Source organism: Nylanderia fulva, unplaced genomic scaffold, assembly GCF_048542155.1.
Source record: "Nylanderia fulva isolate GAGA-0341 unplaced genomic scaffold, ASM4854215v1 Scaffold211, whole genome shotgun sequence".
NCBI classification, from domain to species: Eukaryota; Metazoa; Arthropoda; class Insecta; order Hymenoptera; family Formicidae; genus Nylanderia; species Nylanderia fulva.
Window position 1 is genome coordinate 36,468 of NW_028190277.1, and position 72,089 is coordinate 108,556.

Sequence of the window (72,089 nt, forward strand, 5' to 3'; positions counted from 1 at the left end):
GACGTTTTCCGAGATCGGAGCTTCTTTGCATTACGAATGCACTATTTGTTATAGCGTTTTCGATTGGGAAAAAGTTAGTGCGCACCAGTGCGCACTCAGTTCACACGAACACTGGACAAGTTCCATGGGTTGCACTGAATAGTGCAGATGAAAAAGAACCCGCCGAAATTTTCAGTGCCACTTGAGTTGATTAGATTCCGGGAAGAACGAAAAAGTAACCTCGACATCTTGTCATTCAGTTAAGTAATGATTTTTATTATATGTAATTAAATATAGAAGATGATCAAGAATATCACGTATTTATCAATAATTGTATGCATTTCATTTTTTGGAAAGAAATCTGATTGCTGAAAACCATCTATTAATTGCTCACATGTTTCTGGACACATTTTGAAGTGCCTACAAAACTATGACAAATATAAAAATTATTATTATTCAGTATAAAAATGCTATTACATTAAGTACATTAATTATATTTTAAAAAAGGGTATAGGTTCGATGTTTATTTAAAAAGATATAACACTTACGGTGTCATTATCCATTTTTTTCACACATTCTACATAATTTACAGTTTTTGGAATTATTCTTCTAGTTCGAAGAGTTGTAATTATTTCTTCTTGCTCGCTTGAACTAGAAGAAGATTCCAAAAATGTCTCCAAAATATTAAAGAGAGCCAAATTCGAATTGCTCATTATGTCGAATTTTCGTTCAAAAGAATGCCCTACTGCTTGCATGCATCCAGTGCACTGAATTGGCACCGTCAAAATATCTCGTGCCACTTAGTGCGCACTATGCGAGTGTTGTGCGTTCAAACGAACACGCAACACTAGCCAAGTGCGTATTGGCACTACCAATCGAACACGCGCCTGACATTCAGTGCAGCCAGTGCACCCCAATCGAAAACGCTATTATATTTCATTAGGTTTGTTCGCGTCACATGCTCCAATGTACACCAGAGAGCACTTGGATCACAGATAAGATGGCGGTTGGATCAGATGGGTTTATTTGCACCAACGCTCAGTGACACGAACGGATTTGAGCACTCCCTTCCCTTCCAATCGCACATCGTACATCATTGACCGATTAGGTTAGGTTTTGACAGCATGGATCGCCTAGGTTTTTTTGACGGTTTTCGCATTATAATAATAAATAATATTAATGATGACGTTTTTGCAGAAAATCCTGTACCTTTGGCAGGAATTGGTGAATTGTTAGAAGACAATGGGAACGACGATGAAATAGAAAGTGAGTATTAATGATAAAGATGCGACGTTTCTAATTTTGGTGTAATCTCTAAAAATCTTGTAATTTTAAATTCATCTTTCCTTAAGTAGTTTGTGCATTTTTATTGAATTTTATATAATTTGTATTTGCAGATATTGCCATTAACGCAATCGTTGAAATTGCAGAAGGTTTCGTTCAAAGAATACATAGGACATGCATAACCAATTACATTGAAAATACAGTGCCTATGTATACAGATAAAGAATTTGTTATGCATTTTCGTTTGAAAAGAACGCTTTTTATGAGTATAGTAGAGAAATTTAATCATTGGCCATATTTTAGAAATTTAGGAGGTAAGTATTGATTTTTTAAAATTAGATATGTATACTAAAAATTTTGGACTTTATTTTGAATAAAGTTTGATTAATATTTATATAGGAAATGGAGGATTCAAGCAGTGGATACTGTTTACAGTACACGCTTCACACGCATGCGCGATAAAATAGCCCCAAATGCACCACCTTCGAAGGTGAGGCAAATGGAGCGTGCTCCTAATTGCTCCTTAGAGTATGCTCTAACGTGACGCGAACATCTAGTCGCCATCTTGTTTCCGGTGACACGAACGTATTGGAGCGCATTGGAGTGAGAAGGAGCATGTTAGGGCATGCGACGCGAACAAACCTATTAGTTTCGTGTATTGGGTCTTCATATTAAAGTTCATTTCCCTATTACGCGAGAGTCTTTATTTCGCGCGCGAGTGAGAGTGACTGTGTGTGAGTGACTGAGCGAGAGGCGTCCCGAGAACGCAACAATATATAATTGCATATGATAAAATATCGATATGCTCTTTACAAGGAAAAGTAAAGATGTAACTAGAAAGAACTTCATCCAGCGTACACTGAGGGTGCCGTCACATGCGGCGTAAAATATGTACGCCAGCGTACGCGTAACTTACGCCAAACTCGATCAACCAATCACCTCGTTTTAGTTATCATACGCAAATTCATCTAGTGATTTAACGTAATACCGATACACTGAATTCAATTTTTTGCGTAAACTGCCGAAAAGTCGCATAGTTACAACAATTTGCGTATAATTTCATAATTTTGCGATGTGTGCTGAAAAAATGAATAACCAAATTCGGGTAAGAACAAATTTTAAAAATAAAAAGTTAGAAGAGCAGTCACCCGGCAAGCGAAAGGTCTCGGATTCGATTCCCGATTCAGCGACTTTCGGATCTATATTTTTCTCTCGCATTTATTTCCTTAGGGAGAAACAGGGGATGTATGGAATTAAATCTCTTGTAGAGATTATTTCAATTTTAAATCTTGGCCGTGATCAAGTAAAATTTGGTGCCTTGAGCACAGGTATTTAATTCTAACAAAAAAATTTAGTTTCGTTGGGATAACGCACTGTCATCCGCGATTTGGACCTTATTGCCTGTCTTACACTTTAAATTTATATTTAAAAATTATCCATTCAATTTAGATATAATTCATCGTTGGCACAATATAACGAAATAATTTTGAGATTATCTCTGGTAAAAATTATTTTCAGAATGTCTCATAACAATTTTTTAAATTTCTTTTTTTGAACGATGTGTTAATTTATATAGAAAATCTTCAAAATTTTCTGAGAAAATTTTAAAAACTTTATGAATTGATGCATCTTTCAAAAATGTTCAAAAAAAGGATGCTAAAAATTGTTCTAAAAATTTCTGAAAATTAATAGTATTAACTAATTCATTATATATTAGTACTTTTGAGTATTTGATTGCTGAACTATATGAATGAAACCTGTTAAAATAATACTTTTATTTCTTTATTTACATATTTTCTTATTTATTTTTTATTATTTATTATTTACATACTTTTTATTTATACACGCTGCACTTTATCCATTTACTTCAACATTACATACTTAACCTGAAGCTATGATTACGCATATTTTACGATAAATACCAGGTACCTAATTCACATGGCGCATATTTAGCAATACGCCTAAATAATAATAACCAATAGAAAATCGATTTTAGTATTTCTGCTGTGTTCTACAACAGAAATTCTAATCTTTATTCGTTAGATTTATTACGCTTTACGCGAAATTTAACGAAATATGCTCCATGTGAAAGGGTATTTTTTAAATGGCGTAAGTTCTGGCATATTACTAGAATACGCAAAGTACGCAGCAGTACGCGCGGACGCTTCTTACGCCGCATGTGACGGCACCTCAAAAACCTCTTTTCGCGAGGCATATTTAGTAAAACACATTTCTATGTAACGAATTAGATGAAAAAATTTTAAATTAGCATGGATTAATCCTCCACTCGATTTCATTTCCACCAATTCCGACACTGAAGACGTAGTAGCAGAGTCTGATTTCACAGCTTCTTTGCATACAACACACAGTTTCTAAATTTTTAACACCTGCTTGCACAAATAACCTATATAAAAAGATGCAAATATCATAAAGTCATGTTACTTGCACTAACATGTTACAATAATTAAATGTAGAATTATAATGAATATTATACCTAATTACATGTAATAATATTAGCATTATTTTAAAATCAAAATAATGCTAATATTTTTTTGCAAGCTTTCCTTTCTGAGAAATTAACGCATGCAAAAAAAATATATACAGTGTGTCTGATAATAATCGCCCCAACGATTATGAATGGATTTTTTAGTCAATTTGGAGACGACTTTTTCTCAGTGAAAATATCGAAGGTTATCATTTTTGTAAGCTTTCAATTTTTGTTATTACGTATATCTTTGTAACTAATAAGCTTCAAATTAAAATTTTATTAAACAAAACTCCACCTAAAATTAACTGAAGAAGTAATTATATTAGTTTTTAACTCTACAAATAAGTTTAGTTTGTGAAAAATGCGTTTTTTTTTCAATTGTTTATAACTTAAAAATTATTAACTTATCAACATTTTCGCTAAAGAAAAATTGTTTTTAAATTGGTCAGAGAATCCATTTAACCATTGGAGCAATTATTATCAGCCATCTTACTTAGTATATGACTATAGCTATATAATAGTTATATATTTATATATATATATATATATATATATATATATATATATATACGAGGTGTGTTCAAAAAGTATCGCAAATTTTGTGTTTTTTCAAAACTGTAAGCAAAACCTTCACATTTGACCGAACTTGGCGCGCTTTTTTCGGTCTTGGCTCGTGCGGCAGCTTCCATTGGGATGATTGAGCTTTGGTTTCCACGTCATAACCATAAACCCATGATTCGTCACCAGTTATGACCCTCTGGAGCAAATTTGGGTAGTCGCGGACAGAGTCCAACATCTCCTGAGCAATGTTAATGCGATGCTGTTTTTGGTCGAAATTGAGCAATTTTGGTACGAATTTCGCGGCGACCCGTGTCATGCCCAAATCATTGGTAAAAATCGAATGGCACGAGCCAATCGATATGTTTAGGTCCTCAGCAACTTCTCTAACGGTGATTCGACGATTGACCAATACTATTTTCTTCACTTCATCAATGTTTTCGTCTGTTGTTGACGTGCTCGGGCGTCCGGCACGCTCTTCGTCGTTCACATCTTCTCGGCCCTCGAAAAACATTTTGTACCACCGATAAACGTTGCTTCGGTCCAAGGTAGCTTCACCATATGCCACAGTCAACATTCGGAATGCGTCCGCGCACTTAATTTTGTTTTTCACACAAAATTTGATACAGATTCTTTGATCCATTTTTTGGAATAGGCAAAAATCGAAGACGAGCCAAAACACGTGCAAGCAAAGCAGCTGTCAAAAATTAACTGAACATTCAAAATGGCCGTACTTGTCGGCATAAATGAGAAACATGAGTACCAACATAACGCCACAAAAAAATCGAAAATCGAATATACGTAACCCGCGGAAATTCAAAATTCGCGATACTTTTTGAACACACCTCGTATATGGTATATATAACAACTATTATATAGCTATAGTCATATACTAAGTAAGATGGCTGATAATAATTGCCCCAATGGTTAAATGGATTCTCTGACCAATTTAAAAACAATTTTTCTTTAGCGAAAATGTTGATAAGTTAATAATTTTTGAGTTATAAACAATTAAAAAAAAAACGCATTTATATATATATATATATATATATATATAACAACTATTATATAGCTATAGTCATATACTAAGTAAGATAACTATATATATACATATATATCGTAAGATATATATATATATATATCGTAAGATATATATATATATATATATATATATATATCGTGTCGTTGCTCTATACATATACGAGTATACCCAGATAGAAATGCCTGATGATTAGATTTCATCATGTCATGATCTTCTGATATGATTGAAATGTATTGTATGTCTTGTAATCATATATTATGATGATAGCAGGGTTGGGAAGTAACGAGTTACTTGTAACGAAGTTACAGTTACAGTTACTTTTTTTCGGTAACTGTAACTTAACTTCGTTACTTTTCTTCATCTGTAACTGTAACTTTAACTTAGTTACATTTTTTTAGTAACTAGTAACTATTTTAACAGTTACTTTCTTAGTTACTTTTTTTGGAAACATCTGCTAAAAGTATTGTTTAAGTATGGTAGCCGTTATATTGTTAAATTAAATTTTGATAACAGTAGCATATGGATCTTCATATGATTGAATCTTTTACCTAAAATTTTAATTTTGTGTACATAAAATAACACAATTAAGATCGACCAATTACAGTCAAGTATTTAAAAAAAATTCTTAAATGTAATAATTGATCGATTTGCTTGCGACTTTGCGATTACCATTTAGTAAGTTACTATAACTATTTTTACTGTTGTATCTAAAGGTCATTCATACATTGATGGTAATCGCAAAGTCGCAAGCAAATCGATCAATATTACATTCAAGAATTTTTTTAAATACTTGACTGTGGTTGTGCATAAAATGTAAGCTCCTTATATTTAAAATAATGTATAATTATTTTTAAAAAGTAACTGAAAAATAATAACTCGTTACTTTTTGAGTAACTGTAACTGTAACGAGTTATTTTTTAAAATCGGTAACTTGTAACTGTAACTATTTACTTTTTCAATAAAATAACTGTAACTGTAACTAGTTATTTTTACAAAGTAACTTTCCCAACCCTGCATCGTATTATGAGCGCAAGTTACATACATATGATATACATTTTTCAATGTATTAATTTGAGCATATTCATGTATACTCATAATGACATTTTTTGCAAACATTTTTAAGATATCATAATATGTCCGTGTTTTGAGTAGCATACGTATGAGCATCTGTGTCTATTTTTGTCATCATGTTTTGAGAAATATAAGTACAATATGAGTACAGAATGCATATATTTTGCTATCTGGGTATATATATATATATATATATATATATACAGTGTGCCCGGTAACTAACGGACCAATGATTAAGGGCGGATTCTCTGGCCAATTTGGAGACGATTTTTCCTTAGCAAAAATGTTGAGAAGTCAATAATTTTCGAGTTATAAACGATTGAAAAAAATAGGTTTTTTGAAAACTAAACGTTTTGGAGTTAAAAATCTAACATAATTACATTCTTCAGTTAATTTCAGGTAGAGTTTACTATAATAAAATTTTAATTTAAGGCTTAGTTATAAAGATACATAATGACAAATATTGGAAAGTTGTAAAAAATGATGACTTTTTTCGACATTTTCGCTGAGGAAAAATCGTTCCCAAATTGACCAAAGAATCCATTTGTAATTGTTGGTCCGTTAGTTACCGGACACACTGTATATATATATATATATATATATATATATATATATATATATATATATATATATATATAGAGAGAGAGAGAGAGAGAGAGAGAGAGAGAGAGAGAGAGAGAGAGGGAAAGATAGAGAGAGGGAGAGATAGAGACAGGGAGGGAGGGAGGAGAGAGAGAGAGAGAGAGAGAGAGAGAGAGAGAGAGAGAGAGGGGGGGGCGTTATTTATTATACGCTCTGGGATAAATCCCCTCAAGCGTTAGATATATTATAGATATAGATATAGCATTAGATAGAATTACACCATGTCGCTGCATAGGTGTATTAGCGTCAAAATGTTTTTGGAGTAATTTTAGAAATTCTTCGTCGAAGCCACATTTCATGTTGACGAGTGATAAGTAACGACGGATTGTTCTCTTACAAGGCAGTGGCAAAATGTTGTTTGTACAAAAAAATTCTTAATATCCTGGTGATCTTATATTCATCAGTAGACACAGCATAATCCATTCTTCACTGTACCGCCAATTTTTAGAATTTTTCTTACTCGCAGCCAGAATAATTTCTTTAAGTACACTTTTCTTGTGCAGCAGGGATATTAAATTGCGAGCTTCGTGCTTCCAATGTTTCGGCACTGATCGAATAATGTTCACTTTTTTTGTCTTTTAAAGATTGCTGTAATAATTAGACACGTCTCTGTGCTCTCATCTTTTGACGCCGTTCAGGAAGATTGTTCTTCCTAAGCGCGATTATCTTTTTTTGATCTGGGATTGATGGGATTTGAAGCTGCATGTATATATTTGGTAGTTCTTTTTGATCTCATTTCTTTTTCCCATGTCAACTGCCTTATCTGTAAGCAACGATTACATTTTTTCTTCTTTGAGATCTATGTGCGCTCTTGTGAACGCCATTCGCCAATATAATTTTTAAATACATTATGTGTTGATAAGTGGTTAACGTTCATAGTGTCGAGACCATTGCAGATACTCATATTTTTAAATATATTCAAAAATTGCGGCAACTGCTTTAAATAGTCCAGAATCTGTGCGAGATTACATTTCTGTGCATCAACAACACGCCCGTACACAAAATAACAAATGTTCTTATCGGCACTAATCGTTACGGTTTTTTGTGTTACCGGTATTTTTATATTATTTTCTATCTTCTTCACAGATATTGAGAATACAATAGTTTCAATTTTATCTGTGAATTTAGAAACACTCCATGGCTTTGGCATTGCAATAATATTATTGTCGTTCACACTATTTGTCACAACATGATTAGTATCTATATGAAAATATGAAAAGTATTATAAAAAACGCAGCATTAATTCAATTGGCAGTTAAGTCTTTTTAATTTTTACATATTAAGTTGCTTACGATCACTAATATAGTGACTTTTGAAATAATGTCAAAACTAAGATTTTGCACTTTCAATGTAGGATGTATTATTGAATGATCCTTAATTTCTTTATTCTGTGTCGATTCAATATTATCTATTTCCATTGGAGAAGGTACCTCGTGTTGAAGCTTTAAATGCGTATTCTCTAAGTTATTTATATCTATTACTCCATCTGTTATTACGTCTGTAACAATAAATGTTTGTATCATACATATCTTTATATACTATTACTTTTTCTTATATATATACATATGTAATTAATTTAATCTTTTTCCTAATTTACATACATTTTAGATTTTCTTGTTTGTTATTGTCAGAACAACCGTTATCTGTTTTCAAGATTTCTGCAGCAAAATCGCTTATTGGCTTGTTAACAAATTCTGGAGATAATTTCTCTGAAGAACAATAACTGTGCTCAGTAATAACAGTTTTGCTAATTGAGTTTGAAGTGAGATCGGAAAGTGTAGTATTTTGATTATTGTATTGTGCCTCCTTATCGCTATCAAATATTGTTGGAACAGCTGATGAGTCAAGTCGAGGATGTTTGTATGGGACCTAAAATAAAAATGTAATTACTTATTGTTACACTGAAAAAAATTTTGTAAATCTAAAAGATAATATATAAATATTTAGTTCAATATTCACTTAAATCAATAAAACTAAATTTTAATAAATAAAATTTCACTGATTTAAATATATTTTTGCTTAACCATTAATCCATTGTTTTAAAAAAATATTAATAAACTCTCGAGGTTAGGTTAGGTTAGAAATTTATCAAAAAAAAAGTTTGTGTCAAAAGGAAGTTATAACTAAAAGAACAATTTAAAAAGTTCAGTGCAAAATGCTGGCGAATTTAAATCTAAAATATCCATTTTCGATCATTCAAATAATTATAATTTTTTAAAGCCGTGGACATATAGTATTTTTTTTCGTTTGAACTTTGAGCTAAAAATTCCTGGACGACTTTTTGTTCAAAATTATTTTATCAAATTTTTATTAATTTAAAAAGAATTTATAAAACATTTGTTTCCAAATCTTGATCTATAAATAATAAATAACAAAAATATAATATTTAAAAATATTTTTTTTTAACTCTACTACATAAACTTTTAGATTAAACTTAAAAGAAAATGTGTAAATTTTTATAGAATTTTTTAAGTAATTTTAGAGTACAAAAATAAAATCGGACTCCAGTTACTCACGCGTTCAGGATTACAGTGCCAAAAAAAACATGTTCAGTTTGAGGGTTAATTTAAATAAATACCTGCTTCTGAGTATTGAACTAAATATTTATTATTTTTTAAATTTAGTAAATGTTTTTTTTAGTATAGTTATAACTTTATTATATCGGTATCATTTGACAAATAGAAAATAGCAAATCATACTTACTTACTTTATTTCTAATCAGAAACTGTCTCACTAACTGAAATATTCTTATGATGGTTTTTTAAATCGGTTAACAGAGCCAAAGCACGAAAAATTAATTATTCGGAACTGTATCTCTTGGTTTGAGATCACTAAGTTCCATACATAAATTAATCTCAAAACTTACATATGGAGAAATAGGCGCAAAAAATGTAGGTCCGAAAAGTCGCTGAAGCGGAAATCGAACCCGCGTCTTTCATTTTCCGGGCGACTGCTCTTACCAACTAAGCTATTCAGACTGTTTCGATCCTATATTTTTCATTTGCCTTTTAGTAGATGTTAGTAAATAACGCCGTGATTAGGCCAAGGCGTGAATAAAATCAGAAAGAAATATTTTTATCGGCTCTCAATATTAAGAATATAAATATGATATTTTTTTAAATCGGCCAACAGAGCCAAAGCACGAAAAATTAATTATTTGGAACTGTATCTCTTGGTTTGAAATCACTAAGTTTCATATATAAATTAATCTCGAAACTTACATATGGAGAAATAGGCACGAAAAATATAGGTCCGAAAAGTCGCTGAAGCGGGAATCGAACCCGCGTCTTTCACTTTCCGGGCGACATCTACTAAAAGGCAAATGAAAAATATAGGATCGAAAGGGTCTGAATAGCTTAGTTGGTAAGAGCAGTCGTAAAAAACAAAAAAAAAAAAAATAAAAAGATTTATTAGTTAATTAAAAAATTATGTATGACAAATTAGATAACATTTGTGTTCTGAGGGGATTTACCGAATACTTGATCACCTGAAAAATTCTAATTATGGATTTTGCACAATACTGTGGAATAACAATACAAAAAAACAACTATTTGAATTTAATCTCATATAATTTATTACAACATCAAAGTTTATTAGAAGGTTTATTTGATTATAATTGAAACAAAATTTGAAAATTATACTTAAAATTAAAAGATTCAAAACAACTTTTAATTCCTTTTCATGAACGGTAAAATAACATTATTAATTTCAATAGAGATGATTAACAGAATCGATCTTCGTGAATTGTCATTAACTTAAAAACAAATTCGTATTTATTACTTTTATGTAAAGAATATTAACAATAATTTCTTGTTAAGGTAAAAGCTGTAAAACAACATTTATTGAACCAAATGCAATGCTCATAATTAGCTCATAAACATTAAAAAAAAAAAAATAATCAGTTTAACACGTATGTAAATAAATATAGTAAAGTATATATGTTATATATAAACTGGAAAAGAAACCATGTTCGATCGACGATTTTTTATGTTATTATTGAAGTTGATTTCTCGAAGAGAGTTTCGACTTGCTCGAAGCAGCAAAGGAATTCAATTTCCTCGCCTTACCTTTAATCAAGAGGGGGGAGAGGAGATCTGGTTCAGATTCGATCTTATTTTGAAGAGGTCTAGAAGCTGTCCTTAACCTTTTGGTAAACTGCCCTTTAAGGTTTTGGCACACAAAATAGAAAGCTGCCCTTAGCGTTCGGCACAAGAAGCTGCCTTTAGTATTTGGCACAAAGAAGCTACTCTTAGTATTTGGCACAAAGAAGCTGCCCTTAGTATTTGGCACAAAAAAGCTGCTCTTAGTGTTCGGCACAAGAAGAAAATCTGATGATAGCACTTGAATTCGTCTTTAACAGGGCACTTCCACAATGGTCAGCGGTTCGTGGTTCCGAAGCTTCCTCCATTGGAATTTGGGTAACAGTTTCGGAAATTCGGATGGCGGGATTACATTAATGGCAAGAAGGTCTCAAAAAATAAAAGGTCTTGTTAGTGTTCCTTTTTAATATTCTCAAGGAAATACTACGTCCTTTTGTGACGATTTCTCGGAAGAATCAGAGAAAGAAGCATTATTAACAAACTGCATTGCTAAGCAACCGCCGAGTAGCTGCTAGCTTTTCCGATTCATTGGCGTCGAACGTTTGCATTTCCGAAACAATTTGCAATTTACAAAATATGCACTTGCATATTTTCTTAATGTTTAAAAGTATAAAAAACTTACGAAAAAATATGAGAAAATAGAATGCAAGTCGTCTGCGTATATAATCGAAAATACAGCATTGAGCGCTCATGGCCAATTAATATGTTAGGCGAGTCTGGCAAGGCTCTGGTAATTCTGAATAGCAGCCAGACTGTTTTCTTTCATTTAGTTATAGTATAGACTATCATCTAATAAATTTTCAGCATTGCGAAAATAAAACTGCTGCTCCTGAACGAGTGCGAACAAAAAACATTCCGATTGCTTATTAATTTGCATAGGTTTTACGTCTTTCGATCAGTCTGGCGAGGCTTTGGTGGTCCCGTATTATAGCCAGACTGTTTTCTTTACTATTTTTATAATGCAAATTATCATGAAACAAATTTTCAGCACAGCAAAAATAAGTACAATGATTTTCTATTTTTCCAAATTTTGAAGTGCCAACAGATTTACTTGCCAACGCCGCAAATCAGCCAGACTGATTTTTAATTATATTTTATGACAATATTAGTTAGTACAATAAGTTTTGTTAATGTGAAAATAAGTGCAACGTATTTCGGAAATCGATCTGATTTTTCGATCAACGGATTTATCGAAAAGTCATAGCCAGACTGATTTTCTATACCTTGAGATCGGTTAGACTGCTTTTGTAGTAAATATGATCATAATGTTAAGTAGTACAAGAAGTTTCAGGACTGCAAAAATAAGTGCAACTCATTTGTATTTTCCATCCATTGAATCCAGTGGAAAATTGTTGCCAGATTGCCGATTTGTTAATTAGCATCATTAATGGAACAATCCTATCAATATTTATTGACTGCGAAAGTAAGTGCACAAAATATTCACTGCCTCCTGTACTATTTATTTATTGTCATAGCGAAAGCTATTTTAACCGGGAATTATCTTCTTTTAAATACAAATGGATAAATTTAAAGTGTAAGACAGGCAATAAGAGCCAATCACGGAAGACAGTGCGTTATCCTAACGAAACTAAATTTTTTCGTTAGAATTAAATATCTGTGCACAAGTCACCAAATTTTACTTGGTCGCGTCCAAGATTTTAAAATATGAAATAATCTCATTTTTGAGATTTAATTTCAATAATCCTTTAACCCCCCTACGGAAATAAATAAATAAATGCAAGAGAAAAATATAGATCCGAAAGTCGCTGAATCAGGAATCGAACCCGAGACCTTTCGCTTGCCGGGCGACTGCTCTTCCAACTGAGCTATTCAGATCCTTTTAAAAGGATCATAAATTAACAGTTATTTCTTTTAAATCCTTTTAAAAGGAATATGATCCTTTTAAAAGGATCTGAATAGCTCAGTTGGAAGAGCAGTCGCCCGGCAAGCGAAAGGTTTCGGGTTCGATTCCCGATTCAGCGACTTTTGGATCTATATTTTTCTCTTGCTGTTTGGGAAAAAATTAAATTTCTGTGATCCCCGCGCGCCTTCGATATACGCTACTGAGAGCTCTCTGCAATTGTGTGCATCGACAGTTTGTTATTGCGTCCACAAGGGCGAAGCGCCGAATTCGGAGAGAGTTTCCGCGTTTTTAAAAAGGAGCGATGCGGCACGGAGAGCGAGTCTGGTACGACGAGCCGTCCGGTAAACACGAGAAGAACATTGTGATCCGAAGAATAAAAATTACGTATTCTTACTTAGAATAAAGAGACTAGTTCCTGCTATCTATCCTTGCCTATCGACGCAGTCCACAAGAGAGAACTAGGCGATAGCTCCGATAAAAACCAAAGGAGAAAATATACAAAACATGGTCCTTCGAGCCGGATCTGTGTCGAGAAATTAACGGATGGATTCAAATAAGATACACGTGCAATCAGTGCAACTACTTCAAGTGAGCCATTCAACAATTGCGCTACATTCCGAGTAAAAATTTCCGTACGACAAGGAAGTATTTCGACTCACGTACATACATTCTCCATTTCAACACCGTGTTTACCTTACAAGGTCGAGCTCTGCAAGACAATAGATCGAAATGGACAAGGCAATATTTGCGTTCGATACGAATTTACGTTATTTAACGAACTCAATAACGAATTTCCAAAAGCTTGGAGTTGATAATCAAACTCATGCCATCACTAAAGGACGATTTCAACTCTTGCAAAATTACTGGAATAAATGCCAGGAGAATGCCGCTATCATTGAGGCAGTAGCAACCGACGCAGACGCGGCACAGCTTCCCTTCTTCAAGAACAAGCTGCTAGACAAGGCAGAGGTCTCGTACATGCAAGCCTACGACTTCTTTCAAGAAAAACTCGAGGCATTCAACGTCGCTTCAATTTCCATTCCTGTACCAACGGCGGCCACAATGACGTCCATCAACGAGATCCGATTGCCGAAGATCAACTTGCCTTCTTTCTCCGGTAATGTAACCGAGTGGCTAACTTTTCGCGATTTGTTTCTTGCGCTCGTTAAAAATCGCCGTTCCATATCGCAAGTCGAGAAATTGCAATATTTATTATCCGCGGTTACTGGCGACGCTGCTAAGTTGAATTCCCATCTTTCTCTAACCGATAGTAATTTCGATGTTGCATGGAAGGAGCACGAATCGTTACGAAAATCAACGCGTTATTATTGACGCATATTTCAAACGTTTATTTACCATTCCTACTGTTTCGTTTAACGATCTGTTCGGGTTAAAACAATTACGCTTCAATTCATCGGAATTGATAAATGCTCTGCGTGCCTTGAAATGTTCTGTAGATGAATGGGATATGATTTTAGTCTACATTCTTGTATAAAAACTAGACAAATTGACGAGAAAAGATTGGGAAGTCAGCTTAGGTTCGGAGAGGAGATATCCTACGATGGAAAAACTATACGCGTTTCTAGATACACAAATTCGTCCGCTTGAGGCTGTATCCAAGGACGGAGATAACTCGAAGTCCGCAAACGGAAACTCATCCGAAAAGAGTTCCGGTGCTCGCTCGATTCCAAATGCGGCACGAAAAAATAATATAGTGCGTTCTCACCATACAAACACTGCGAGTACGTGCGCTCTTTGTTCCGAAACACATCGTTTAATGCATTGCGAGAAATTTCAAGCGTTAAGCATTTCGCATCGACTAGAGTTTGTTCAAAAAAATAATATATGCAAAAATTGTTTGACCAAAGGTCATTACGTTTCGAATTGTCGTAGTTCCTTTACTTGCTTGAAATGTAAAAGACAACATCATACTTTGTTACACGAGAATTCAAGGTCAAGTTTAACGACAACAACAGACTCTGGACAATGCGATAACGCGTCCAACGTACATTCACACGTGAACGAGGGAGTTAAACCCGTGCTCCTGGCTACCGCACGTGTTTGTATAGGATCAGAAAACGGTCGATATGTTTACACGCGAGCACTGATCGATCAAGGTTCCGATGCCACATTCGTTTCGTCACGAGTCGCTCAAATGTTGAGAGCTCGCTTAATTTCAACACGCGTAAAGGTATCTGGCATCGGTGACACTACGTCTAATTGCGTTCAACATGCCGTCTCTATTTCTATCAGCGCGACTAATGAAAATGATACGATTCTTCATACCAAAGCATTGGTCGTTCCAAAAATTACAGTGTACATTCCACCTCATTTCCAATTACAAGAGATTCCGTTTCTTTCCAAATTGAATCTAGCCGATCCAAATCCAAGCTCAAATGATGCAATCGAAGTACTTCTCGGGGCCGAATTATACGGTTCAATTATGATAGGTGGCTTAATGAAAGCTTCTAACGATGCTACACTTGCGCAAGAAACGATATTCGGGTGGATCATTTCGGGTCCTATTTCAAACCAAAAGGATAGCCAAAGAATTCACGTTCACCAAGCAACTTCTGGCAATCTCGATTTCGAACTCCGACGTTTTTGGGAGCTGGAAGAAATTCCAACGACACACGCTCTCTCAAAGGAAAATCTTCGTTGCAACTTACATTTTCAAGAGATACATATGCGCGATTCTTCAGGGCGCTATGTTGTCCGCTTACCCTTCAAGTCTGGCCCTCCGATAAAGATCGGCGAGTCAAGGTCAGTAGCTACGCGTTCCCTCGCGCAACTAGAGCGACGTTTAGCCAATTCTCGGGAAATTTCAGGGCAATACGTCGACTTTCTTAACGAGTACGAAGAGCTCGGGCATATGCAAAAAATCGAAAACGTGCAACGCTTCTTTTAACCGACGTTTCTACCTCATCATCCAGTTATTCGCGAGGACAATACTACAACCAAACTTCGTGTAGTGTTTAATGCCTCGGCAAATACCTTGAATAACACTTCTTTGAATGACCATCTTATGATTGGTCCAAAGTTACAAGCCGATCTTCCAGCGATTATTCTTCAATGGCGTTTGTACAAATACGTTTTTTCCGCTGATATTCAGCAAATGTTTCGACAAATACAGATTCATTCAGACAATCGCCAATATCAATTAATATTGTGGCGTACGATTCCGAACGAGCCAGTCCATACTTATTCATTAAATACCGTTACTTATGGTACTGCCTGCGCGCCTTATCTCGCCCAACGCGTGCTCAAACAACTTTCAATCGACGAGAGTTCGCGTTTTCCACTAGCTCAAACAATTTTGCAAAATGAAATATACGTTGACGATGTCCTATCCGGAGGCGATGATAAACCGTCCACGATTAAAAAACGCGACCAATTAATCGGCTGTTTACTAAGCGCAGGCATTCATCTCAGAAAATGGGCCAGCAACGATTTTGAAATTCTACAAGATATAAATCCTGCGAATCACGGTCTAGCAAGTTCCAAGCCTTTCCAAGAAGGTGAACAATTAAAAATACTCGGTATTCATTGGACACCTTGCGATGATAATTTCTCCTTTGAAATAAAATTCCGTCTACCATCTACCGACATTTCGAAACGACAAATCCTTTCGACGATAGCGAAAATATTCGATCCCCTCGGATGGGTGTCTCCGATCACGATATCTCTCAAAATTCTACTGCAAAAACTGTGGAAATTTTCCTACGGATGGGATGATATTCTTCCTGCGGAAATAACAACCGAATGGAATGCTTTTTGCGAAAAGATGTTACACTTGACGACTCTGCTGAGTTCCTCGTTGGTTAGGCTTCGAGCGTAATATTCAGTGCTTGCATTTACACGGCTTTTGCGACGCTTCATCTAAAGCCTATGCAGCGGTAGTCTATTCAAAAATTGTCACGAATTCTGGCGATAGTCATGTTCGACTTCTCCTATCAAAAACCAAGGTCGCTCCGATTAAAACGATTTCGATTCCACGACTCGAGCTCTGTGCGGCTCAGCTGCTAGCTCGCTGTATTTCGTTTACTATTGACGCGATGAAATTGCAAAACATTCCTGTGTTTTGCTGGAGTGACTCGACGATTGTATTAGCATGGTTGCAAAAGGCTCCATCAGATTTAAAAGTATTTGTAGCTAACAGAGTGTCTTCTATTCAAACGAAGCTTCCTACGGCGACATGGCTGCATGTGCCAACAGAAGATAATCCCGCGGATTGCGCATCGCGCGGCATAAATCCAGCTCAGCTAACGCCTTCAAGTTCCTGGTGGAACGGCCCGGCATGGCTGAAATTTAACGAGGATAGTTGGCCAGTTCAATCTACGATAAGTTGCACCGAAGATGATTCCGAATTGAAAGCGTCAAATGCAGTCCACTCGCATCATTCAAATCGAGCGGAACTTTTTGAATCCTTCAATCATATCTCCACGTGGCCACGCTTACTACGGGTCACCGCATACGTCCTTCGGTTCAAGTTTCGAACGAGAGTCCCAAATGTTGCTCAAATTCTCTCTATTTTGCAAGTCGATGAAATAAAAATCGCGCACAGATTCTGGATTAAACAGATGCAAACGGAATACTTTTCAAAAGAAATCGTCGCTTTCAAAGCCAAGTCGAGGTTACCAGTTCGATGCTCCATCCATTCTCTCGATCCGTTCCTGGATCCCTCCGGTATCCTACGCGTGGGTGGTCGACTTCAAATGTCTGACCTTTCATATGATCGTAAATTTCCGATTCTACTTTTAAAACATTACCTTTCTAAGCTCATTATCGATTAAATTCATAAGGATACACTTCACGGCGGTGTACAATTAATGCTTCGCACGTTGCGAGAACAATATTGGATTCTGGGGGCGCGAAGCATGGTAAAAGGTTGTATCCGCAATTGCGTGACATGTACTCGGCATCGCGCCATAACCGGCGTACAATTTATGGCCGACCTTCCTACATTTAGAGTAACTCCGTCCCGTCCATTTTGCCATACGGGACTTGATTACGTCGGCCCCTTCGCAATTCGAGACGCTTCCGGCCGCGGACGTAAGTCGCACAAAACATACATCTCGCTATTTGTTTGTCTCGCTACACGAGCTATACACTTAGAGCTCGTTCATGATTATTCCACGGCTGCGTTTCTCGCATTTGAACGGTTCGTAGCGCGTCGTGGCATTCCATCCGATCTTTATTCCGACAACGCGACTACCTATCAAGGCGCGGATCGCGAACTTGTTACAGCGATCCGACAGACTCAAGCCGACGTAGATCTGCAGGCAAAGTTCGCGTCAAAGCCAGTTCAATGGCATTTCATTCCGCCTTCTGCCCCTCATTTTGGGGGCATGTGGGAGGCAGGTGTTAAGAGTGTTAAGCACCACTTGCGACGTATACTTGGTTCCTGCACACCTACGGTCGAAGAGTTCACCACTCTTTTATGTAACATCGAAGCATGTTTGAATTCGCGCCCGATCGCCGCACTTCATGACGATGTAAATTCTTACAATGCGCTCACACCAGGGCATTTTTTAATTGGTAGTGCCATTAAATTGATTCCGAGTCCGAGCGTCTTACATATCTCCGAGTCACGACTCGATCGATGGCAATTAATGCGTGCGAAATACGAGCAATTTTGGAAATTGTGGAGTCTTGACTACTTGAACACCTTGCAGCAGCGTTTCAAATGGCAGAATCGATCTGATGAATTTTGCATAAAGGATATTGTTCTAATAAAAAATCCTAATTTACCTCCCTGCAGATGGGAGCTTGCGAGAATCATCGAATGTAAGCCTGACAAGGATGGCCTGGTGCGAGTTGCTCAGGTCAAGACCGCGTCTTCTACTTTTGTAAGACCTATTGTTAAACTCTGTAAATTGCCGGTAAGTCCGGACGGTTCAGCGTAATCTAAATTCTGCAGGTTGTCTCCAATGATTGCAGTTCAATGTGTAAAGATTTACCCCTGACTGTCATTTGAATCCCTTGGCGATTCAACCCGAGGGGTATGTTTGGGAAAAAATTAAATTTCCGTGATCCCCGCGCGCCTTCGATATACGCTACTGAGAGCTCTCTGTAATTGTGTACATCGACAGATTGTTATTGCGTCCACAAGGGCGAAGCGCCGAATTCGGAGAGAGTTTCCGCGTTTTTCAAAAAGAGCGATGTGGCACGGAGAGCCAGTCTGGTACGACGAGCCGTCCGGTAAACACGAGAAGAACATTTGTGATCCGAAGAATAAAAATTACGTATAGTTTTTCCATTAATTCTTACTTAGAATAAAGAGACTAGTTCCTGCTATCTATCCTTGCCTATCGACGCAGTCCACAAGAGAACTAGGCGATAGCTCCGATAAAAACCAAAGGAGAGAATATACAAAACACTTGCATTTATTTATTTATTTCCGTAGAGGGGTTAAAGGATTATTGAAACAGAGAGAAAGATGAGAGCGGCCAGGCCGGCGTTTTGGCTGTTACCGTTTTTACGGGACTGCTTGAAGCGCCCCTCGCACCCGTTTTCAATATCGGAACTAACTGCACACCCATTTTCTGGCAGGGTCGATAAAATTTGTATTTGGTGCGAGTCCGTGCTACGCCCATAATTTTCGTGTTAACACAGTATCACGTATTCATTCTGTATATGTGCGATCTGTTCTCTTTATATATATATATATATATATATATATATATATGTATTTATATAATTTGTATAAAAACTAAAATATAATTATTAAAATATATATATATATATGTGTAATGAAATATATAAATCTTGTTTTAATTAAAATAAAAAGAACGATTAATTGTTCGACCACTTGGATTTTGGAATGTAATTTTTAATATATATTATATTATATTTAATATTTATCGCCGCTTCTATTAATATGAAGTGCAATGTCAACGTGCAATAATGTACAATTATTTAAAGTTTCCATGCCTAATGTATCATGCCGGTATAAAAGAACGTCAAGTAGCATGCGTAGCCGAGCGACTAAGATGACGAGCTGAAATCGTGGACATTTCAAGTTCAAACCCCTGCCTTTTTCAGATTTTTTTTTCCCTTTTTTCAACTAAGTTATTATGTGTAAGAATAATCAATATATCATTATTTGATAATTTTTTTTGTAATGGAACAAAATAAATTATTTTTTAATTCTGCAAGGAATTTAATTATTAATGCAAACGCCCACACACATAATTTAGATATTCAATTTTTTTTAGTTCAAATGTTTCTTGCAATCTGTATACGACAATCAGTCCACTCGCTATGCCACAGATTCCATCGCATAATACGCTCAGAGTTATAATACGATAGAGATCGCTTTTTTTCGCTGTTTTTCCTTGAAATAAATAAATTTTACGTGTTGTGTACGCGTGTTTAGTATAATCTCTAAAAACTCACCTTTAAAAAAAGGTAAAAAAAGGCGACCAGTTCAGGACACGCCATTAACAAAAATTATTTATTGCAAACCCATGTAGAATCCTATCCTATTGCAAACTCATGTAGAATCCTATGAAAACTTAATCATTGCAAACCCATGTAGAATCCTAGGCAAAATTAACCATTGCAAACCCATGTAGAATCGTACCCATTGCAAACCTATGTGGAATCCTATGAAAAATTAACCATTGCAAACCCATGTAGAATCCTATGAAAAATTAACCATTGCAAACCCATGTAGAATTGTATTAAAAATTATCCATTGCAAACTTATGTAGAATCCTACATTGCAAACCCATGTACAATAGAATTGTATGAAAAATTATCGATTATAAACCCATGTACAATCGTAACAAAAGTAATGAAATAAAAAAAAAATTGCGACAAGTGAAAGTAGAAACTTGTACCAGTGGAAAATTAAAGTTGCAGACATATATATAGTCGTATAATGAATCAGTAAAAATTTAAATTTGCAAATGTAGAATCGTACTATAAAAAAACTTATCTTTTAAAAAAAAAAGATAAACAAGATGCCAAGTCCATTAATATAAAATAAAAAGAAATAAAAAAATTGTAGTTAAAAAAACTGGGCGCGCTGCTAAGTTTCAAAATTACAATGCACCTTAAAGTAACATTAATTAATTTAAACACAAAACATATTTTAACTGCAATGAGTTTAAAAATAACAATTTAATTTTAATATCATTAGAATATTATTTAGCACCTTAAAGTAACATTAATTAATTTAAACACAAAACATATTTTAACTGCAATGAGTTTAAAAATAACAATTTATATCATTAGAATATTATTTAGCAGTGCGCCCAGTTTTTTTAACTACAATTTTTTTATTTCTTTTTATTTTATATTAATGGACTTGGCATCTTGTTTATCTTTTTTTTTTTTAAAGATAAGTTTTTTTATAGTACGATTCTACATTTGCAAATTTAAATTTTTACTGATTCATTATACGACTATATATATGTCTGCAACTTTAATTTTCCACTGGTACAAGTTTCTACTTTCACTTGTCGCAATTTTTTTTTTATTTCATTACTTTTGTTACGATTGTACATGGGTTTATAATCGATAATTTTTCATACAATTCTATTGTACATGGGTTTGCAATGTAGGATTCTACATAAGTTTGCAATGGATAATTTTTAATACAATTCTACATGGGTTTGCAATGGTTAATTTTTCATAGGATTCTACATGGGTTTGCAATGGTTAATTTTTCATAGGATTCCACATAGGTTTGCAATGGGTACGATTCTACATGGGTTTGCAATGGTTAATTTTGCCTAGGATTCTACATGGGTTTGCAATGATTAAGTTTTCATAGGATTCTACATGAGTTTGCAATAGGATAGGATTCTACATGGGTTTGCAATAAATAATTTTTGTTAATGGCGTGTCCTTAACTGGTCGCCTTTATTTACCTTTTTTTAAAGGTGAGTTTTTAGAGATTATACTAAACACGCGTACACAACACGTAAAATTTATTTATTTCAAGGAAAAACAGCGAAAAAAAGCGATCTCTATCGTATTATAACTCTGAGCGTATTATGCGATGCAATCTGTGGCACAGCGAGTGGACTGATTGTCGTATACAGATTGCAAGAAACATTTGAACTAAAAAAAATTGAATATCTAAATTATGTGTGTGGGCGTTTGCATTAATAATTAAATTCCTTGCAGAATTAAAAAATAATTTATTTTGTTCCATTACAAAAAAAATTATCAAATAATGATATATTGATTATTCTTACACATAATAACTTATTTGAAAAAAGTGAAAAAAAAATCTGAAAAAGGCAGGGATTTGAACTTGAAATGTCCACGATTTCAGCTCGTCATCTTAGTCGCTCGGCTACGCATGCTACTTGACGTTCTTTTATACCGGCATGATACATTAGGCATGGAAACTTTAAATAATTGTACATTATTGCACGTTGACATTGCACTTCATATTAATAGAAGCGGCGATAAATATTAAATATAATATAATATATATTAAAAATTACATTCCAAAATCCAAGTGGTCGAACAATTAATCGTTCTTTTTATTTTAATTAAAATAAGATTTATATATTTCATTACACATATATATATATATATATATTTTAATAATTATATTTTAGTTTTTATACAAATTATATAAATACATATATATATATATATATATATATATATATATATATATAAAGAGAAAAGATCGCACATATACAGAATGAATACGTGATACTGTGTTAACACGAAAATTATGGGCGTAGCACGGACTCGCACCAAATACAAACTTTATCGACCCTGCGATATTGAAAACGGGTGCGAGGGGCGCTTCAAGCAGTCCCGTAAAAACGGTAACAGCCAAAACGCCGGCCTGGCCGCTCTCATCTTTCTCTCTGGTCCGAGTTAGTACAGACACACACTAAAAATGACGTTTTACCTCGCTGAATGTGGATGTGGCCACGTAGTTTCAAGCGGCTGTCAAATGGACGTAGAGGCGCTGCTGTACAGAAGCGAAAAGCAATCCTAAGAAAATCACCGGAGTGGCCTCTCTCAGGTTTTTCTCTGGCTGAATCTGTATAGTTGTGTTGTTGTGTTTTCGTATCAAGTTGAAATAAAGTGATTTATATTGAATTGTTTAAACGTCAAAATGCCGTGCGAAATGATAACTTTACAGCTTGGCCAATGCGGCAATCAAAGTATTATATGTTATTTTGCTCCATAATTTTACGTTTTATAATTTTCTAATACAAAAACATACTATTTGGGTATTTCCAAATATGAAAATAATATAAATATTTCTATTTCCTTTTACATTATGTTTCAATTTTATAATTTTAATATATTTATCTTTTATTATAATTTAGAATATTACAATAATATAATAATATAACAAAAATTTATAATATTATAACATGTTTTTTCCTTACAATGAAAAGAACAGAATAAATATTTCATATATTATATTTTTTCTTAATAGTTGGATTTGAGTTTTGGAAGAGATTATGTGCAGAACATGGAATTAGCCCAGAAGGAATCTTGGAGGATTATGCAATAGATGGAACGGACAGAAAAGATGTCTTTTTTTATCAATCAGATGATGAACATTATATACCACGAGCTGTACTATTAGATTTGGAACCCAGAGTAATTCATACTATTATGAATTCTCCATATTCGAAGGTAATCATTTTTATTCATTCTTGTTTTTTTATTATTTTGTAATTCATATACATTTTTTAAATTGTTATAGCTGTACAATCCTGAAAATATCTATTTATCAAAACATGGCGGTGGTGCTGGAAATAACTGGGCATCAGGGTATCATCAGGGTGAAAAGTTACAGGAAGAAATCTTTGATATATTGGATAGAGAAGCTGATGGCAGTGATAGTTTGGAAGTAATTATTTTTATTTTTTTATATTTTATCATTAATATATGATTTTAATCTGATATTTATAATAAGCATATTAAGGCTTATACAAATTCTGCTAGAAAATGGGCTAGAAAAGAACCAGGTGCAGAGATTGGACAAATTGTGAATTCTTTATTTAATTTGAACATCTTGGTCTTCCTTTTAGATCATCTACAGCAAATTGATTAGCAAAAAAAAAAAAAATCACGTATCTTGGTTACATTTCCGCTTTATATCTTTGATAAATCTTCAAACTGAGATGCAGAACAAGGAATGAACATTCTGATCTTAGTGATGTATGTAAACTACTGATGCTTAAAATATAAATTTTCTACTGAAGATGATCTAAAAGAAAAGGAATTGACTAAAATGCTCAAAACAAAGAAATATTTGAAAACAAGTTTGTTGGCTCTTATTCATTTAGTTCTTATCTGAATTTCTATGAAAAAAAATTAGTGTTACTTTCTTGTCATATAGTTATAGTGTTACAATTTTTAAAATACTATTGAAGGATTTTGTCTTGTATAGGGTTTTGTTTTGTGCCATTCAATAGCAGGAGGTACAGGTTCTGGCATGGGATCTTTCATGTTAGAATCTCTTGCTGATAGATTTCCTAAGAAATTAATCGAGACATATAGCGTCTTTCCAAATCAAGATGAGATAAGGTAACTATCTACTAAAAAAAAACATTTGTGTTTAATATTTACATGTATCAAATTTTTGTTATAGCGATGTTGTAGTACAGCCATATAATTCATTGTTAACATTAAAAAGGTTGACTCAATGTGCAGATTGTGTGGTGGTTTTAGATAATACTGCTTTGAATAGAATTGCCACAGATAGATTACATATTCAGAATCCCAGTTTCACGCAAATTAATAAATTCGTTTCGACAATAATGTCCGACAGTACAACCACTTTGAGATATCCTTCGTACATGAATAATGATTTAGTTGGTTTGATTGCACCGCTCATACCAACTCCTCGCTTACATTTCCTAATGACTGGATACACTCCGTTTACAACCGATCAAGAGGTGAGTAATGATCAGAATTCAGAATTTATCATCTCTTATGGCTAGCAAGTAAAAGTTTTACTATTCTTGATACTATTCTTGATGTTTTCTTAGAGTAAGAAAGTCAAAAAATGGTGACTTTTGAACCTTGCTAATGATTTATCTGCATAAAAATTTCTTAATTATATACATATATTGAAGTTATACAGGATGTTCTGCAACGTGATGTTCGTACTGAAACTGTATATTCTTGATATCATTCTAAGTTGAAAAGTCTTAATATACATATGCCCTAAAGTCGATTGTTTTAAAGTTACAGCAAAAAATAAAATTGCATAAAATAAGAACAGTATTATTTATTGAAGATAATATTATTAATTGAACGATAATATTAAATAATAATTAACTACTTTATAAATTGTGCAGTAAGGTAAGTCATAAAAATTCTTTTCTTGCAGTACTATGGTAAAGTAAGGTATACATTGAATTGTTGAGATATAAGCTTTCTGCATGCTAAACAGTAATCGAAAATCGAACTTTCGCGACAGGCATTATAAAAAACAATTGCTTGCGTTGTCATAGTAAAAAAATAAATAAGTAAATAATTAAAAATTATAAATAAATAAGTAAATAATTATTTTTGCTTTTCGCTATAACTTTGAAACAATTGACTTTAGAGCATATGTGCATTAAGACTTTTTGACTTACATTTAGAATGAAAACACCAAGAATACACAGTTTCAGTATGGACACGTTACGGGACACCTTGTATATTATATATATACACACACACACACACACACACACACACACACACACACACACACACACACACACACACACAAACAAAACACACACACACACACACAAAACACACACACACACACAGAGGGTGAGCCATTTTAATCAATACACGTAAATATTTCGTAAAGCAAGAGAAAAAAAAATGTTTTATACAAAAGTTGTAGAGCTCAGAGGGGAGACACTTGATCTTAATCCTGACCTTGACAAAATAAAAATTATATTTATACAATATTGCTAATTATGACTAAATTTTATAATTATGATATTTTCATAAAGATATTGTTTACAAACAGGGCACATCTGTAAGGAAAACATCCGTTTTGGATGTAATGCGACGATTACTGCAACCAAAAAATATGATGGTTTCCACAGCATTAGATAGAAATGCATCTCATTGTTATATATCTATCTTAAATATAATTCAGGTATTTCCTAAATTTATTATGTTTATGCTCACAAAGTCTATTTTAGAACTTTAAAATATAATTTACAATTGATTATCTTAAAATTTACTTAAAAATCAGACATACGAGTTATAAAACACATGGTAAAAGATATAATACACTCACATAGGGTGAAATAGATCCAACACAAGTGCATAAATCTTTACAAAGGATTAGAGAACGGAAACTTGCACAGTTTATTCCTTGGGGTCCAGCTAGTATACAAGTAGCTCTTTCAAGAAAATCTCCTTATATACAAAGTACACATCGCGTTTCTGGTTTGATGTTAGCTAATCATACTAATATATCGTCAGTGAGTATTTCATGGCCATTCAATAGCTATTAAAATAGATCGCAATATGTGATTTGCAATATTGATTGAAACTTATTGTTAATGCTAATAAACAAAAAATTTTTTTAGCTTTTTGACAGAGCCTTACAACAATACGACAAGTTGCGTAAGCGAGAAGCGTTTCTGGAACAATTTCGCAAAGAAAAAATGTTTGAAGATAATCTTGACGAATTGGATAATTCGCGGGAAGTCGTAGAATATTTAGTAAAAGAATACCAGGCTGCAACTCGACTCGATTATCTTAGTTGGAATCCGAGCAAGACGGATACATAAAATATCTAACAAACGAATAAAAAATGTGAGTGACAATTTTTTCATATTTTATAATTGCATTGTTCTCTCTGTTTATTTCATTACTTTAATATTTATTTCAGGTGACGATACATGTTTTCTAAAAATCTATTACAATAGTAATCTTAGAAAAAATATTCAACTTTAAAAATAAACAATTCTCTGTAGCTTTAAAATTCTGAAATTTTGAATGATAGTGAATCTCATAAATTCTATTTATCTGCTACTTAATGCTTATCACGTGTTCTAGTTTTATATTTCATCAATTATTTGCTTATCTTGATTTGATTCTTTATATGCTTAATAATTCCTTTATATTTTCATATTAATGTTAAGGAGGAAGAGTGGCGATTGTAATAAAGCCTGTATGACCAGGTAATGACTGAACGTGACTGATTGTAAGAAGTTTTTCTTCTTGTTCCCTTTGTCTTTTTTCATTTTTTTGAGTCATGTCCTCATTTGTGTGCTAAAATTGAACAATTTAAAATTTTTCATGTTATTTATAGTATGCTATTTAAAAATTTAATTTTTTACCATCTTAAAATCTTATTTGTTAATAAATGTTAAAAGAAAAACATTAAAACAGAAAGTTATCCAAGAAAAATATTTAAAATGGAATTAAGTTTTTAAAAAAAATCTATATTTTGTACATTTCAATATTCTATCAAATTTAATATAGCATTTACATTGATATGTAAATGCTATATTAAATTCAATGCTAGATATAGACTACTTCAGCTTTTATTTTGTCTCAGAAATAATAAATAATAAAATATACAAACCTTGTATTTCAAACACTCAAAATCTAATATTGGCAATGATCTGTATTGAACATTCATTTCTTTTTGCAAACATTCATATGTATTTAATTCTACGAATCCTTTACAAATAAGATTTGCACAGGTGCGTTGAACCTGCTCGATGCAAGGAGAAAAAGAACAAAGTTTTCCACCTGTTGGATAACAATCATTGAGTTACACATTATGTATAATATAGAACATAACTTTTGCACAATGTATATGGTGTCTCTTTAAACATATTTGTGAATTGTAATTTTTACTATTTATATATAATTTTCAAAAGTAATATGTAATAGCTTGAGGTACAGATATTCAGTCTGGAAAATAATAAACAATGCAAACTATTTTTACTTTTATGGTGTTATATATGATCTTATAGCTATTAATAAAAAAAAACCCAATCAGCAGTATATCATATTTCAACGTGTAATTTTTATTTGTGTATTTTTTCCGTGATCTTTATTTATTATTTTGGTCTGAAATTTTTTTGACGGTAGTGTATAATTTCTATGTAAATTAAAATATTTTTGTTATAAGAACTATTTATCATAGTGATATCAATGTTTTTTGCAAATAATAATAATAACTAAAAATTAAAAGGTCTCACCTGTTCGTTTTAAAGCAACAGTAGCATGTTCTATGGTTAACCATGGATGCGGAAGATCCAGAAAGATTGCATCAACTTTGTGCTTCAGTTCTTCTCCAAATCCTTCTAAGCAAACATCCCTTTTTTTCAAAGTTACAAACTCACTTAGGCCATGTCTATCAAATTCTGCGCTAGCAATAGATACACGCTGCACATGAAAATCAAAAGTATATAAATGACCATTTGGACGTACTACTCGTATTAGAGAATGTGATAGTGAGCCACTACCTGTACCTGAAATAGATTATGAAAAGTATGAAGTTTAATCGAATTAATTATAGCCAACATTGAGTAATATCCAGATACATTTTGTGTTCCTGAGATATATTCTAATTGAAGTATTTGTATTTGGAATTGTATTTAGATACAAAACATAGTATTTGAATCGCTTTTCTCAGATACATTTTCTGGTATATCTTCACATTTTTTTTTAAATTGACTAATTCTTTAAATTTTTAAAAGATCAAGCTTATGTAGAAACTGTTGGCAATGCTATCGGAGATATTCTCTCTTAATTGTCAGATAAGTAAAAAGATATGGCATCAATATATTGGACATTTTTCTTATAAACATGAAACATGCTAAGACTAATAAATGTAAATAAAAAATATTAATAAATGAAAGATTTATTCAGTATATTTTGTGCATATTACCATTATTGTGATAAAATATAGTTTAAAAGTATCTGATATATATCTGAGATATTTTCAAACTACCTGAGTATCTGTATCTATATACATTTTAATTTGTGTATTTGTATTTGTATGTACCCAGGTAACAAATTGACATCATTAAACGTCAAAATGACATCAAATGACGTAGTGACGTCAGTTTGCTACTTGGATAGATACATTTTCTTACATTGTATCTGTATCTGTATCGAGATACATTTTAAATGTATCTCATCCATAATTAATTATAATATACCTGTTTCGATAATTATGCTGCCTGGTTTAAGTTCCATTAGATGTATAATGAGACTTATATCTGGACTGTAAATGATCTGTGTCCTATGGGGTAATATCATTGTCCAAAGTTCAGGTGTTGGTTGCAAAACATAGGCATAACCTCTGGTTAACTCCACTTTTGATCCGTATCTTTGTCCGACCAGCGAAATGACCTTCAACGCGCCATACATAGTTTGGAATACATTATCTACGAATTCTCCCTTCTTGCTAAAAATTTTTGCTTTAACTTCCAAAGGATGCATGTTGTTTGGATTGAGATATAAAATAACAACGTCTCCCTCTTCTATGACTTCCTTGGTTTTATTAAAACTCATTTTTTTAGAAATTGAACCACACAAATATATTCAAGTTTATCAATTCTATACTTCAAATTTAATCAGTTACACGCAACAGTAGAAAATTAAGAACGACAGTGCAACGTGGTCTCACAGATTTTCAACTTCTTTTTATGGCACGGAACCGCTTTCCTTCTTGCTTCTATGGGCGGTATTCATAGTCCATTCTTATATTTAAGATCGTTTTAAGACCTCGTTCAACCAATCAAGAGATGCTATGCAGCTATTTGATTGGTTAAACGAGGTCTTAAGACGATCTTAAATATAAGAACGAACTATCAATACCGCCACGTCCAGTCTGACGTCCCGCCATTTTTTCGAATCCATATTTTTGCGCAAAATAAGTATCTGTACTATCAATCAATAAATATGATTATATTCAACAATTTTATAATTTTTAAAAACTCCATATTCATCTCGACTAAAAGCCAAACGCGATGTTATTGCGACAAATTAAGATAAGAAAATTTTTTGGAAACTGAGGAATTTGAATCCTATGGTTGGGATCTCAGAAATTCCCCTTGTTCCTTCTCTAAACATCCCCTGTAAGAAAAAGACGAGAAAAATATTGGTCCAAAAGTCGGCTGAATCGGGAATCGAACCCGAGACCTTCCGCTTGCCGGGCGACTGCTCTTCCAACTGAGCTATTCAGACACTTACAAATCAATATTTTTCTCAATGTTTATAACCCCCCACCCCCCCACCAAGGCGTCGTACCTGGTCCAAACGCAACAAATATTAATAAGAATATTTGTAAGTCAGCTCTCCAATTGTTTTTAAAAACTCCATATTCATCTCGACTAAGAGCCAAACGCGATGTTATTGCGACAAATTAAGATAAGAAAATTTTTTGGAAACTGAGGAATTTGAATCCTATGGTTGGGATCTCAGAAATTCCCCTTGTTCCTTCTCAACCGATTCAGCCGACTTTCGGACCAATATTTTTCTCGTCTTTTTCTTACAGGGGATGTTTAGAGAAGGAACAAGGGGAATTTCTGAGATCCCAACCATAGGATTCAAATTCCTCAGTTTCCAAAAAATTTTCTTATCTTAATTTGTCGCAATAACATCGCGTTTGGCTCTTAGTCAAGATAAATATGGAGTTTTTAAAAACAATTGGAGAGCTGACTTACAAATATTCTTATTAATATTTGTTGCGTTTGGACCAGGTACGACGCCTTGGTGGGGGGGTGGGGAGTTATAAACATTGAGAAAAATATTGATTTGTAAGTGTCTGAATAGCTCAGTTGGAAGAGCAGTCGCCCGGCAAACGGAAGGTCTCGGGTTCGATTCCCGATTCAGCCGACTTTCGGACCAATATTTTTCTCGTCTTTTTCTTACAGGGGATGTTTAGAGAAGGAACAAGGGGAATTTCTGAGATCCCAACCATAGGATTCAAATTCCTCAGTTTCCAAAAAATTTTCTTATCTTAATTTGTCGCAATAACATCGCGTTTGGCTCTTAGTCGAGATGAATATGGAGTTTTTAAAAACAATTGGAGAGCTACTTACAAATATTCTTATTAATATTTGTTGCGTTTGGACCAGGTACGACGCCTTGGTGGGGGGGGGGGGGGGTGGGGAGTTATAAACATTGAGAAAAATATTGATTTGTAAGTGTCTGAATAGCTCAGTTGGAAGAGCAGTCGCCCGGCAAACGGAAGGTCTCGGGTTCGATTCCCGATTCAGCCGACTTTCGGACCAATATTTTTCTCGTCTTTTTCTTACAGGGGATGTTTAGAGAAGGAACAAGGGGAATTTCTGAGATCCCAACCATAGGATTCAAATTCCTCAGTTTCCAAAAAATTTTCTTATCTTAATTTGTCGCAATAACATCGCGTTTGGCTCTTAGTCGAGATGAATATGGAGTTTTTAAAAACAATTGGAGAGCTGACTTACAAATATTCTTATTAATTTTATAATTATCTAACTTAGAATTAATCGATTTTCGTTATTATTTACTAACCACGCTAGGATCAGCCTTCCTGGTTTTAACCTGATGACTCAACCAATTGTACGCCGTCCTTAGACTCGTGGAAGTAACTAACCACTACTTCTTCTTTTTCTTCTTCTTTGTTGGCTGGAGCTATATAAACTTATACACCAATTTTAGACAATTTTGACGATTTAGACTTTTATATTTGTTGCTTCTTCAATACTCTTGGGCACCTTAGATGAGAAGTTATATTTTGACTCTAGATTGTTTCGTGAATTTGGATAATTCCTTATAGATTATGATCTGCTTCGAAAAGGCGAGGTGCGGGACGTCCAAGATAACAGTGGGATCATGAAGACAAACAGCCGTGATGAGTTTGTTGGAAGATACACAAAATTCAGGACGGTTGAAGAAAACATGGTTAAGGTCCTGGAATGGGTGACCATAAGAACATCTAGATGATTCAACTATATTTTTTCCCCAAAGGTGTCTACGAAGCGAGACATGATAAGATCTAATTCGGGAGATCATGACCACCAACTCTCTCGGTAGATCACGATCAACCAAGTTATATCACGGAGGAGAAAACACTGACTCGAACAGATTAAAATATCTAGCACCTTTGTATCTATTCTGCGTTAATAGAATGCTAATGGCATCCTCTTTCGCTTCTTTTTTGAATTTAGAATAAAGGTTTGTGTAATGGCATTTGCTAACCAGAAACGGATCAATAAGGTTCAAAGACTCCCTCGCCAACATGTCAACGTATTCATTACCTGCAATACCCTTATGACTAGGTATCCAGTATATTTTTATGTTCTTTCCAAGTTGCCTGCAAGAATATATTAGGCTCCTGATCTTTATAATTAAGGTATGAGTATTACCAGAAACCCTCGGATTCTGCAGGCAGGAAAGGACACTCAAGGAATCCGAAAAAATCACTGCAGTATAAATATTACTTAACAAGTTAAGAATGAGATTTATAGTATGAATTATGGCATATGCCTCTGCCTCGAATATTGAGCAGAAGTTATTAATGCGGGTTTTACTTTCCAAGCCAATATCCGGAGAGAAAACAGCATATCCTACTTTATTAGCGGTTTCATTACGAGAGCCGTCCGTATAAAAAACTGTACCAATTACCTCATGTCTGAGGAATCTCTCGAACATCTCCGGAATATTTTTTGCCTTTAGCAAGCGAAAGCCTACTTCAGAGTCCACAAACAACTCAACGTACCTGATATCATAAGGAAAGTCCAAGAATCCCGGAAGATTAAATGTCTCCACTTGGTCAAGCTCCTCCAAATCACGAAGAAAATTTTTTATTAAGGGACCAAAGCCCTTATCGTTATCATTCTGTAAACTTATGATGTCTCAAATGGTAACTCTAATAGGATGTGATAAGCGAGCGTTAATTCTACATAGAAATTTTCTGACTAGAAAATCCCATCTCGAGGAGAGGAGAAATTCGCCATTTATGTCCAATATAACGTTTGTAAGAGTAGTGCACATCATCCCTGAAACGACTCTCAAAGCTGCAAACTGAAGTCTGCATGCCTTAATATAAAGGCCAGGATCAAGTGGATGGAACACTGACATCCCCAATCCAAGAGGGGACGAATAAATCCTTTATAGATCATTAGCAAATTAGATGGATGTGCACCCCATCCAATTCCAGCGATAGCCTTGAGAATGTTAATCCTTTTAATGATCCTTTTTTAATTTATTAAAATGAGCCTTCTAATTAAGTTCGGTATCCAAATATACCCTCAAAAAACGCGTCTCCGAGGAGAAAGGTACAACATCGTCTCCCAGTCTGATGACAAATCTATTTCGCCTAATAAGTATACGCAAGTTATTATTCTTTAATTTAGAGAAGACTGAGCAAGCAGATTTCGCGGGAGCTATGCACAGACCCAGAATCTTGAAGAAAGAGTTAACTCTTTCCAGAGCAAGATTCAGAAGTTCACTTATAGACTCAAGCTCAGAACCTGAGCAATAAATAATTGTCATCAGCATAAGTGAGAGCCCTCACCCCCTTTGGCAAACACGAGCAAACCCCAGTTATGTATATATTAAATAGAGTAAGGCTGAGTATAGAGCCCTGAGGGAGACCCTTATACGTAAGTCTCCTTTTCAAGGCCACTCCCTCTGCAAAACCCGTATGACGGCATGTTACCATATCTTTAATAAACTTCAAAATCTTATTTGGAAGACCGCACTTCTCAATAATAAATACTAAAGACTCGGGAACAACATTGTCAAAGGCGCCTTCAAGGTCTACAAATACCACTCCGGTATACTCCCTGTTTAAATTCGCCCTCCGAATGTCAGTTATTAAAATCGAAACACTGTCCATACAAGAAAGTCCTCTCCTAAAACCGAATTGAAACTCCCGAACTACTTGATTATTTTCCACCACTCGAGACGCTTATAAACCTCTCAAAAATTTTGTGAAGATTGTTTGCAAGGGAAATTGGTTCCAGAGATCCCTTACCCCCCTGCTTAGGGATGAATACTGTAAAATATTTCCTCCACTTAGCCGGATATATACCTTTATTGAAGAAGGCATTAAAGATCTTGCGAATCAGAGCCAAAGTTTCAACAGGCATCATTTTTATGATTTTATTCAAGATTAAATCAGCTTGGTGAAGACTTCACCTTGAGGGATGACCTCAACTATCACCTCCCAGAACTCAGCCCGAGAGAAAGGCCTCAACATGTACGAACAGTCATTCTTTAAACAATTGAAATTGATGTTATTAAGTAATTGCCTATCACTGTATAAGGAAGGCAGAGTTGACGAAGATAGATAATTAAAATTTGATTACCTGTCTAATTAAAAATTATTCGACTTATGCCGTGTTTGATGTCATTTTATTTGCAAAAACCTCAATAATCCATTAAAATTATATTCAAACCGATGAAATGCAAAATACCAAAATTTTATTTTCTATAGTAACATGTAATATGAGACGAAAGATGATAGAAACGAAGAACGTGAAGAGAGAGACTTCGGAACTCTTTGATGATATGCCATCTCGCTAGCTCTTTACTCGTTCTCGCTCTCGCTTCGACGCTCGGGAATTCCCTATCTCTGCAATAATTGACGAGTTTAAATATCTTATATAATATATAAAAATCAAAACTTTTAATTTACATTTAATTGAGTCGAAAATAATTTTAATGGATTAATGAAACTTTTTCGATTAAAAGGACACCAAACACGGCATAAATCGGATAATTTTTAATTAGACAGGTAATTAAAAATCAAATCGGGTTCAATTCCTATCACTCACACAGTTTTTTTTTCATTTATCTAAATTAGAATATTTATTTATGTAAAATAAAATTAATTTAATAATTTTGTTTTTTCTTTTTGCACTTGCAATTTTTTTTATACAGATACACAGCTCGATAATTTTTATTTTACATAATCTTATTTTATACATTGTACCTAATATAAAATAAAGCAAATAAAACGTTATATTGCAAAAGTTAAAATAAAAGTTAAAAAAATATTAAAAATTAATTGTTTTACATAATTAAATATTCTAATTTGCATAAATGAAGAAAGTGTCAGTGACAGGAATTGCACCCAAGTCAACATGATAACCGCGGACTTTATAGTGTGTATGTACTACTCCGACTTCTCGAAAATCAATTTAACCGAGCCGAATATAAAAATTGCTATATATTTATATAAATTGAGAGTGTCAAACAGGCAATAAGAGCCAAATCGCTTGTAGAGAGCTGTATATATAATCTCTTGTAGAGATTATTCCAATTTTAAATCTTGGCCGTGTCCAAGTAAAATTTAGTGCCTTGTGCACAGGTTTTAATCCTAACGAAAAAAATTTAGTTTCTCGTTGGAATAACGCACTGTCATCTGCGATTTCGCTCTTATTGCCTGTTTGACACTCTCAATTTATATATATATTTATATTACAGAGCCTTGGTAAATTCTTAATTGCTATATATTGTTTAAATTAATTTTTCTTGAAAATAATTAATTGTAAGGTTTACGCCCTATCCTTTTACTGGCAAAATATTTTTATTCCATCTCAAATATTTATAGTAAGTTATCTCTATATATGACTTTTGAGCTGGAAAATAAATAATAAAATATTTTAATAAAAAGAAAATTGAAAAGATGTGTACATAATTTTTTGATATATTGCCTATAAAGTCAACGTTATAAAAATTATAACCCTCCAATTACGCGAACGCTACGCGCGAAAGGCAAAACCTTGTGCCTGCGGCCGCACGAGTTCACGAGACGCATCGGTGAAGTGAGACAAACCCAGAGCCATGGATCGTTGGTCCTTGTCTGACTCAGCTGTTTGGTTCTCAACTTGGTTCTTAGCTGAATAGTTCGGACATGAATCATATCGCGGAATCGAACTATTTACAATACTTTTTACCGAGCGTCACGACGTAGTTTATATCTACTTTGTCAAGGGGCGCACTAGTACACGCGGCCGCTGAATCCCGGTGGCCGCTCTCAGATTTCTTCTGGACATATAGCATGGGTCGCGCGATCCGTGGAAAAAGAGCATGTGGTCGTTAAAAATGAGAGAGATAGAGAGTGAAGACGGCCAACTCCATCTCTTTCTAGTGTTATGATTGGTACTGAATAGAAAAGGATAGAGATGGCCGTCTTCGCGTTCTATCTCTCTCACTCTGGACGACCATTTTTTGAGAGCAGATGGCGCAGTCCATTCTAAATAGGTCTGTTCTTTTCAGCTGAACTGGCTACACTAGTTCAGAGGTTATCTTTTTCCTTTCAATGTCGAGCAAAAAGGACAACCTCTGAACTAGTGCAGTCAGTTCAGCTGAAAAGAACAGGGTATCGATTCTGTAACTTTTTCTAAAGTAAAAACGTAAAAAGTGAAAATTTTCCGCCAATCGCACATCAATTTCATTTTAAAATCAATGCATAATTGGTGGAAATTGTTCACTTTTTACGTTTTTACTTTAGAAAAAATTACAGAATCGATACCCAAACCTTATGTTTATGAAAGGAACCGACTCGCACATTCGTATTAACTATGCTTTTCAGCAAGGAAGACACAAATAGACATTGTGTAACACTAGTGTAACACAATTGAGCACAAAGCGCAAGACTTAGCTAAAGAGCTAAGTAAGGTTGTGTTATATTGTGTAATAGTAGAAAAGCGCACTTGTGTCGCACACAGTGTGACTTTAGGTCTGTTCTTTTTAGCTGAACTGGCTACACTAGTTCAGAAGTTATCTTTTTTGCTCGACATTTGAAGGAAAAAGATAACCTCTGAACTAGTGTAGCCAGTTCAGCTAAAAAAACAGACCTTTTGTGTTGCCTGTGTTGTTTGCTGAAAAGCACCCTATACCACAGATTAATAGACAGATCGCCAAAGGCCTGTCCTAAAGAAGAGACCGCCATCTTCGTGCGATAGACTTTGCCCCTTACCGACACACTTTGCCCCTGGTTCGAGTCCGTGCTAAATTTGTTTGATTTTACCGACAGACTCTGCCCCTGGTGCAAAGTCAGGCTAATTGATCATGAGACCAATTTGAGAGATTTGGCCCCCGTTGTGTGTGTGTGTGTGTGAGAGAATTTTACATATGCATATATATATATATATATATATATATATATATATTTTAAGTCTTGCAAATATCCAAGCAAATTTTTCGTACCTCGTGTACATTTTTTAGTTATATCAGAAAATTAAATTTCGATATAATACGCCTTACATCTCACATCTCGCATACGGCTTACATATAGCTCATTTATCTTTTATACTTTATTTTAATAAGAAGCCCTAAAGTAATTTTCTTTAATAAAATTTAATTAAAAATTTTTGAACACCGTGTTATCACATTTAAAATCATGATTATTTAAATAAAAACACATTTCATGTGTAAAAAATATATTTTTAATATTTAATATATATATATATATATATATATTTAATATTTAATATTTAATATATATATATATATATAATATTTAATATATATATATATATTAAATATTAAAAATATATATTTTTTACACATGAAATGTGTTTTTATTTAAATAATCATGATTTTAAACGTGATAACACGGTGTTCAAAAATTTTTAATTAAATTTTATTAAAGAAAATTACTTTAGGGCTTCTTATTAAAATAAAGTATAAAAGATAAATGAGCTATATGTAAGCCGTATGCGAGATGTGAGATGTAAGGCGTATTATATCGAAATTTAATTTTCTGATATAACTAAAAAATGTACACGAGGTACGAAAAATTTGCTTGGATATTTGCAAGACTTAAAATTGGGATTAATGCTCAATTCTATATTAATTAAATTTCGATATAACACGTCTTACATCCGCGCACGGCTCACATATAGCCCATCTATTTCTTAGTGCAATTTTTAAGTTCTTTATTTTTCCCAAAGTTCACCTTTTTACGTTATCAAATATTTTTGATACATATTTTCAAGAATTTTGTATTTTTATTTACCGCAGTTTCTTATCCAAATGTAAAATCTTTTATCGCAGTCTATGGAAAACTGAAACAATTTACAATTTTATGATGATATTATTATTACAATTTCTATATATATGCATATCTGTCAAATATCGTGATTTATTTTATATTATTATTATCTATTTTAATAAAAAAAACACTTGCAATAATTGAAAATAAACCACCTGCCGCGAACGGAAAATACCAAGAAAGCACGCAATTTCCGCGAATCTTGTAATTTTTTTGAAGAATCAACAATTTCAACGAAATTGTAAATTCTTCGAATCACTGCACAAGTATAATTCACACTAATAATTTTCAGTAACTACGATAAAAAATCGTATACTGAAAACTGCAAGCAAAAGTGCAATGGGAATAAGAATAAAGTCTGTGATAAAATTAATTGGCAATAGAAAATTAATAATTTTCAAATAGAAAAATCTTGAAATTACCGAGGATCACAAATAATAAAGTAAAAATATTAAATAATCCATGTTTTCGAATTTTGCTCACGGAGAGGATCTTTAAAACAAGACTTTTAGAAAAAGAACCTTTAAAATATAAAGAGGTGAAAACGTTGGAAAAATTAAAGCGCGCGTTTAAACAGATAAACGCAATGAAATAAATACGCAATTGTTTTTACTCATTGCTGTAAGCTTACAAGCTTCTGGCGTTCTCGAGTGGCCACGTCGCGACCGTGTCACAGAACGAATTCCCATTGTGCTTTCGTTTGCGATTTTCAATATCTTACGTTTTTTTTCGTTATTATTGAAAAATATTGTGAATAGTGTGACGTGTGTGCAGTGATTCGATTTTACGAATCTACAGTTTTAACGAAATTGTAGTTTTAATAAAATCACGAGATTCGCAGAAATTCGCGGAGATAGTGTGCTTTGTCAGCGTTTTCTATTCGCGGCCGGTGATTTGTTTTCGATTCTTGCAGGTATTTTTCGTGGATCAAAATGGATAACAATAATGTGAAGAAAATAACGATATTCGACAGATGTGCATACAAAGACTAATAATATTAAATTAGACAACTGTAAATTGTTTCGTTTTCCACGGAAGACTGATGAAAGATTTGATATTTGGATAAGAAACTGTGGTAAGTAAAAATACAAAATTTTTTTCTTCTTTTTTTATGTTTTATTGGCCTTTGCTGACCTGAAATTAGAAGTCTTATCTTGTCGATTATTGATCTTCAATTAACAAAATTCTCGAAAATATATAAAATATTTGACAACAAAAAAATTAATTTTGTGAAACATAAAGAAACAATTGTCTTAAAAATTTCAAGTAACATTATTTAATGAAATTTAATTACATTTTTTTAAAAGTATATTATCAAGGAAAGGTCGTGGTTGACTCTTCACCGATCTCTTTTTTGTGATAAATTTGTATTAAAATTAAGTTGATCTGTGTTCGAGATTTTCTCTTATAAATTTCTTGCAAATTAACAATTGCATCATCGCACGTTGAAGAACAAAGGGTTGAACGGGATATATAATGAGAGCTGATGCTGCTGCCGGGTCATAGTATGGTGACCACGAGAGCGCACGCTTAAATTTGGTCTGCAAGAAAAAAAGTTTAGTGATCACAAGTAGTAATACAGTGTGAAAAAGTGACAAATAAAAATGGAGAACGCGGAGAATGTTGAGCGCGACCTGTTGGAGCGTTCCCGCCAAGTCGCCACCTTGGGCGAATATTTCGAATGGCTGCATCTATGTCTCTCGATTGGACATAGGCAATCTCTGGTGACGAGAATAGCGCGACTCGAGGGTGCAAAGGTGCGCTTGCAGAGACGGTATGTTAGTGGATCCATGCCTGGATTCAGTGGCGGCGGCAATAACGCGCAAAGACTCGTTTGGCGCGAGATCGATACGGCGTTCGATAGCCGTATACTGACCGGTGTGGTAATTAATGCAGACTATATCGAACCGCGTTAATTTTTGGAAAATGCCGCAGACATTGTAGTGGAGAACGTGGAGAATGTGCTGCAGAAACACATCAGTGTGAAGGTGAACACTGTTTTCAATGGCGAGTTTGTGTCCGGTGACAAGCGCGCCAATAAAAATATCAACACGAGAAACTTTGAACTCTTTTGCACGTCTGATGTACGCGAGTGGTACGAGCACCGCGTTATCGAGCCCACGCTAGCATCGCTAGAAGAGTTCCAGGAACGCGATAGCGGCTGGGCATTGTCGCGGATAATAGATTTAACTGTGAATATCAACAAGTACAATTCAATGCGCGCGGGATGTCGTATCAAATTACCGCAAAAAATTGGTAATGGCAAAGAAAGCGGTTGTTATCAACGGACAATGCGTGTTTTGCATGATCAGTGGTGGCCGCTCTTTACCCCGCTGATATACATGTGGATCGGGAATTCTTCTATCCGCATTACACCACAGTGCTGAATCTCCAAAACATTGAGTTTCCAGTGACTGTGAATCAAATAAAAAACTTTGAACTGGCAAACGACATCTCCGTAAACGTGTACATCATCGACAACGAGAACATCGTTCCGTTACGTCTTTCGGAAAAAAAGAAAGACAAACACGTCAATCTGCTGTACGTTGAGGACAAACACAGAGTGGGGCATTTCACGTGCATAAAGAATCTGTTTTGCTTCGTGAGCTCGCAACTGAGCAAAAAAGCTCATAAAAAATTTATCTGCGATTGGTAAGTATATATTTATTAAACTTAAATTATATTAAAAAAAAATGGTTTTAATTAAAATTTTTAATATTTTCAGATGTTTACACTATTTCGGAGCGGCGGATAAATTGCAGGCGCATACGGAAGATTGCGGAAAACTAAACGACTGCGCTATCCGGTTGTCGAGCAACAAGAACAAGTGGCTTAGCTTCAAAAATTACACGAGAAAGGAGCGGCTTCTGTTCATCGTGTACGCCGATCTGGAGTGTGTTTTGGCAAAGACCGAAGATGCCAAAAATTATCAACACCATCAAGTATTCAGCATCGCGTATTACGTACAGTGTTCGTTTGACAATTCGTTATCCGCGTATAATTCCCGCCGTAGTGTCGATTGCATTGCGTGGTTCGCTGAACAGCTTAAAAATTTAGCAATCCGCGTAAAAAATATTTTAACGACCAATGTCCCCATGGTAAATTTAACGCCTGACGAGTGGTTAAAATTTCGCAGCGCGACACATTGTCACATTTGTGAGAAACCATTTGACGAAGACGATACACGTGTTCGCAATCATTGCCATCTCACCGGGCGGTATAGGGGTCCCGCGCACTCAAATTGTAACTTAAATTACAAAGAATCTTTTTGTATTCCTATAGTCTTTCACAATCTGTCCGGCTACGACGCGCATTTTATTATTGAGGACATAGCCACAGTGTTCGAAGGGGAAATCGAATTACTGCTGATAACGAAGGAAAAATATATATCATTCTTGAAAACTGTTAGATTGACGCAAGACAATAATTTGAAAAATTATATCAAATTACGCTTTATCGATTTGTGTAAATTTCTCAGCGCTAGTCTCGACAAACTGGCGTCTTTTTTGAATAAAGATAAATTAAAAATTTTACAATCGGAATTCCAAAATTTATTGGCAAATATGTTCAATTTATTGACACGGAAGAGCGTGGTTTCGTACGAATATATAGACTGCGTGGACAGATTGCAAGATACATGTTTATCGCCGCGTGAATCATTTTACAGCTCTCTGACTGGTGACACTGTATCCGAGAGTGATTACGCGCACGCCGAGAATGTCTGAAACAGATTCTTCCTTCGAACGTTAGGCGAATATAGCGATTTATATTAAAAAATTGATGTCTTGTTATTGGCAGACATATTTGAAAATTTTTGTGATAGTTGTATAAAAAGTTATGGACTCGACCCCGCGTATTACTAACTCTCCCCGGATATACATGGGACGCCATGTTAAAACACACAAATATAAAATTCGAATTATTAACAGATATTGACATGGTTATGTTTATCGAGCGGGATATACGCAGCGGTTTTAGTCAATGTTCAGGTCGATACGTGCATGCTAATAACAAATACATGCAATTGTACGATCCATCGAAACCCTCATCCTACCTAATGTACTTTGATGTGAATAATTTGTACGGATGGGCAATGTGTCAGCAATTGCCGTATGCTGATTTTCGGTGGGTCAACGATGTGTCGAATTTCGACATATTATCTATCGCGCAAGATTCGCCTACAGGTTATATTCTCGAAGTAGATTTAGAGTATCCGTAGCATCTTCATGACACGCACATTGACCTACCGTTTTGTCCGACGCGCGATAAGCCGCCCGGCAAGCGGGAGTATAAACTCCTCGCAACGCTTTACGATAAGAAGCGTTACGTAATACACTATCGTCATCTGCAGCAGTGCACGCGCCACGGGCTACGCATAACAAAAATATACCGCATACTACAATTCACGCAGTCAACGTGGCTTCGAAAATACATCGAACTTAACACACAGTTTAGAACCGAAGCGAAAAATGATTTTGAAAAACATTTATATAAATTAAAAAATAATGCGATATTCGGCAAGACGATGGAAAATGTGCGTAATCATGTGGATGTAAAATTAATAACAAAATGGGACAGACGATACGGCGCGGAGGCAATAATCGCGAAGCTGAATTTTCATAGTAGAAGCATATTTTCGGAAAAATTGGTTGCCGTAGAACCACGCAAACTCGAAGTTAAAATCTATAAACCAATCTATGTCGGGATGTGCATACTTGACATATCAAAAGTATGTCTTTATAAATTCCACCATGAATACATGTCACTACTCTATCGTGACAATTGTCGAGTAGTGTACACCGACACAGACAGTTTAATATATCAAATTAAATGCCAAGATGTCTATGAAACTGTGAAACGCGATATCGCCAGATTTGATACAAGCGATTACGCTGCGAATAATGCATACGGTATGCCGTTTGAGAATAAAAAAGTACCGGGTCTGATGAAAGATGAGAATAACGGTACGATAATGACCAAATTCGTCGGGCTTAGAGCAAAAATGTATACTTTGCATGATGGGTGGATGGTAAAAAGACACTAAAAAGGCAAAAGGTATGAAAAGTAATGTCGTCGCGAGAACGATAACGTTCGACGATTATATGCGCTGCCTCAACGACGAGATTGAAATGACGCGACAGCAGTCGTGTATAAGATCGAAATTGCATAAAGTGTATACCATCAGCGAGACGAAAATTGTTTTAAGTCCTTACGACAACAAGCGGTATATCGTATCTGATTCGACGGACACCTTATCGTGGGGACATTACCGAATACCGCTGTAAATTATATTTATTATATTTATATGCTGTAAAGATGTATTAATAAGAACTATATTTTTTTTGTTACGCATATATTTCAAATAGTAGTAGTAGTAGTAATAGTAGTAGGTAGAGTGGGTGGTACCACCAAAAGGGGTCCCTAAAGTTACCTAGATCTATGAGTTCCATTGTAACTCCCCATTGGTGAAAGGTTATCCCTGTAGGCTTAGACCGGCGTTTATCGCCAGATTGCACAGGTTATTGACCTTGTTGTTCTGCAGTTTGTTAGGTTCAATTAATGTAGACCCTAGGTACCTGTATTTTTTAAAGGTTAAGACAGGACATTGACACAAGATGTGTATAGCATTCTTTTTATCCTCCCCGCATAGCCGGCATGTGATTTGCGCTGCTAAACCTAATATGAACAAGTGAGCTCGAAGGGCGACGTATGTAGTGAGAAAACCGAGAGCTAGTCTCAGTCTCGCTCTGCTGAGAGTTAAGAGTTCATCTGCTCTTTCCTTTAATGGTTGACTCATCATCATTTTAGCCTTTTTTTTTTTTTTTTTTTAACGCAGTGGGAATCCTCATGGATACCACCGCTCTCCGGGAAGAGAGCGGATGGTTATGTGGGACTTCTTGTTCCCCTTGGCCGATCCACGAATGGATCGGTCAGGGGGCCCAAGACATACCTTACTAAACCCACTGCGGATACCTTCACGGACGTTAATGGGGGACGGCCAGGATGCTGGTTTCCCATGCCGACTGGCCGCCCCCCCGATCATCATTTTAGCCTGCCTACAGCTTCGCCTTTCCTTCCACAAAAAACGGTGCCTCTGATCAAGCTGTTTGATGATGGTGTTTCTGCCCAAGGCATATATGGGACGCCGACAATCTGCTCAGCAGGGTCCTCGAGGGTGTTCGCTTTTGCTAGGCCATCCGCCTCCTCATTGCCTCGAACTCCATGATGACCCGGTACCCACATCAGGGTAACCTTGTTGTGTTCCCCGAGATGATTTAGTGCTTGCATACAGTCCCATACCAGGGAGGATTCCGTGGTGGGCTTTGCAAGAGCGCCAAGGGCAGCTTGGCTGTCGGTGCAAATAGTTATACCCTTGTTGCCAGTTCCTGTTATGGTTATAGATTTGACGCATTCCAGGATGGCCAAGATCTCAGCCTGAAAAACCGTGGCCATTCCACCCATAGGAATGCTCAATCTAAAGTTATTCTTTGGGGCATATATGCCCGCACCAAAGCGACCATTGTTCCCTGAACCGTCTGTATACCACACATCATGGCCCAGACGGCTGAGAATGAGATTATTTTCTCATTCAGCTCTATCCGGTATAGAGATCTTAAAAGTTCTCTTTGGATGGGGTCTCCTGGTGATTTTGTTCTTGTTGCGTACGCGAAGTGGGTTTCCCCCTTTTTTTTTCTTTGCGTTGACCGCGGACGCCGGTCTCGCTCAGAAAGAGCGCGAAGGACTGAGCAGCTGATTGAGAGGGCGACAGAGAGCGAGCCACCCTTGGATCCGTGAGATTGCCGATCGTGACACGCGTGGTCAGGCAACACGGAACCGTCGTAGCGAGCACCGGTAGTTTTCAGCGAGACCAAGTATTTGCGATGACAAGAGGACTTTCGAGAGATAACACTCTTAATGCAGTATCACAAATTACTTTATTTATCGAGTGCACGTTCAGTCTTAGAAGTCATTTCCGAAATTACTCAACCGATCTGTAGTCGTTCTGATTTTCGGTGTCGCTAACTTTACAGTTTGACGAAGAAGAGAACGCTTAGAGTCGGGGCGTTCTTCGCAGAGGCGCGAGATCTCGACACGAACCTCTTGGAGGGGACGCTCGTTTTTGCGAAGACTCACGATTGGCCGGTATTGATTTCCGACCGAGTGAAGGAACCAAAATCACGCGGTCAAAGGCTGATGGCTCATACCGATCAATATTGATAACTGCTGTCCTTGCCTCACTGGCGGGGAATAACAAGTTTGTTTTGAAAAAGCGGGTTCTTACCTGTAACGCTTATTTTTACTTACACTTAATTTAACATGAAATTACCATGTTAATATAATCGCTCTGCCACAACTTCCAAAAACGCTCGGTGAGCTGCCGAACCAATTGCCATCGAGAAAGGCGATTTTTTTTTACTTGTAACAGGGAAGGCTCCGGACTCGAGTTAAGAGCAGCACAAATGAGGAAATGCCCGGGGGTCAGCGGATCGTATGTATCTATCGAGTCGGAGAGCGGTGCTATGGGCCTAGAGTTGAGGCATGCCTCGACGTTACAAAGAAGCGTGGAGAACTTCTCGAACGTCAGCGTGTGCGCTCCGACCACCCGGCGAATGTGGTGCTTCACGCTTCGTACACCGGCCTCCCATAGGCCGCCAAAATAAGGGGCTGAGGGAGGCAGAAAATGCCACTCGACATTGTCCGAAGCCGTCCTGTTCAAAAACACGGGATCGCGAAGAGCCGCTCTAAACGCGACTGTGAGTTCGCGGTCCGCTCCGACGAAGGTGGTCCCGTTATCGGAGTACACCGCCGTCGGAAGACCCCGTCGAGCCACGAATCGCGAATAGGCCCCCAAAAATGCCGGAGTGGCGTACCCCTCGACCAACTCCAAATGTACTGCGCGCGTTGCCATACACACGAATATGGCGGTGTAGGCCTTTTGGGAGGCCACTCCGCGCCCAGACATCGCTCGAACTAGTATCGGGCCGGCATAATCCATTCCGCAGTGAATAAATGCGCGCGCGGGAGGAGAGACTCTGAATTGCGGGAGGTTCCCCATAAGCTGTGTCGGGACGGCAGCTCGCTCGCGAGTGCACGCGACACACCGATGGATGACCGATCTGACCGCACCGCGAACTCGGATCACCCAGTACCTTCGCCGCAGCGTAGCCAGAGTAAGCTGGATGCCGGCATGGAGATATCGCCTGTGAATATCCTGTATGAGGAGCTGGACGAGAGGATGGGACGCGAGAACGATCGGATGTTTGACGTGAGCCGGGATGGGCGCCCGCGACAACCGCCCACCAACACGAATTATTTGATCTTCGTCCAAATACGGCGCGAGAGGCAACAGTACGCTTTTTGACGAGAGCGCGTCTCCTCTTCGAAGCGCGGTCAGCTCGCGCGCGAATAGCTCCGCTTGAATGGTTTTTACCCAAAAGTTCGTCGCGCGTTGAATTTCGTAAACCGTCAAGGATGAGGGACTCTCGACGCGCCCAGCCGGCAAAGTAATACGTCCGCGAGTACGCGAGATAAATCGCATAACGTAAGCGGTAATGCGCATTAGCTTCGGCCACGACGAGTGGCGCGCGGCGAGGTCCCACAAGACAGGGTCTCTCGGCATCGCGACGAGAACCTGCGTCTTTACATTTTGTTCCATTGAGGTCTCAGGGTGAGGGTCGACAGTCACCGGCCAGTCGGAGATCGGAAGCCTAAGCCACAATGGACCATGCCACCACAACGGATGGGATGCGAGCTGATGCCCGAAAATTCCGCGAGACGCGCAGTCGGCGGGGTTGTCGATGGTGGGCACGTGTCGCCACGAAGCGGAGGGAAGTCGGGTCTGAATTTCCGCGACGCGATTTGCCACGAACGTTCGCCACCTTGACGGATGTTGCGTAACCCACGCAAGGACGACCGTGGAGTTCGTCCAGCAGTAACACGGAACCTCGGAAAGGTGGAGGGACGTGATCACGAACTCCATTAATCTGGAGAGCAGTACTGCTGCTGCGAGCTCCAACAGCGGAATGCTCAGTGACTTAACGGGCGCGACCCTAGACTTTCCGACGAGGAGCATCGAGGAGACCTCTCCGGAGATCGAAAGAAGCCTCAGATAAACCACGGCTGCATACGCCTGAGAGAACGCGTCCGCGAACCCGTGCAGCTCGCAGGCCGTCGTATCCGATCCGCGTCGAACCCATTGATCGAGCTGAAGGCCATCAAGTGACAGGAGTGACGCCCGAATAACTTCCCACTCATCAGCGAGATCGGTGGGAAATTGGTCATCCCAGTCGAGCTGTGATTGCCACAGTCGCTGAAGAAAGATTTTTGCCGTTATTGTGACCAGAGCACTCCACCCCAACGGATTGAATATTTGCGCGATATTCGAGAGAATCGATCTCTTCGTTATCGAGACAGAGGGAGGGCAGGAAATGCGGAACTGAAACACGTCCTGAGCGGGGTGCCAGCATATCCCGAGGACTTTAACCTTTTCGCCTGGTTGAAGGTCCTTGCTGCAGGCCAAACCGTGATCGCTGTCATCAATGTCGCTCAGAAGAGCCGACGAGTTACTGGACCACTTGCGCAAATTGAATTGGCCGCAGCGCAGCAGTGAGCATACTTGCTCGCGCGCCTGCCGAAACAGAGGGATATCGTCGGCGCCGAACAAGACGTCGTCAACATAAATGTTATCCGTCAGGACGGACACGGCTAACGGATAGGAATGCCCTTCATCGCGGACCAGTTGGCGCAGCACTCGTAACGCCAAAAACGGCGCCGACGCCATACCGTACGTCACGGTCAAGAGCTTATAATCTTGCATGCGCTCCGTCTCGGTATCCACCCATAATATGCGTTGATAATCTGTGTCACGCGGATCAACGACGATCTGCCTATACATTTTCTCGACATCGGCCGAGTATACGTAGCGAAACTGTCGCCATCGCATCACGACCGCCGCCAAGTCCGTTTGTAGTTTCGGTCCTGGAAGCAAATTATCATTAAGCGATTTCCCGCTTGACGTTAGACTCGACGCATTGAATACCACGCGCAAGTGCGTGTCGCACTACCGTCGCGAAAGACGGGATGGTGAGGAATATACACGCACTGAGAGGATTCTGAGAGGTGAGGCTTTTCGCATGTGTCCCAGAGCTTCGTATTCCCGCATGAAATTGAAATATTGTTGTTTTAGCTCGGCGTTAATTTCAAAGCGTCGAAGTAAGCTTTTTAGACATCGCTCAGCAGTATCGCGAGAACGACCGACATTAATGGGAGGATCACGTTTAAATGGAAGGCGCACAATGTATCGGCCGTCGGAACAACGCGAATGAGTGGTCATGAAGTAATCCTCGCATCGTTGTTCCTCCGGGCCGAGTACAGTCTGTCGCGGAACTTCCTCGATCTCCCAAAATCTTCTCAGTTCGCGATCGAGCGCAAGCGACGTTGAGGCCGAACAATGTTGAACAGTGATTGTTCGGCGGGATTGAATTGACACACTTGTAGGGCCGGATACTGCCCATCCAAAAATGGTATTTAATGCATAGGGCTGCCCGCGAGGTCCCTTCCGCATTTCGCCAAGGAATATCTCGCCATAGATATCGGCGCCGATGAGGAGCTCAATGGGATTAGAACCATTGTAGTGAGGATCTGCTAGAGCGAGATCCGCGAGATGATCCCAGTTGCACCTGGCTCGATCGAGCCCCGAATTGTAATCAGCGAGTGAAGGCAAAATCGACGCAGTGATTGTGAGACTCGGCTCAGATTTATTTTGCGGCGAAGATCGTAATTTGAGCTGCAAACTTGCAGTTACCCGCTTTAAGACCGCAGATGGCAGAGAGTGAAAACTGATCTTGGAAACGACGCAGTCTTAAGGTTTGCGCAAGCCGAGCGGACATGAAGGTTATCTCCGATCCCGGATCGAGCAACGCTCGGACGTTCGCGTCGCGACCCGCCGGTGAACGAACCGTGACTCGCGCCGTCGCAAGGAGTACCGGAGTTCGATGCGATAATTCTTGCGAAGCAAACAACGCCACCGCGCCGCGATTACCTCTCGCTTTGACCGGCGGAGTCGATTCAGCAGTGACTACCGAGGCGGTAGCGCATGAGCCTGAATCAACATGGAGCATCGAATGATGCCTTTTCTGGCATCGGCGACAAGTGTATTGGCTTGGGCATGAATACAAGGCGTGTTTCGCACTGAGACAATTAATGCACCTTTGGTGCTGTTTGATAAACTCCATGCGTTGACTCGGACCTTTCTTAATAAATTGCGGACACTTACTCAAGTAATGACTCGCTTTACAAATCGGACACGAGACTGGAGACGTGGTAGCGGCGTTCACGGAAGCGGATCTTGACGGACGTGTGGACTTAGCCGCGTTATGAGGCGTGAGTTCTTCCAAGGCTCGCACGCGCGCGGAGATAAATCTATCTAAGTCCTCGAATGTTGGAGTCGCGGCATCATCGCCTCCTTTCAATCGCCACGCCTTGTGCGTGGCGTGATCAAGCCGCTGAGTGACGAGATAAACTAGGACATCACTTAAAATTTCGTCTGACGAACGGTGGAGATTTCTGAGCGACGCAATAGCTCGATTGGCTTTATCCTGGAGTTCGCTAAGCTCGACGGCCGATTCGCGCGTGACGGCCGGCAGGTTGCATAGCGCGGAGACATGCACGCCGACCAGTCGCCGTTTGTTATCGTAGTGCGAAACTAGCAATCGCCAAGCGACTTCAAAATTGTCGGCGGTGACTGGGACAGTTTGTATCGATTCCAGAGCACGCCCGGAGAGACTAGACGCTAAGTAATGCATGCGGGAAAATGCAGTTAACTCTGTATTTTTAATTATGAGCGACGTGAATCGATCGCGAAAACTCTCCCAGTCCTTATGGGTTCCCGAAAACAGGGGTATATTGATAGACGGTAGGTGCGACAAGGAGAGTAACGCGGAGGGATTACCGAACGCCGGTGGACTTGCCAATGGAGTTGAGTTGAGAGGAGGCTCCAATTCTTCGAGGCATTCCGTCATGTAGTTCGCCGTCCTCTGGAAGATCTCCTCGTGTTCCTCGAACTCCGCATTGTCGAAGTAGCCGACGTCCTTCCGTTTGGCCCCTGGGAAGACATGTACCAGCGCAGCGTGAGAGGCCGTGCACAGCGCCCAAGCTTCTTTCAGTCCCGTCAGTCGCGATCGAATTAGCGCTGGCGTATAATTGTTCTTTCCGAGTTTTTTAAAATTCGGAAGAGCTCGCGCCACCGAGTGCAGTTGTGACTGCTGCTTGGCAAGCAACTGCTTACTCATGATGTTGTCAGATCTCCGTCACAGTGGTCACTTTCAAGGTCGTTGAGCTTACACAATTCCTTCGATCCGGCTCGAAGGACCAACAATGTTGCGTACGCGAAGTGGGTTTCCCCTTTTTTTTTCTTCGCGTTGACCGCGGACGCCGGTCTCGCTCAGAAAGAGCGCGAAGGACTGAGCAGCTGATTGAGAGGGCGACAGAGAGCGAGCCACCCTTGGATCCGTGAGATTGCCGATCGTGACACGCGTGGTCAGGCAACACGGAACCGTCGTAGCGAGCACCGGTAGTTTTCAGCGAGACCAAGTATTTGCGATGACAAGAGGACTTTCGAGAGATAACACTCCTAATGCAGTATCACAAATTAGTTTATTTATCGAGTGCACGTTCAGTCTTAGAAGTCATTTCCGAAATTACTCAACCGATCTGTAGTCGTTCTGATTTTCGGTGTCGCTAACTTTACAGTTTGACGAAGAAGAGAACGCTTAGAGTCGGGGCGTTCTTCGCAGAGGCGCGAGATCTCGACACGAACCTCTTGGAGGGGACGCTCGTTTTTGCGAAGACTCACGATTGGCCGGTATTGATTTCCGACCGAGCGAAGGAACCAAAATCACGCGGTCAAAGGCTGATGACTCATACCGATCAATATTGATAACTGCTGTCCTTGCCTCGCTGGCGGGGAATAACAAGTTTGTTTTGAAAAAGCGGGTTCTTACCTCTAACGCTTATTTTTACTTACATTTAATTTAACACGAAATTACCATTCAAAATTATTTGTCTGTTTCTCAACAGTCCTGTTTCAAAGAAAAGGGAGGTTTGAAGAGGAAGTCCAGCCTTGTATGACTAGGGCTGGCGCACTTTCATTCTTTTTGGCAATAGAGCCTGTAGGCCGTAACTTTGGCTCCACAGATGATTCTTTGACCGAGTGGAGGAATACAGAGAGCCACCTCCAGCGCCTCCGTTAGTATGGTTTTCATGGCCCCTACTGCCAACCTTAGGTAACTACCCTGTAGGCTTTTCAGTAGGTTCCTTGCCTCCATCTTTTCAACCCTCGGCCACCAGACCACCGCAGCGTACATCAATCTAGGCAACAGAATAGCTTTGTATATCCAGAGGGCAACTTTAGGCCTGATGCCCCAAGTTGCTCCTCCTGCATGTCCAAAATAAAATGTAAAATTTTTTCTCTTAGTTTCAAGATGATAACTCTAGTTCAATTTGGGGTCAAGGTAGACTCCCAAATATTTAATGGAGGTGGCATACTGTATTTCAGTATTCCAGAGCTTCAATGGGTCAATGTGCTCTAACTTATACTTCCTGGTGAAGATAATGGCTTTGGTCTTTTTTGGATTAGCCGTAAGCTCTTTGGCCGTGCACCAGTCTTGTACCTTTTTGAGTGCTTTGTCCATAAGCTCCTTGAGAATGAAAAGAAAACCGCCCCTCAGTATAATGGCCACGTCGTCCGCGTAGCCAAACACCCAAAGACTGGTTTTCCCTAAATTGACTAAGAGTTTATCCACCACTAGGCATCACAAGAGTGGAGACAGGACTCCCCCCTGCGGGCAGCCTTTTGTGGGGAACTTTTTTAAAGTCAAATTTCCTTGATTGACAGTAAGAATTCTTCCCGTTAGCATGCTAAGGGTCCAGTCGATAATAGCAACTGGAATGTCATGATCGACCATGGCTTTCTCAATCACTGGGTAAGAGGTGCTATCAAAAGCTCCCATAATGCCTAGAAAGACCTTCAGGGCGTAGCCTTTGGCCGTAAGTTGCGTTTCAATGCTGCCCACAAAATGATGTAGGGCTGTGTCTGTGGATCTTCCCTCCCTGTCAGCGTACTGACATGAAGACAGGGGCTTATGAGCCAGGGGCCCTGTTTTAATAAAACTCTTAACCAGTTCTTCTAATGTCTTCAATATGAATAAAGTGAGGCTAATGGGTCTGAAGTCTTTTGTCAGAATATGGCCGTTTCTCCCTGGTTTGGGAATGAAGCAGACTTTAATGTCGCTCCACGCCGGTGGAATGTGTCTCAGTGCTATGCTTGCTCTGAGAATTTTGGTGAGGGGGCCTATTAGGAGGTCTAGCCCTTTTTGCAGGAGAATGGGATAGATGCCGTTCAACTCCGGTACCTTATAGGGGTCAAAGGAGCAAACCGCCCATATTACACCCTCCGGGTACACCACTCTTGCCGCTAGTGCATTCCTTAGGTACATAACCTACCCTAGGTGTGGGCATAAGGGGCAAAGAGTGTTTTGTCGTAAGAGGTTGAAAACCTGGAAAGTGAGTCTCCATAAGAAGAGTGAGAGATTCAGTGAAACTTTCCGTGTAGTGCCCGTCAGAGTGCTTGAGATAGCCCATTGGCGAGCAGCTATCGGAATTCAGAATTTTATTGAGCCTGGACACTTCAGGAAGACTTTCAATGCTTTCGCAAAAATTCTTCTAGCAGCGTCTTTTGGCTGAAGTGATGGCCCTGCTGTATTCCCGCTGAGCGATCTTAAAACCTGCCCAACAGGCCGCAGAGCCAGATTTCCTAGCTTTGTTGAAAAGTTTCCTGGTCCTTGACCTAAGCTTCGAAAGCTCTTTGTTTCACCATGGAACTCTTGAGAAGAACTCTTCCTTAACGGATAGTTAGTTTCATAGGCATCTGTAATGGCGCCCTTCATAAAAAGTGTCGCTGTATCCAGATCACCTTTGTTATTAAATTTATTTGGAACCGATTTAAGGTTTGCCGATAAGGTGGCCTTATAGCCTTCCCAATCGGTTCTCCTCGGATGTCTCGTCCATTTATGTACCGGTAAGTGACAGAGAGATAGGCAAATCTGTCTGTGGTCGAATCTTGAAGGTTCATTTGAGACCCTCCAGTTTGTCACCAGACCAGCCACCATCTCCGTACACAGCGTGATGTCTATTACCTCCTGTCTTCTGGAGTCCTGGAAGGTAAATTCTGCACCTCTATTGAGAATGATGAGATTGGTGCTCATGATAAAGTCGTGTAGGCTCTTGTCCCTGGAGTTGACGCCCGAACTCTCCCACCTAACGTGGTGAGAGTTAGCATCGCAACTAAGTAGAAGTTCGAGCCCACGTTCCTGCGCATCAGGTTCTTAACTTTGTCCTGAGGTGGTAGGTTCTCGGAATCGTAGGGCATATAAGCTGAGCCCACTAGAACGTCAAAGGATATCTCCATCGAGAGATCAAGTCTTATTTGGACTACCGTCAGTTCCTCGCAGCTAAGCTGTGGCATAAAAGTTGCATTTAGACCCTTGACGGCAATATAAGTTCTAGTTTTGCTGTTTGAGTGAGTGTAGCAAATTTTACCACAACCACTCAAACTTTTGATAGCATCTTTAAGGAGCTAAGGCTCCTGAATTAGTGCGATACCTGTTTGCATCACAGCCATGCTCCTGGCTAAGATCGCCGAGGCGCACTTGCTATAATGCAAGTTAATCTGAGTTACACGAACTTTAGGCCCCACCATAGAGTAGATGGGGTCTAATTTGACGTCTCTGCAACAGCAGGTCCCTCTCTGTGTTCCTTTTCGAGCAGCTTGACAGTCGCTCGGGTGGAGCCACAGAACGGCCTGAAATTGCAGGCCTTGAGTGCCTCCAGCGATTGCGCAGTCACCAAGCAGGTGAAGTTGGAGCTCGAAGCATCCCTACTTTCATTCCTATCTGAGACCACCCAATCCCCAGGAGCAAGGCCCACATTCTGTCTGTCAAGGAGTTTAATCGCCTTCTTGACAAAAATGAGCGCCCCATCCCTGATCCAGGAGTCGGTGAAAGTGGAAGCTTTGGTGCCTTTCTGGAGCGCTATGATGCGACCCTGATCAGCTTCCTGATCTCCGCCACCTCCCCGTCACCCAGCTTTTTGTCAGGGAAGCCAGTCTCCAACGACAGCCAACCTGACAATTTCTTTTATAGCCTGAACAAAAGACCCCTGATCTTTGATCCGGGGCCTCTTGTCAGGGTGTTTATCTGAGGGGCTAGGAGTATTCGAAAGCACCGGTCTGAGCCGTTTGCTCGCCCTGGCCTGCTCCGATCCTCCTGCCCTCTCGGAATTTGAATTTGAAGCAGCCCCAGAAGGAGTTGCCTTAGTTCCAGGAACCAGCTTCTCCTCCTGAAGCTGCTTCTGTTTTTTATAGCGTTGTCTGGCGGCGCCGCTATAGCGAGGACGGGTTTTCGGGTGGGCCCCAGAGGAACCCTCCCCCACAATAGAAACTTTCTCCGGTCGTTCGCTTCCTAAGGAAGCCACGCCCTGGAAGACTTTTTGCATTGTGTTATTCTTATTGTTTTCATTTGTGTCCATTTTGTTCCCACGAGTGTCGCGAAAGGCTTAGCTGCCCACTTCCGGATTTCGCTCGGTATCCGGGAAGCACCCTTTGAAACGCAGCATCTCCTGCGCCATGCAGCTCTCGGCCCGGTCGCTAACACCTTAGCTTGAGGAGTCCCTCTTCGTCGGTCGCGCTCGAAGTCACCTCTGAGGGTGAATCCGGACGTGACCTTAAGCCCCTCCTCCACGCCAAGGTGGAGACCCATTCGGGGGGTATTTCAAATATGTTGTACACTATATATATGTAATGTGGTTTTATTATCTACTTTTGGGATCGGGTTTTTCTTTTTAAATCAAAAACTCAGCTGCATTTCTCTGTGAAAACAAACGAAACGACATTTAAAGCTTTTAATTTAGATATGTCTTTTATACCCGATTATTTGGACAAATTTTTACACTTTTACAACACGTGCTTTTGTCAATTCAAAATCTCTATCTCCAACGATCTATTTTTGAAGTTAGCTCCTGTTGTGCCTCCGGGAAGGCACGGAAAATTTTGGGGTCTCAGTCGACTGAAGGATGAGGATCCTAGGATCGGCGGGCGTCTCCACTTTGATTAACTTCGCTTGTGTATTTGAATAAATCTTTTATTTCGCTTATTTCTTGAGTTGGATTAATTATGTATAATCCCACCTGGGTGATTAGTTAGGTGTGCTCGCTCTCGATAATCAGATTACAGGCGATAGTTATATTCTGCGGCTTGTCTTCGACTCCTAGTTAGGTTCTAATTAGCGACTTGACTTTTTGGATTTTTGTTAGCGACTGCCTTCGTCGCCTCGCTTTCCGTTCGCGGTGGTCTCCTGCCCTTTTCTACATTTTTCGGGGGAAGATGTAGAGAAGCTCTTTCATTGGCTAATTTTTATTCACACGCTTTTTATCTAGGTGCAAGCGAAGCAGGTTGATTCTTCGCTTGCGGTCCGCGGGTTTCGGCGTAACGCTTATGTTTCATCGCGTTTGCGTCTTTTTGCGATAAGCGCTTCGCGAGAGCGTGAGAACGTTTCTCAAATGATTATATAATAGCTGACTTACTAATTTATTATTAAAACTATGATAATATAATATAATATAATATAGTTATAGTCATTCGGACTATAACATTCCTCCCCCGTTGAAAAAGAAAAACGGAGGTACGAAGTTTTTCGTTCTTAATTTCTTAACTTACATATAATAGTGGTTTCCCGTTACAGTATAGTATTACAATCGTTTCTTAAATTCTAGTACTTTGACTTCTTCTTAGGATTGATCTCGGTATTTCGAAGTCAATATTTGTTGTAGTTTTCGGTTGTTTTTTGTTTTTATTTTTTCTTTTTATTATTATTATCCATGTTAAAATGAATATTGTAGCTACTGTCATTACTGTTCCGGTAAATGTCATTGGGTAGACAAATTGCTTCCGTGCATAAAAATTTTGTTCGTTGTTTTGTAAGTCGTTGTCTATAGTTTCTATTTTGTCTCTGAGTTTTGTCAATTCCAAACGATGTTGTGAGATGTTTTCTAATGTGTCCTGATCATGTCCTATTTTTCCGTCTCGTGGAATTGTTATATTTATATTTGGTAGGAAAGTTTCTAAGGTATTTCCGTACAGTTTTCCTGCCGTTTGTAATGTTGTGTCTGTTGTTGTCAGTTTACAATTTTCGTTTAATGTAATCTCGCCTGTGTTTTTGATTACTTTACTTTCTGATCGTCCGTCGCATCGTATGGTTATTGTCTGTTCAGCGGAGGTCGAGTATAGCCAAGTGTCTTCTTGGTGTAAGGTTATCCATATCGTGCGGGACGAGGTATATTGTCTAACATTACATTTGTCCTGATCTTGAATATGCTTTCGTTTGCAATTTTTTATCAAGCAAGAGGGGCGTTCGGTCTATATGTCTCCTGTCGTCCCTTTAGTCTTATGACAACCTTTGATTTATTACTATCGTTGCGTCTTCAAAAAAAAAATGGTTGGTTCCGACATGTGGTTCGATTGTTCGCGATGCCATGTGGAGTTTGTGCCCTGGTGGGAACCGCTATGCTTCTCGTGTTTGAGATTTCTTCGATGTGTGGGCCCAGTTGTGGGGCCCGCATTGCCGACCGGCCGTTTCGAACGGGCTTTGGGGGCTGTCGCAAGATATGCGGCTAGCTTTTTTCCATTTTCTTTACACGTAAGTGTAAATGTGAGGTCTGGTGTGCGCGTTGTGCGCGAAGTTGCTTTGGTGCCTCCCGAGGAGGGATTTATGATTCCGGCCATGCAGACTTTGAGAGCTTTGCAAGAGGGGCGGCCTCTTCCTTATGGGCGTTTATGTCGCGAGGACGAAGCAGACAATTAGGTAAGTCCTAATTTTCAATAAATAATTTTAATCTATTTGTGTGTATGCGTATCGCTCTTCTTCCTTTTTTTACTGTGTAATTTACGCTTGAATTTTTTTCTATTATTGTATACGGTCCTGCCCATAATGCGTCTAATTTCTTGGATCGTCCGCGTCGGAGTGTCTCGTCGTATACGAGTACTTTGTCGCCTATTTTAAATTCGGTTTCTTTCGCGGATTTATCAAAGTATTCTTTCGATTTTATTTTTTCCTTCTTTAATATTTTCTTTCGCAAGTTGATTTGAGGCACGTATTCTTTCCCTTAGTTCCTGTAGATAGTCATCGTAATTATACGTCAGTTTAGGCGGTTTTGTTAGTGCCGTCGGTAGTTCGACTTGTCGTCCATATATTAGTTCAAAGGGGGTATATCCCGTAGCTGAATGAGGAGTGGTATTATATGTAAACATTGCGTATGGCACCCATTCATCCCAGTCGGTTTGGTCAGCATTTATATATTGTCGCAAATATTCGGCTAATGTGCGGTGCGATCTTTCTAATGCTCCATTACTCTCGGGGTGATACGCGGTTGTTTGTATCTTTTTTATTCTTAATAATTTGCATATATTTTTAAATACTTCGCTCATAAAATTTGTGCCTTGGTCTGTTAAAATTTTTTCGGGAATGCCGTGTTCGAAAATTATTTTCGTAACGAACTCTTTCGCGACGGTATTTGCTTCCTGATTTGCGATCGGTATCGCTTTACTGAGTTTCGTCAGGCTATCCTGAAATGTTAGTAAATATTTGTTTCCGTTAGTGGTAACTGTTAACGGTCCGACGATATCTAATGCACATTTTTCAAATGGTTTATTCGGAGTATCTGTGATTACGAGGGGTGCTTTTATTCGGCGCGATAATTTATTTTTTTGGCAGGATTTGCATTTTGCGATATATTGTTCGACATCTTTTGTCAATCCTGGCCAGTTATAGTTTAATCGAATTCTTTTGATTGTTCGTTCGATTCCTTGATGCCCTCCTGTGGGTGCATCGTGATATTCATAGAGTATTTATTTCTTTTCCTCTTCAGAATATTTCCTTGTATTATCTGCGAATTCTTCCTCTTCTTTTTCTTCTTCGTCTTCTTCTAACGTGAAGATTCTATTTTTTGTCTCCTCGTTGATATCTCGGGTTACTTGTCGGCTTAGCGCGTCGGCATTCGCGTTTGCTCGTCCGGCCTTGTGTATGATTTCATAATCATATTCCTCGAGTTTCAGTCTCCAACGGATTAATCTAGACCCGGGGTCAGTTACATTGAATAGCCATATCAAGGGTTTATGATCGGTAATTATTTTAAACTTTGTGCCATAAATGTATGGTCGAAAATGTTTAACAGCCCATACAATTGCCAATAGTTCCTTCTCCGTAGTATTATAATTTTGTTCCGCGCGAGATAATACTCGGCTGGCGTATGCGATAGGTCTATCCTTGCCTACCGTTCCTTGTGATAGTACGGCTCCGATTGCATAGTCCGAGGCATCGGTAGTCACGTTGAATTCTTCATTGAAATCCGGATATTTTAGCACTGGCGCTGTCGTTAATTTTTTTTTTAATTTTTCAAACGCGATTTGTTGTTTGTTTTTCCATTCGAACGTTTCCGTTTTCTTCGTTAATTTTGTTAACGGTTTTGCGATTCGCGAAAAATTTTCTATAAATTTCCGGTAATAACCCGCTAGTCCGATAAACGATTGTACGTCTTTTACTTTCCGTGGTGTCGGACAATTTTTTACCGCCTCTAATTTCGACGGATCCGGCAGTATACCGTTTTCGGAAATAATATGTCCAAGGTATATTACCTCTTTTCGTAAAAATTCGCATTTGTCAGGCTGTAGTTTGAGACTATGTTTCCGTAGGCGTTGTAATACTTCCGCGAGTCTTCTGTTGTGATCCTCTAAACTGGATCCGTATATAACGATGTCGTCGAGATAAACGAGACATCGGAGTCCTTGTATCCCGGTTAGCACTGAGTTCATAAGTCGTTGGAAAGTCGCAGGCGCGTTTTTAAGTCCAAACGGCATTCTATTAAACTCGTAGTGTCCGTAGGGAGTCAAGAAGGCTGTTTTATTTTTGTCGCGCTCGGCCATCGGTATCTGGTGATATCCAGATGCAAGGTCGAGCGTCGTAAAATACTTCGCGTTTCCCAGCTGATCCAAAATATCGGTAATATTCGGCAGTGGGAATGAGTCGCCTATAGTCAATTCATTTAACTTTCGGAAATCGACTACTACTCTTAATCGCGGTTTGCCTGTTGCGTCAGTCTTTTTTGGCACTACTAATAACGGTGCATTCCACTGGCTAATGCTTGTACTAATAATTCCGTCTTTTAGCATTTCTTGTACTTGTTTGTTCACTTCTGATTTGTGTTTTTCGGGAAGGCGATACGGTCTCACATTGACGGGTGAGGTATCGGCGCGCGTGCTTATCTCGTGTTTTAGCGTTGCTGTGCATGACAGTGGTTCTCCGCTTAAATAAAACACGTCGCTATATTCTTCGCATATTTTCTGTATCGCTTTCCTTTCTTCCTCGTTTAAATGCTTTGTGTGTAACAATTGTCAAATTCGTTCGTCACGCGTTAATTGATTCGGAGTCTCGTCTATATGTATCGTGTACAATTTGTGCGCGTTATCTTCGCAAGCGTCTTCTACGGTTACGAGGGGTGTGTGTATCTCGACCGGCTTATCAGTTGTATTAATTACACTGATGGGACATTGGTAATTCTTCGGTTCTACCAAACATCGTCCGATATAGATTCCTGGGGCGGTTTCTTTGGCTCGAATGATCCCTGTTTAATTATCATTTGTTATTGCGTGTATAATTGTTTCACTACGCGGTTTTAAGATAATTTTGTTGTACGGTTGCAATTTTAGGACGGCGTTTCCAATTTGTAATTCGCGTTTTTTGTAATCGCACGTGACTTGCTGCTTCTGGAGGAAGTCGATCCCTATGATCCCGTCATATTCCATTGGGAAATCATCTTTCACGACGTAAATCGCGTGTTTTATCTTGTTTCCGTTTAGCTCAATTGTCGAGTATATTTTTCCGATCGTCTTTGCTTTATGACCGGTTATTCCAACAAGGGTTATTTTATTATTNTAATTTTCGGTCTCGCCCTTCAAGTGTTTCACTTTTATCAATGAAATCGTAGCTCCCGAATCGTAAAGCATATTTACTTTTCCGCGTTTTGCCTCTCGCATAGGCAGAGTAATTATATTTAAACTCGCTCTTTCTCTCGGCGTTCGGCGCACGTGTGTCACCTGATATTCGAGCGCGCGAGTCTTCTTAATCTTATCTCCGCGCTCTCCGTCTTCATCGCTGCTACGTTCGGACTCGGAATTTTTCTCCTGCCGGATTCTTTGATTATCTATTTTATTAATACTTCGCGGTTTTTTTCGATCCTCTGGCTTGTTCCGTGGGGGCGTATTATTTTTTGGTCGTCCGTTTAATTCCCAACATTCTTCGCGGTTATGTCCACGCTTTTTGCAATGATTGCAAAATTTTTCGATGGCGGATACGCGCGAGGATTTTTCCGGTTTCGGTAGAACGTTGACTTTGCTACGACAGTCTCGTCCGTAATGTCCGGGTTTTCCGCATCTATAACATTGTCCCGTCGTTCGCTGTCCTGACCGCGTTGATTCAGGCTTATTTAGCGAGGAATTTGTTGCCCGTGACGTGCTAGGTCCGATAAATCTCTCTTCCGCGCTCGCGCCGGCTATCGCTTCTTGAAGCGTCGTATATCGTTGTGAGCGTACAAGTACCTTTAAGTCGCTTCGTAGCCCTAATTGAAAATTTAATAATGCTTGGGTTTGGATCGTTTGTAAGATAGTACGTTTCTCTGAGCTCGTTTGGTTTTCTCCCTTTATCATTGAATCGTATAAATTCATAGCGAGCTGGTCGACGCGTTGCCCGAAATTTTGTGCTGTCTCATTATATTTCTGCTTTAGCGAATTAAATTCTAATTGCAAGTGGGCAGTACTTTGCTTGCATTGGTATGCGGTCTCTAGTTGTTGCTTTAATTCTTCAAACGTTTGTATGTCTCGCGTTTCGAAAACTTACATGGCTTTACCTTTTAATTTAGTAAATAGCATGCCCTGTATCAGAGACTCTTCGTCTCCGGGATGTATGTTTTGCATTGTATATGTGCATGCGTTTAGAAATTCCTGAAGGCGGTGTCGCGATGTACCGTCGAATTCGGGTATCATCATTCGCGCTTCTTTTAGAGACATATATTGTCGTGCAGTACTCCGTCGATTTCGTACGTCGCGCTCAGTCCGTCCGTAAGTCATACGAGGCTCGTAATCGGACTCCCGCTGTTCGTCTGTGTGTGTGTATGCCTGTGCGGCTTCTATCCTATTCATACGTGTGTTTAGTGTATGTAGCTCTGCATGTATAGCTTGTATTATATTAAGCATTTGTGAAGTTTCTCCGGGCGCTACGACGGAGGGTTGTTGTGACGTGACGTCTAAATTCTGTCCCATTTGTGCAAGGGTTTGTCGGAGTATGCTTATTTCGGCATCTATAGCGGTTGGCGGAATAGTTGCGTTCGCGTTTGTATTTTCTGCCATATTTATTTTGCTATAAATTTCTTCGGGATCGAATATTTCGCTGTCGTATGACGTTTATGAAAATTCTCTTCGCGAAGATACCCTACTCGGAGTTCGGCTGATATACGGTCGCAATCGACGCGGTTTGTTTTGAGTTACTTGAACGGAGTCGCTTGGATTATTTGCGAATATACTCGCGTCAAAACTAGTAAACGGAAATTCTCGTTCGTTTATTACGTTCGGAGGTAACTCGGTATTATTTTCGTTTGTCAAGTCGCTGTCTAAATTTCTACGAACGCTTTCGAGATTTTGCGCAGTTAAAGGCAATACTCGCGTCGTTAACCGTACAGGTGTACTATGCAACCACGATTGGTTTTTAATCGCTTGTCGGGGTGTTTCGTCACCTTCCGACATTCACGCTATCAAATAAATTCGGACTTACAGTATTACGCTCTATACGGGTCGGCTGCTGCTGCTGCAACTCGATCGCTCGTGGGCTGATAACGGCGGCTCCGTGTTGGTGATAGATACGGCGGTTCGTCGCTTGTGTTGATGCGCTGCCCGTGAGGTTGTCGTAGGTCGGCGTTGTCCTTGGACGTCGGCGATCCTTTTCGATTCTCTGCTGCTTATCACTCGTTGCACTGTTTATGTTGTCCGCTCTCTCGTTCTCTCCTAGTCGTGGCTTCTGCTTGTTTCCGTCAGAGTTACTGACGTGCTCGTCTAACACTTGTTATAATTGTATGTGTTTTTACAGGTCTTCGCCGCTGTGAAAATTTTGGAGACGACGTCGGCCCTGCGGCTGAGATCCCACCGCTGCCACCAAATTGTTGTGCCTCCGGGAAGGCACGGAAAATTTTGGGGTCTCAGTCGACTGAAGGATGAGGATCCTAGGATCGGCGGGCGTCTCCACTTTGATTAACTTCGCTTGTGTATTTGAATAAATCTTTTATTTCGCTTATTTCTTGAGTTGGATTAATTATGTATAATCCCACCTGGGTGATTAGTTAGGTGTGCTCGCTCTCGATAATCAGATTACAGGCGATAGTTATATTCTGCGGCTTGTCTTCGACTCCTAGTTAGGTTCTAATTAGCGACTTGACTTTTTGGATTTTCGTTAGCGACTGCCTTCGTCGCCTCGCTTTCTGTTCGCGGTGGTCTCCTGCCCTTTTCTACATCTTTCGGGGGAAGATGTAGAGAAGCTCTTTCATTGGCTAATTTTTATTCACACGCTTTTTATCTAGGTGCAAGCGAAGCAGGTTGATTCTTCGCTTGCGGTCCGCGGGTTTCGGCGTAACGCTTATGTTTCATCGCGTTTGCGTCTTTTCGCGATAAGCGCTTCGCGAGAGCGTGAGAACGTTTCTCAAATGATTATATAATAGCTGACTTACTAATTTATTATTAAAACTATATTAATATAATATAATATAATATAGTTATAGTCATTCGGACTATAACACTCCATTCCTTAGCGGTTGGCATTCTGTACCACTCATAGCTCCTCTTATTTCACTGTTAAGTAGTGCTATCGATAACGCGGCAAATTTAAATCTTTAAGAAAAGTATCGACACCAGTATAAATTGTGTCGTTATTTTTTTATATATATTGTATAAAATGAAAAATTGTTGAATATAATATGAGGTACATTAAATAACATTGTCTTTATGTATCCAAGAGTTGTGCAAACTGTCAAATTTCAGCCATTTTACGTAAACCTCGTCACCTCTCCTGCGCAGTACTTTCTCCACGAAGTACACGTCCGGAAAATTTGCACGATGCAGCTCGTGCTCGTAAAACGCTTCAGCGATAGATGTTTTGCGATAATCTTCGAGTAAATAGCTTACAGGATTAGTATGCTGCACTTTAACAACCTTAAACACCTCGATTATCCAATTTGGCGTGTATCCTTTTTTGAAAAGTTGTTTGTACTTGCTGACGCGTACTTGATCACCTACTTTGAACTTTGCCGGGCCCGCGATTTTTACGATTGTACACGGTAGTCAAGAGGCGGGTCGCATGCCGATCGTTCGATGCTTGAGTGTATTGTAAGCCGATACAAGACGCGGCAGCGTGTCGATCCATTTGTACGTGCCATTTAGCATAAACATCTTCCACACATCGTTTTTTTAGCGTGTGATTGAATCGCTCGACGACCGACGCCTTCAATACCGAATATGTAGAATAGTGATTAACGTTGTGTTTTTGCATAAGCCGTTGCAAATCGGCGTTGTAAAATTCCTTCCCGTTATCGGTTTGCAAGTTTTTCGGGCATCTCTTGCTATCTCGACTTATCTCGGCGATTGCGTCAGCTGTCTCGCTTCCTCCTTTACTCTTGAGTGGTACAGTCCACGCATACTTGCTCAACACATCGATGACGGTGAGTATGTAGTGGTAACCTCTGTTGAAGCGGGGTACGGACGTATCTCGACAATGTCGGTTTGTCACAGATCATCGTATCCCCGCACTATGACACGTCTTCAAGGGAAATTTTTTCTTGCTGACGCCTGCCTCGTTTACCAATTGCCGTCTCTCCAAACTATGTTACTTGGTGTTGTTGTTGTTGTAGTTCTTTTTACTATTCATTTTAGTTCTTTATTTAACGCTCGCCTTATTTTCGCGTTCGTGCCTTGTTCTTTCGGGTTAGATTCTCGTTCTTTCACGTTCTTGCCTCGTTCTTTTGGGTTAGATTCTCGTTCTTTCGGGTTCTTGCATCATTCTTTCGCGTTCGTGTCTCGTTCTTTGGGTTAGCTAGCCGTTCACTCACGTCCTTGACAGTTTCGAAAATCGCTCCTGAATCGATCGCAGCCTTTTTCGGAGTCGTTTCTGACCCGTTCGTAGCTTGCCCTGGCCCGTTCGCAGCCGTACCTGAGGCAATCGTAGCCTTTAACTACTTGTTCGTAGCCTCGTTCGCAGCCGTTTTTGACCCATTCGTAGCCTCGTTCGCAGTAGCCGACAGGCCGTTCACTGCTAGACTTGTTACTGCGGAGTTCCGCGGTCACAAAACTCTTGTTGCTCATTTTAGATTGATAGCACGCCGATAATTCTTTGTAGCTGCTCGACAACTGTTTGCAACTACTCCTTCTAACCATTTGTGTGACAGACGTTTCTGAGCCTACCGCTTATTAGATAGCTATTTCTGAGGTAGTGTTTTGCGCATGCAGAAGTTCTTTTATCGCAGTCTTTAATGCTCGTACATCCTTCTTTAACGCAGCCAGCTTCTCATCTGACTCTTTCTGTTGGATCATCAATGTTTTAAAGCACTGTTCCAGGTACAATTTGTTGACGACATCGGTATCCGCCTCAGGTAGCGCTACACGGCGAATCTTGCGCAATCTCGCATCATCATCTGTAGCGACGCGACATAGAGCGTTTTTACGCACACATTTTTTCATTAATGTGTGCCAATGATCGCCGGTTGTATCAATTATCCTCTCAAATAATTCAAATTTATTGATAGACATGTTCAAATGCTTTGTAAAGTGTCACGTGATGGACTGAATAGATTGTTGGGACCCCGTTTAATTTTTAATAATGCCCGCTTCCCGCAGTTCCTCGATTATCGACAGGATCTTGTTGTCGTGCGCGTTTTTGCCGGCTTGGCGCGAAGCGTCGAGCAATCGTAGGCGATCCACTAGCTCGTTGGGGTCGTCCCAGTGCACGTAATCAATCTTATTGTCGGTTAGCGTCATAGCGCGAGGCATTACCCTGCCAGATTTTGAGTCGTCCGATTCAATCCGTGTCAACGGTGCGATTATATATTTGTACTTGTCCCCCTTGCTACTCTTTACACGACCTTGCTCATCAAAATTGCGTTTATGCGCGTTTGTCGCTAATAATATGTGCTTGTATTTTCGCAAATCGTTCTCCTGGTAATCAAGCTTTTTCTTGAAAATCAACTCGTACAATCCTGGCGTTCCAATGTACCGCGTGTCGCCTATGATTATATTGTCATCTGTGTTAATCGCGAATTGCTTGTTTCTAATGCGCATTTTATTCTCGCCGAAATAGATTCCGTATACATTATCAATCTCTTTCTTTTTATCAGCACCGAGGAGAGCGTCCATGTACTCTTGTCCTAATGGCCCCAAATTCTTTTGCATCATTTGTTGACCTTCCGACGATTTTAACCAGTTTTGAAGGGATATTTAGGACGGGTTACGCGTGGTTTCGAAAACATTTTTGTCTACGAGTGTTTTGACTATCACAGTTGTGCGCTTTTTGGTGTAAAAGTTATCAGCAGCAAAGCGTCCAATGGCCTCGAAATATCTTACAGAATCCCGACGCACATGTTTTCTCTTTCGGCGTCTCCTCCCCCTCCTCCTCCTCCTTCTCTTTATATTGCTTGATGGTTTTACGTTTTCTCTTTTTCAGTGTCTCTCCTTCATATCGCGTCTTGATTTTCACACCGCCGTCGTCAGTGTTAGGCTCGTTTTTCACCAAAATCGTCGCGTTGTCGGCAATCTTTTGTAGCGGTTCGATAATAGGTTTAAAGTGAGTTTTGACCGCGATATCGTCATCGATCTTTCCGGTCTTCAGAGCGCGATGCTTCTTGCGGATTGATTCAGCCGTCTTCGCAATCTCCTTGGCCGTCTTTTCACGCTCGCGAATCTTATCAGCCATGTCAGTAGTGATATAAGGCGGGTTCTAACGCAGGTCCTCTGAGCGGGGTGCGGGGCGAGGGGATATTTTGAGGGCGCGGTGGATGACGTCATGCGGGGCGGGGGTTTATGACTGTCCGAATTTAAAACCGAGCACTTCAAAATCCATAAAACTCATTTTTTTGGGCATTTTATTGTTCTGACATACGGAAAAAAATTAAAATTTTAGCGCCAACGTTGCGACGACCTGTCAAAATGTTATTTATAGGCGATACGAGTGTAGCAGCGCAGTTGTTCGGCAGCTTTGTATTCTCGCGGAAAAACCTCCCATAAACGAGAGAGAAACAACTTCCTTATTTCTTTTAAATTGCGACACATTGGTGCCAACGTTCGGCTGCTCGAATTTCTATTCGAGAGCATTCTAAAATTCATAAAAAGACCTTTGTTTCACATTTTATGGGCATTTTCTGGGCGTTATTTATAGATGGTGCAAATGTAAAAGCGCTGACGTTCGGCAGCTTTGTATCCTCGCGAAAAATCTTCCATAAACGGGAGAGAAATATTTTCCTTTTTTTAAAAGTATTACACATATAAAAGGCTAATAAGAGCAGAAGTAATATTACGGTTATAAAAACTAATTAACTAAATTTAATCAATATATACTGATAGAAACAATAAAATTTAAATTAATATAAAATTATAAAAATAAACTCGAAAGTTAAAACAAATGAAAAAGCGAACGTTTTAATCCAATTTTTCGGATCTTCTTCAGCGCAGTACACAAAGCAAATTAAAATCACTGTTATATCCCTAAAAGATATAACTATTAAGGTATAACTATTTATGTTACATCCGCTTGACGACAGGCACGCGTGAAAACGCATACGCTGCGAGATATACGCGGAACCGAAATTGCCCAACGTGCAAGCAAACCAGAAAGACTTTGAATTTACTCCGCTTGCACTTAAGTCCTTGACCGAGGGGGCTCGTTGCCAGGCACCCCTTCCGATTAAGGAACTTCCAAAAAGCGAGACTATAAAAGCGGAGCAGAAGACGCGCCCGGCAGTCGCTCTCGAGTCGTTAATCAAGAGACACGGTAGTGTCTCGCGACCAGTTAAGGGCGTAGCGGAGACACCGTGTATCTTAACGCGAGTCGGACATTTGAGTCTTTATAATATTTCGAATCCTCAATAATGGCTGAAGCAATCGAGTTTATACTAGACTTAATCGATAGATTGAGTTTGAATTATATAATAAAAGTGTCTTTATTTCTGCTCTACGTGATTTGTAAGCAGAGATATATAAATGCAAAGTCGAAATATGAAAAATTTCTATTAAGAAACGTCCCCGTCATCATTATCATCATTATCATCATTATCATCATCATTATCATCATCGACCACGCATACATAGTAGTATCGTGCTACACGTATACACACGTATACAACACATGCGCACACATATATCACACGTACACAACACATGCAAGATGCATGTAGTGGTAATTTTGTCCATCTCGCACGTTTTACAACAGATGGCGATAGTGGCGCTCCGCCATATCGGCAGCGTGCGGGGTTATGTTGGCTAACTCTCTCTCTCTCTCTTTCTCACACACACACGCACACACACACACACTCTCTCATTCTCACTCACTCACTCACTTCGTCTTGTGTACTTATTTAGTACATTCATGATCGGCAGCGTGCGGGGTTATGTTGGCTAACTCTCTCTCTCTCTCTCTCTCTCTCTCTCTCTCTCTCTCTCTTTCTCACACACACACGCACACACACACACACACTCTCTCATTCTCACTCACTCACTCACTGTTCGTCTTGTGTACTTATTTAGTACATTCATGATTAAACATCTATATGCATTAATGTAAAATTTACTTACAATTAGTTTACTTGAAATATTCAATCTCTAAAGTGTTTATCTTATAAGATAGACAAAAAAATCTGAGTAAATAATAAGAAAAAAAAACAAGGATTATTATTGTCATAATTTTTTATCAATTAAGTACTCTCAACTATCCAATAATTAAATAAATACGTACAAATGTGCGCGCGTGTACACACATACACATATTGATATTAAAGAGATTGAAGGAGAGGAAGGAGAAGATAAAAATTTAAATATTCACATATATTTTCAAATATTATATATGAATTTATAGTTTACATATCTAATTAATAATGAATTTCTAATTATATTAAACATATCAAAATAAAGACATACATGTATTTATCAAATGAATAAAATTATTGAATACAGACTTAAAAAATTTATTAAACATAGACTTAAAAAATTAATTAATTAAACATATTCTAAATTTAGAAAAAATAAACTTTATTTATATATGCAACAGCTTTTTAAACTAAATTTTGAAATTCTATTTTATATTAGACAATTATCTCAATCAACATCTACGTCCACATTAGCTGCACTGCAGACTACCTCTACAGCCACATTATCTGCTCCGCGGATATAGCGTTATGCCAATACGATACATTACATGTACTTACTTACTTGCCTTTACTGTACCAACTCCTGTTCTTTCCACGTAATCATGTTTTTACAGTTATCGTTTGCTGTATATCTTCCAGCAAACTTTATTTCGTGTGAAGTGTATTTAATTAATTAAATCTCTGCGAAAGATTGAGAAGATGAAGGGATAATTCAAACTATGAAGACATGGTTACATGGAAAAGACAAGAGTTGATACAATAATAAAGACATACATGTATTTGTATCCTGCTGGCATAAGGTTATAGAAGTTGATTGAGATTGAAAAATAATAATAAAAATAATAAAAAAAATAAAGACACATGTATTTGTATCGTGCTGGCATAAAGTTATAAAAGTTGATTGAGATTGAAAAATAATAATAAAAATAATTAAAAAAAGGAAATATTCAATCATCATTTAAAAGCATATTTGAAATCTGCAGAATAAACAGTTTTTGCAAAAAATGTGGAGCATTTGAGCTCTAGTAAGTCTAAAAATAAATGTAAACATTAATTAATAATAACTGATGTTATATATATATTATATATATAAACCAATTTGTTGCAATATTCACTATAAAAGGTTGTAAGGGTAAGATGGCTAAAAGTGAATAATTTAAAAGATAGTTAACATAATTTTACATAAACTGAAATATTTCATAGAATAAAATATTTGTAATATTTCGAAGTTTATGTAAGATTATGTAAAAATTATACCTTTACAACTTTTTATAGTAAATATTGCGAGGAATCGATTTATATGAGAAAAATTAAGGTAATTCTATTTTGAAAATATAAGTGACCTTTAAATAACCTTGAAAATCGCCGTTTAGGAAAAAGTCTGTGTCAACTTTTTCTTTTTCGAAATCCTGCAACTTTTATCTAAATTTAATAGAAAATGTATAAAAAATGCTCGACATTAGTACACACACACACACACACACACACACATATGGGTAAATTTATATAAATAGGGTGCTTTAGGAGGAATGATCAGGATTCTAGGATATGATTGTACACATCATTTTAAGCAAAGAAGTTTAGATAAACATGTTTAATAATTGTTCTATTCCGGTCATAAAAATATACAAAAATGAATGATATAATCTCTAAAAACTCACCTTTAAAAAAAGGTAAAAAAAGGCGACCAGTTAAGGGCACGCCATTAACAAAAATTATCCATTGCAAACCCATGAAGAATCCTATCCTATTGCAAACCCATGTAGAATCCTATGAAAAATTAATCATTGCAAACCCATGTAGAATCCTAAGCAAAATTAAACATTGCAAACCCATGTAGAATCGTACCCATTGCAAACCTATGTAGAATCCTATGAAAAATTAACCATTGCAAACTCATGTAGAATCCTATGAAAAATTAACCATTGCAAACCCATGTAGAATTGTATTAAAAATTATCCATTGCAAACTTATGTAGAATCCTACATTGCAAACCCATGTACAATAGAATTGTATGAAAAATTATCGATTATAAACCCATGTACAATCGTAACAAAAGTAATGAAATAAAAAAAAAATTGCGCCAAGTGAAAGTAGAAACTTGTACCAGTGGAAAATTAAAGTTGCAGACATATATAGAGTCGTATAATGAATCAGTAAAAATTTAAATTTACAAATGTAGAATCGTACCATAAAAAAACTTATCTTTTAAAAAAAAAGATAAACAAGATGCCAAGTCCATGCGCCATGTGAAAAAGAAATAAAAAAATTTTAGTTAAAAAAACTGGGAGCGCTGCTAAATAATATTCTAACAATATTAAAATTAAATTGTTACTTTTAAACTCATTACAGTTAAAATATGTTTTGTGTTTAAATTAATTAATGTTACTTTAAGGTGCATTGTAATTTTGAAACTTAGCAGCGCGCCCAGTTTTTTTAACTAAAATTTTTTTATTTCTTTTTCACATGGCGCATGGACTTGGCATCTTGTTTATCTTTTTTTTTAAAAGATAAGTTTTTTTATGGTACGATTCTACATTTGCAAATTTAAATTTTTACTGATTCATTATACGACTCTATATATGTCTGCAACTTTAATTTTCTACTGGTACAAGTTTCTACTTTCACTTGGCGCAATTTTTTTTTTATTTCATTACTTTTGTTACGATTGTACATGGGTTTATAATCGATAATTTTTCATACAATTCTATTGTACATGGGTTTGCAATGTAGGATTCTACATAAGTTTGCAATGGATAATTTTTAATACAATTCTACATGGGTTTGCAATGGTTAATTTTTTATAGGATTCTACATGAGTTTGCAATGGTTAATTTTTCATAGGATACTACATAAGTTTGCAATGGGTACGATTCTACATGAGTTTGCAATGGTTAATTTTGCCTAGGATTCTACATGGGTTTGCAATGATTAATTTTTCATAGGATTCTACATGGGTTTGCAATAGGATAGGATTCTACATGGGTTTGCAATGGATAATTTTTGTTAATGGCGTGCCCTTAACTGGTCGCCTTTTTTTACCTTTTTTTAAAGGTGAGTTTTTAGAGATTATTAAGAGTAACCTCGCTAACCGCGTGCGATCTATAACATCTTATTGCAGTCGCGCGCGCGATTCACGAAGTCATACGTAATCGCTTCCGCTCAACTAGTTAAGTAACTACAAAGTGTAATATTGTGAAAATAAAGATAACGTCAAGTGTTTAGTTCAAATAAAAGCTCTTTAATAGTGAGAACGTAAAGTGAATTAATACAATAACCCCGATCTAAGCCCTGACGGCCCGGATCCTCATCCTAATTTGGCGCGACCCCTTGTGCCCGACCCGAAGCACACAACAAAATTGGTGACAGCGGTGGGATCGTGCCGAAGGATTGTCAGGAACTATTCGGAAGAAGACCTGAAAAATACAGCAGTATTAATAATCAGACACGTCGAAAATAATAATCGACGAGAAGCGGACAACACAGAAGGCATCAAATAAGACCTGTAACATATACAGGCCAGATAAATCAGCCGACGTATAAGCAGCAGCGTGCCGTACGTGCAAGACTACACACACACACACGGACAACGCATCAGTAGACGTAAAGTAGGCCACCACCTAAGGATGCGATCTACGACAACACGGACAATGCATCGCACCGTACAGCGACCCGCAGGATCACCTTACAATGCCGGACCGCCAGCCGTATCAACACCGCCGAGCGATGATCTGCAGCGTCAGCAAGCGAGCTATAAATATGCTAGCCGTATTAATGTAAGTCCGAATAGAACTTTATATATATATACACTTGCGTGAATGTCGGAGGAAAGCGAAACCTCGACCAGCATTAGCGAATAAATCGTGGTTACATAGCGACTCAGCCAAACGATCAATCAGAGCACTACCGTTAACTTTAGAAAACCTCGAAAAAGTGCGAATAAAATTAGAAGCACATTATTCAGGTGAGAGCGACTCAGAATTATTTACTCCCGAGAAAACTGAACACGAATTTCCGTTTGATACGTTCGACGA

At 38.2% G+C, this 72,089-nt stretch overlaps 5 protein-coding genes and 1 long non-coding RNA gene across 9 annotated transcripts in view; 3 read left to right on the forward strand and 3 right to left on the reverse strand.

The window, feature by feature from the left end:
• LOC114930405 (uncharacterized) overlaps positions 1-1,955 on the forward strand; it is a 2,743-nt gene extending 788 nt beyond the window's left edge. Inside the window, exons 2-5 of the mRNA XM_085482701.1 lie at positions 1,022-1,087; positions 1,177-1,245; positions 1,377-1,577; positions 1,663-1,955. Coding sequence (XP_085338827.1) covers positions 1,022-1,087; positions 1,177-1,245; positions 1,377-1,577; positions 1,663-1,730 — 404 coding nt within the window. The 3' untranslated portion in view covers positions 1,731-1,955. The remainder of the gene's footprint in view (positions 1-1,021; positions 1,088-1,176; positions 1,246-1,376; positions 1,578-1,662) is intronic.
• A 5,252-nt stretch (positions 1,956-7,207) lies between these two features.
• On the reverse strand, positions 7,208-10,380 carry LOC114930401 (uncharacterized). 4 transcript variants are annotated; one of them, XR_003819459.2, is made up of 4 exons: positions 9,768-10,380; positions 8,666-8,933; positions 8,357-8,562; positions 7,208-8,264 (listed from the first exon to the last, which is right to left on the reverse strand). It is a non-coding gene; the product is annotated as an uncharacterized LOC114930401 (long non-coding RNA). The 4 variants fall into 4 exon arrangements; XR_014924661.1 differs by lacking the exon at positions 7,208-8,264 and having other exon boundaries at positions 8,308-8,562; positions 9,931-10,377; XR_003819458.2 differs by lacking the exon at positions 7,208-8,264 and having other exon boundaries at positions 8,308-8,562; positions 9,772-10,377.
• A 7,996-nt stretch (positions 10,381-18,376) lies between these two features.
• LOC114930404 (uncharacterized) lies at positions 18,377-18,934 on the forward strand. Its single transcript, XM_029302165.2, has one exon. The coding sequence runs from the start codon at positions 18,377-18,379 to the stop codon at positions 18,932-18,934; it is 558 nt and encodes a 185-aa protein (XP_029157998.2).
• Positions 18,935-23,020: 4,086 nt separating this feature from the next.
• LOC114930394 (tubulin gamma-2 chain) lies at positions 23,021-27,944 on the forward strand. Its single transcript, XM_029302157.2, has 9 exons — positions 23,021-23,173; positions 23,455-23,657; positions 23,728-23,874; positions 24,418-24,554; positions 24,619-24,925; positions 26,002-26,133; positions 26,282-26,464; positions 26,573-26,801; positions 26,878-27,944. The coding sequence occupies exons 1-8, from the start codon at positions 23,125-23,127 to the stop codon at positions 26,774-26,776; spliced, it is 1,362 nt and encodes a 453-aa protein (XP_029157990.1). The 5' UTR covers positions 23,021-23,124; the 3' UTR covers positions 26,777-26,801; positions 26,878-27,944.
• Positions 26,588-29,746, reverse strand: LOC114930395 (tRNA (adenine(58)-N(1))-methyltransferase catalytic subunit TRMT61A-like). Its single transcript, XM_029302158.2, has 4 exons — positions 29,168-29,746; positions 28,202-28,474; positions 27,577-27,746; positions 26,588-27,260 (listed from the first exon to the last, which is right to left on the reverse strand). Exons 1-4 carry the CDS (start codon positions 29,520-29,522, stop codon positions 27,126-27,128), a joined length of 933 nt encoding a protein of 310 aa, XP_029157991.2. The 5' UTR covers positions 29,523-29,746; the 3' UTR covers positions 26,588-27,125.
• Positions 29,747-44,046: 14,300 nt separating this feature from the next.
• On the reverse strand, positions 44,047-50,294 carry LOC114930403 (uncharacterized). Its single transcript, XM_085482702.1, has 3 exons — positions 48,809-50,294; positions 46,155-47,982; positions 44,047-44,569 (listed from the first exon to the last, which is right to left on the reverse strand). The coding sequence occupies exons 1-3, from the start codon at positions 50,292-50,294 to the stop codon at positions 44,047-44,049; spliced, it is 3,837 nt and encodes a 1,278-aa protein (XP_085338828.1).
• Between the last annotated feature and the right edge of the window lie 21,795 nt (positions 50,295-72,089).

Coding starts and splice junctions, on each gene's coding strand:
- LOC114930404 (XM_029302165.2), top strand. CDS start 18,377: ATGTGGGAGGCAGGTGTTAAGAGTGTTAAGCACCACTTGCGACGTATA.
- LOC114930394 (XM_029302157.2), top strand. CDS start 23,125: ATGCCGTGCGAAATGATAACTTTACAGCTTGGCCAATGCGGCAATCAA. Junction 24,926..26,001: donor CGTTTACAACCGATCAAGAG/GTGAGTAATGAT, acceptor GTTTACAAACAG/GGCACATCTGTAAGGAAAAC. Junction 26,134..26,281: donor CTATCTTAAATATAATTCAG/GTATTTCCTAAA, acceptor ACACTCACATAG/GGTGAAATAGATCCAACACA.
- LOC114930395 (XM_029302158.2), bottom strand. CDS start 29,522: ATGAGTTTTAATAAAACCAAGGAAGTCATAGAAGAGGGAGACGTTGTT. Junction 27,747..28,201: donor TGTTGCTTTAAAACGAACAG/GTGAGACCTTTT, acceptor GTTATCCAACAG/GTGGAAAACTTTGTTCTTTT. Junction 27,261..27,576: donor TTGAGTGTTTGAAATACAAG/GTTTGTATATTT, acceptor GTTCAATTTTAG/CACACAAATGAGGACATGAC.
- LOC114930403 (XM_085482702.1), bottom strand. CDS start 50,294: ATGAGTAAGCAGTTGCTTGCCAAGCAGCAGTCACAACTGCACTCGGTG. Junction 47,983..48,808: donor CATCTGCGGTCTTAAAGCGG/GTAACTGCAAGT, acceptor ATTTGCTTCCAG/GACCGAAACTACAAACGGAC. Junction 44,570..46,154: donor CTGGCTACGCTGCGGCGAAG/GTACTGGGTGAT, acceptor TCTCATTCTCAG/CCGTCTGGGCCATGATGTGT.